Source organism: Clarias gariepinus, chromosome 10, assembly GCF_024256425.1.
Source record: "Clarias gariepinus isolate MV-2021 ecotype Netherlands chromosome 10, CGAR_prim_01v2, whole genome shotgun sequence".
NCBI lineage: Eukaryota > Metazoa > Chordata > Actinopteri > Siluriformes > Clariidae > Clarias > Clarias gariepinus.
In genome coordinates, this window is record NC_071109.1 from 17278351 (window position 1) to 17350439 (window position 72089).

The 72089-nt window shown below is 39.1% G+C and overlaps 3 protein-coding genes across 3 annotated transcripts; all 3 read right to left on the reverse strand.

Moving 5' to 3' along the window:
* Positions 1-11205: 11205 nt before the first annotated feature.
* Positions 11206-12930, reverse strand: LOC128532079 (protein Wnt-8a). The gene is made up of 6 exons (XM_053506301.1): positions 12863-12930; positions 12723-12756; positions 12428-12566; positions 12093-12218; positions 11858-12000; positions 11206-11763 (listed from the first exon to the last, which is right to left on the reverse strand). The coding sequence occupies exons 1-6, from the start codon at positions 12928-12930 to the stop codon at positions 11206-11208; spliced, it is 1068 nt and encodes a 355-aa protein (XP_053362276.1).
* Positions 12931-13354: 424 nt separating this feature from the next.
* On the reverse strand, positions 13355-17169 carry wnt8a (wingless-type MMTV integration site family, member 8a). Its single transcript, XM_053506256.1, has 7 exons — positions 17101-17169; positions 15373-15506; positions 15230-15263; positions 14991-15129; positions 14721-14846; positions 14456-14598; positions 13355-14240 (listed from the first exon to the last, which is right to left on the reverse strand). Exons 1-7 carry the CDS (start codon positions 17119-17121, stop codon positions 13677-13679), a joined length of 1161 nt encoding a protein of 386 aa, XP_053362231.1. The 5' UTR covers positions 17122-17169; the 3' UTR covers positions 13355-13676.
* Positions 17170-32493: 15324 nt separating this feature from the next.
* tmsb2 (thymosin beta 2) lies at positions 32494-34133 on the reverse strand. Its single transcript, XM_053506272.1, has 3 exons — positions 34037-34133; positions 33239-33343; positions 32494-32783 (listed from the first exon to the last, which is right to left on the reverse strand). The coding sequence occupies exons 2-3, from the start codon at positions 33336-33338 to the stop codon at positions 32746-32748; spliced, it is 138 nt and encodes a 45-aa protein (XP_053362247.1). The 5' UTR covers positions 33339-33343; positions 34037-34133; the 3' UTR covers positions 32494-32745.
* Between the last annotated feature and the right edge of the window lie 37956 nt (positions 34134-72089).

The window sequence follows — 72089 nt, forward strand, 5'->3', positions numbered from 1 at the left end:
AACTGAAGCCTTCCTTCAGGGACACAATGTCATGCAAGTTGTTGTAGGGCTGGATAACTTATGCAGTTGTTTTGACTGGATAACTCATGCATAGGGATTTTTCATTTTGTATAGATTAGTAGGTGATCAGGACTAATGTTAATTAACAGGTACAATCAGATCCATACATTTTAGAACAAAGAAAATTTTTCTTTCTCTCCCCCACTACATTGAAATGAAACATTCAATATATGAACAAAATCATGGCACTTTAATTACAGGGGTTTGACAAAAGTGTGGCATTAAACATTCTGGAATTATAGCCACACACACCACACACAGACACACACACACACACACACACACACACACACACACACACACACACACACACATAGGGGTTCATACATAATGATTTTACAAATGGCTAACAAGATGTGGCATGTTCTCTCATGTGTCCATGACTAATCAAGCAGAAAATTTATTTGATTTAATTTATGCGATGATTATTATTTTAATTTTGATGATTATTTAGTAGGCAACCAGTCTGTGGTACTGCTGAGGTGTGGTGGAAGCCCAGCTTGCTCTGATAGCGGTCTTCAGCTCTTCTGCATTGTTGGGTCTGGTTTCTCACATCCTTCGCTTCACAATACCCAATAGATTCTCTGGGCCTGTTGCGCACACGTGTGTGTGTGTGTGTGTGTGTGTGTGTGTGTGTGTGTGTGTCATTATGGTGCTTGACGCATTTTGCAAATGCACTTGACAATACTGTTCTTGCAAGAACTATTACAGAATAGTAATACCTATGATAATAAGGTTGTTATAATAACAACTAACTGTTGTTTTTGTTGTCGTTATGTAATTACCTAATTCCATATGTGTTATTTTATAGTTTTAAAATCCCCAGTATTGTTGTAGAATGTAGAAAATAAATCACTAAACAAAAAAAAAAGAAATTTGCAAGTGTTCTAAAACTTTTAAACGGTATATATATATATATATATATATATATATATATATATATATATATATATATATATATATATATACCGTTTAAAAGTTTTAGTTCATAAGTTAAAGTTAAGTTTCTTAAGTCTGACAAAATTAGACAAGAATGCACAATAGAAAGCAAAGAATCAGGCTATGTGTAAAGGAGATAACACGAGGAGGAGGAGGGATGGAGTCATTGTGTGGGATGACTTTTACTCACACGCTCACACACGCACAGATGTTGATTTTACTTTGACTGCAAACTAAGTTACTCACAATCCAAGGTTTTACTGGTACTGTAAGTGAAATGTAACAGTGTTGTCTCTGCAACTTTAAATTGTTCTCTTTTCCATTTCCACCGTATTGGACTTTTTTTTTTCCGATTGTCCATAGAATCACGGTCTGTTTGTATCTGCAGAAACTTAAATGTTCGTAAATCTGGAACTTCCTGTAATTAGTATTTTCATAATTTAAAATGATGTAAATAGTTACAAATTTCTTTGGTTTACATGAATTCATTGTTATGAAGACTGCTTGTTATTAGATTTTTATTTTTAATTTGTGTCAAAACTCAAAATTATCCAATGGCCTGACTGTCTCAATAAGCTATATATTTTTATATTTTCATACTGGTGCATCTTAATAAGGGGCACTGGTGGCTCAGTGGTAGGTGTTTCGCGTGCTATGCGGAAGGCCCTAGTCACTGGATGCAGTGCCGGTCCCAAGCCTGGATAAAATGGGAGGGTTGGGTCAGGAAGGGCACCCGGCTTAAAACCTGTGCTAAGTTGTAGTGCGGACTGGGTGTACCGCTGTAGCAACCCCTTGCCAGGAGCAGCCGAAAGACCAACAACTAGTGCATCTTAATAAATAAGAATATCATCAAAAAAGTTGATTTATTTTAGTAATTTAATGAAAAATATATTATATAGATTCAATACACAGAGACTGATTTATTTCATGTTTCATTTTTTTTATTATTATTATTTTGATTATGGCCTTATGTCTTACTCTTCACATTTCCCCATAGATTCTTTATTGGCTTTAGGCCGAGTGGGTTTGCTAGCCAGTCAAGCACAGGGATACCATGGTCCTTAAACCAGGTATAAGTACTTTTGGCAGTGTGGGCAGGTGCCAAGTCCTGCTGGAAAATGAAATCAGCATCTTCATAAAGCTGGTCAGCAAAGGGAAGCATGAAGTCCTCTTAAACTTCATGGTAGACGGCTGCGCTGACCTTGGACCTAATAAAACACAGTGGACAAACACCAGAAAATGACATGGCTCCCTAAATCATCACTGACTGTGCAAACGTTACACTGGACCTTAAGCAGCTTGAGTCCATTTTCCCCCAGACTCTAAGACCTTGACTTCCAAATGAAATGCAAAAATTACTTTCATGTCCTGTATACGTCTGTTACCTGCCAAAAACAATAAGCCGCCTTAATGGTAAAAAGTTGCAAACCAAACTAAATATTTCACATTGCTGTTTAGTTGACACAAGGCGTACCCAGTTCAAAATCTTAAATTTAAATATTGTAATTGTAATATTGTAATTAAAATGATCAAGTCAGCTCAAGTGGTATTTATATATAATTATATTTGTCTATAGGGTTGACCAACTTTTCATCTATTAAAAAAGGTAAGTTGTCTCCCCTTGTAAGCTATTGATGGTTCAAGTGGTTGTTTTTCTCTCAAAACTAATTGGTCTAAAAATACCCCAACAATTAAAACACACAAACATTACTTAAATAACTTTATTCTTCCAAAAGTCAAAGTTAAAAAAGCGATCTGCGCAAAACAGGAGAATACAGTTTCTAAAATACAGGTCAATAAAATACTGGATAACACCAGATGTTTATCAGTCTCTTACTTATTCTTTTATATTACAATATCATATCCATTTTTAAAAACTAGCAAATTTGAACATTTTTGTTCCTAATGTGTCAGACAGGGTCTATAGCAACAAGACCCTGTCTGACACAAGATTGTTTCTCAACATGTGAATGTAGGAGCATGTCTCTCCAAGTCCAATAGAAATCGTTTGGATGGCTTCAAAGGTGTATGTCCAGTCCTTTTGGAATTTACTGTGACCTGTCCAAACATCAGCTGCAGCATAGTCACCAAACTTGTTCATGCTCCTATAGCTCCAAAAGTCCATCTTTCACCCCTCTGACCCAATTCTCCACAGCGGACTTTTAGTTAAAGGTACAAGAGGAGTCATGTAAGGACAAAAATAAATAAATTTCAAAGAATATCTAGTTATAATAAAAATAAAAGATATGAATCTATATACTACTAGGTAGTGTGATTTCTGGAACTCTAATGATGGGTTAAAGCTTTGTATTGTTTTATATTCAAAAGTGTTTGCCATTTTCAATGGTTTTACTTTATCATTCTCTGGAGTAAATACATGTTTGGAGTGAAGTTTTAAATTAAACACGTATTTACTCAATTCTGTTTTCAAACAAACAAGTTAACATATATTACATTCATAGATGAGCACAAACTAGAATGGAAATTTTTCTATCCTGAAGTGCCACTGATTCTTAGCTGATAAACCCTTCTGGGTTTTTCTCTAACCATCATGAGCTGGGTACTCGTTCAGCCATGTATGCTGGGGTGGAGCAGAACACTGTTGCTGATCAAAAGTCAGGGCAAAGTGGGGGAAAAAAATAGATACGTTTATGAATGGTTAGCTCTCTAACTCCTGTACCACAGAGTAGTGGTACAGGGTGCCTCCGTAGAATGATAAGCAGAAACACACTAGCCTCATGTTTATATAGCTAACTGTATGAAATATCTGTAAACTATTTGAAACATATTTTATTTAAATAAATACATTTTAAAAAACACTTACCCAGAATAAAAAGTCCACAGAATGTCCATCTTCACCTCCCTAGTGCAGTTTGATAGTGTCAGACCAGCAGAGGGAGGGGTGGGGGTCTTATAAAATCACTTGATTGCATCTTAATGACGGCTATGGCAGCAATATGAGATACTTGTGACAATCTGATGTCTTGAGTGCCTTTGAGTCTCGCTCCCTGTTTGCACCATCAATTAATTTGTCGATCAGTTTTGGCATATTCCTTTACACTTGTTATAAACTGTTGAGATCTGCTAGATTCACAAGACTCATCAGCTGTATGCTGAGGGGGTCCATGCTGATGACCTAGTGAATGTTCGGCTTGTTTTGGAAGTCCAGCAAGTAACTTTGTTTCAAGAATTGCAATCCTTTGCAGAAGTATGTGGCAGATCATGCAGCAAGTAGATTCCACAAAAGGCATTTTTTTCTCTCGTCTGTTTGAATGTAGGCAGTTTTGTTTTCCCGTCTCTGGAATGTAGCTTCTGGCAGCGGGAGGAAAAAGTCCCCTTTTCGTCCAATCCTAAAAAGTTTTTAGTTTAATGTTTGTTTGAGAACTGTGCTGATCTGCTGAAGTGAAAAGCTTAGAGAAATCAGAGAAAAGTACAGATTTAGAGAGCAAAGCTCAGAGCAGTAAGCAGAAACGTCCAAACAGTAGCAAAGCCGGAAGGAAATAGCCTTCAATGTTACCTGTTGTCTTAAAAAATACCACTGTAAGTAGTTTGGCCAACAAAGCAATATTAATTAATTTAACATTTATCTAGTGATCTTGTATGTGTGGTGGCTCTTGAAGCACTGACTCCAGCTGCAGTCCACTCCTTGTAAATCTCCGCCAAATTCTTGTATGGGCTTCATTTCACAATCCTCTCAATGCTCTCAATCCAATTATCTCTGTTGCTTGTGCAACTTTTTGTACCACATTTTTTTCCATTACCATGCTTAGATAGAGCAGATGTTTCGAGTTAATTAGCTGTTTAGAGAGTGACACCATGAGTTTCCAATATTCACAATATTCAAATTTTCTGAGATACTGAATTTTGGGTTTTAATTAGCTCTGAGCCATAATTATCAAAATTAAAAGAAAAAAAAACATAATATATTATGTAGAGTTTTCCTTTTTGAATCGAATTACTGAAATAAATCATTTCCCATAATTTTCTAATTTATTAAGCTGCACCTGTATTATTTCTGAATATGATATATTTCTGAACATGATATATTTTGTCACTGAAAATCATGTCCTCTGGTTTGATGCCATATTCTGAGTGTAAAGCAGGCAATTTCACGGACAACCATATTTAGTTGAAGGACCCCATTTAAGCAAGTTACAAATAAGTTAACATATATCACATCATAGATAAGCATTAAGTAAAATGAAAATATTTCTATACTGAAGCGCAACTGCTTCTTAACTGAAGGTCCCCATTCAAGGTCTCATGACATGTACACATGATAAGTTTTAGTCTTAGAATTGATTAAATATTTAACCTAATTTTGGAACCACTAAGTTTTACTTTTTATCGTTCTTTGGGTGACAGCTAAAATATATGGTTTGATTAAAAACTGTACATTAAACTATATTATTACTTAAAATTGCACATATGTGTTTTAATAATAAGAACAACAGGTTAACTAAGAGCTAGGTCATTAACTGACACAAAGAGGTTAAATGTCTTTTGTTGCAAAAAAAAAAAAAAGTCCACTGGTGTGACACCTATACTGTCACACTGAAGGACAAAATGTATTTAAAAGTTAAATACATTTTGTTAAAAAAAAAAAAACAGTACTACAGTTGTTTTGTTTTTACAATTTTATTTGAATTTGATCTCTTTAAGTCATCACGCTCATTTAGGATTTATTTTTCCTTGGAGATGATGCTTCACCACCATTCTTTCAGGTTTTAAGCATGGACTTTTTAGTTAAATTTTAGTAGTTTCAATATTCTCAGTTGCTTTCTTGTAAAGGACAATAATTTGACCCATCTGAAACCAAGGAACACCTTTGCCATGATGTTTTTTGACATGGTTGTTTAATTAATGAGAAGCTATTTATTGCACCAGTTAGGGTTAAATAACTTGTTGCCAGCTGCAACAAAATAATAATAATTACAGCAATTATCTAGTGGAAGACTCTTCCTTCTTATTTGCTTAGTTAAATCCAGGTGGTGACTTTTTTTTTTGGCTGGGCAGTGTATTTTGCTGGCCTTGGCTTTAACTTTTGAAGTCTCACATATACTATTGGGTTGTGTTGTTAAACTATATTATTACTTAAAATTGCACATATGTGTTTTGATAACTTACAGGTTGTATGTGTTGTAAGACATAAGATAACATAAGATGATGTTAAGCAAAATAAATAAAAAGAAAAACCTCTAGTAAGCCTTAACACAACCAGCAATTTTCAATTATCATCTCTGTGAAGAAAAATGAGATTCAAGAATAAAAAAGAATGACATGAACACAAAAAATTGTATTGTAAAAAATCAGCTGGAGAAATCACACCCACAAGAAATAGTAAAAGTAAAAGCATTTCAACATGCTTTAATAATCCACACCTTAGTGGAGGGGGAAAATGCACCCATTATGTGTAGCAGGCTCTGGAGGCAGTGTTATGATCAGAAGCTGTTTTGGTTGGCCACGTCTCAGATCAACAACATTAAGTAATAATAAAATGAAGTCAGCTGATGATCTGAATGTACTGAATACCCTGCTTACTTCTGTTTGGACTTTTTTAAATTCCCTGATGCCATGGCCATATTCCAGGATAATCAAATGTGAACTGGCCACCACTGAAAGTCTTTAGGTTGTGCTGGAAAAAAACTTAAAAATTAAAGAAAATTTTGACATAAACTAATGTTATGACATTATTTGAAGATGTTGAAACAATGGCATGGTGAAGGAAGTTGTGAGAAAGTTGTGTCCCATCACATCAAATTCACACCAAGTCATATTGACACCAAGTTTATTAATGTGTCATGTATGGTTGCGGAGATGTCACTAGTGTGAATTAGTTTATAAGGAAGTCCTCAGAAAAATCTGTTGAAATTTTAGGATATTTAAATAACAATGTTGTGATGTAATAAAAAAAGAGGGAACACTCAGACAAAATGATTTCACCGCTACCCCTAAAAACACCTGTGTACTTTTATTGCAAAACTTCAAACTGGAGTAACCTGTTTAAGAATAAAAACATTCCTAATACTGTTGAAGGATCAGGTAGATAAGATACAAGGTATTTACAGTGGTGTAAAAAACTATTTGCCCCCTTCCTGATTTCTTATTCTTTTGCATGTTTGTCACACTTAAATGTTTCTGCTCATCAAAAACCGTAACTATTAGTCAAAGATAACATAATTTGAACACAAAAGGCAGTTTTTAAATGAAGGTTTATGTTATTAAGGGAAAAAAAAAACTCCAAACCTACATGGCCCTGTGTGAAAAAGTGATTGGCCCCCTTGTTAAAAAAATAACTTAACTGTGGTTTATCACACCTGAGTTCAATTTCTGTAGTCACCCCCAGGCCTGATTACTGCCACACCTGTTTCAATCAAGAAATCACTTAAATAGGAGCTACCTGACACAGAGAAGTAGACCAAAAGCACCTTAAAAGCTAGACATCATGCCAAGATCCAAAGAAATCCAGGAACAAATGAGAACAAAAGTAATTGAGATCAATCAGTCTGGTAAAGGTCATAAAGCCATTTCTAAAGCTTTGGGACTCCAGCGAAACACAGTGAGAGCCATTATCCACAAATGGCAAAAACATGGAACAGTGGTGAACCTTCCCAGGAGTGGCCGGCCGACCAAAATTACCCCAAGAGCGCAGAGACAACTCATCCGAGAGGCCACAAAAGACCCCAGGACAACATCTAAAGAACTGCAGGCCTCACTTGCCTCAATTATAGTCAGTGTTCACGACTCCACCATAAGAAAGAGACTGGGCAAAAACGGCCTCCATGGCAGATTTCCAAGGCGCAAACCACTTTTAAGCAAAAAGAACATTAAGGCTCGTCTCAATTTTGCTAAAAAACATCTCAATGATTGCCAAGACTTTTGGGAAAATACCTTGTGGACCGACGAGACAAAAGTTTAACTTTTCGGAAGGTGCGTGTCCCGTTACACCTGGCGTAAAAGTAACACAGCATTTCAGAAAAAGAACATCATACCAACAGTAAAATATGGTGGTGGTAGTGTGATGGTCTGGGGTTGTTTTGCTGCTTCAGGACCTGGAAGGCTTGCTGTGATAGATGAAACCATGAATTCTACTGTCTACCAAAAAATCCTGAAGGAGAATGTCCGGCCATCTGTTCATCAACTCAAGCTGAAGCGATCTTGGGTGCTGCAGCAGGACAATGACCCAAAACACACCAGCAAATCCACCTCTGAATGGCTGAAGAAAAACAAAATGAAGACTTTGGAGTGGCCTAGTCAAAGTCCTGACCTGAATCCTATTGAGATGTTGTGGCATGACCTTAAAAAGGCGGTTCATGCTAAAAAACCCTCAAATAAAGCTGAATTACAACAATTCTGCAAAGATGAGTGGCTAAGGGTGGCCCAACCAGTTATTAGGTTCAGGGGCCAATTACTTTTTCACACAGGGCCATGTAGGTTTGGATTTTTTTTCTCCCTAAATAATAAAAACCATCAATCAAAAACTGCATTTTGTGTTTACTTGTGTTATCTTTGACTAATAGTTAAATGTGTTTAATGATCAGAAACATTTTGTGTGACAAACATGCAAAAGAATAAGAAATCAGGAAGGGAGCAAATAGTTTTTCACACCACTGTATCAACAGATTTTTGTCAAATTTTTTTTTATTTCATAAATTTTACCTGTGCAGCCTAATACCTGACTTGATATGACGGGTCACATATTAGAGTATTTTATTTATTGATTTTTTGTAAGCCAATAACTGTTTGACTCCAGATCATCCCATTATGCATGGCCTACACCAAATGAAAACTGAGGAAATCTGCTGGTGGGAACAAAACTGTGGGCCACCTGCTAAGCCCATCCTGTCCTCTCACCAAGGTGAGAGTTGTGAGGAGGCTCATCACTCACCTCCAGGACAGCAGGACTCCCACTAAATAAAGCTGTAACTGTAGGGGGTTTTGCACAAGGCAGCTGCCTTACTCTTTAGCCACAAAGAGCCCCATAAAGAAGGGAGGGACTGTCTTGTCTCACAGAACTGAGGAAAGAGATGTGTCAGTGATGTGCATGCATTTATGTTACTGCAGTATAATGTCATGTACTCAAGTAAATAAAACAATTTAACATGCCCTGTCCATTTTATTCCTTACAACCTTCCATGTATTGATGTTATTATCTATTTATTTGTTTGTTTCATTTGTGTTTACAACTCTGTGATTTGGACTTCCTTTTAAATTAACTGCTAGCAAAGAGATGTATGTGTTGTACTCAACCACCATAATCTTACAGCTGCAAAATAGTATTTATTTAAACAAACAAAGTAAAGTCCTGAAAAGTTACATCTTTTCTTAAAACATTGTATCATTTTTCTCCTTTCGCTACTTACTAAATTTCTATGAATGTAGACTGGAACCTGACTAATTTGTAGTGAAGAACAAGGTGTCATCACTTCATATAAAGAAATGCTTGCCACAGCAGTGATTTCTGGAGAAGCAATGCAACACTACATATCTTTGTCATGCGCATGTAGTGGCTTTAAACATAAAGGAAACGGTCCTTTTGTGGAATGGAACAGACTAGGCTTACCATCCATGCTAGAGTTTTGAAGAGGAGGAAAAAACCAAAGGGTTTTACGGGGATCACAGTCTAATTCTATCCATATGAATAGCCACTGAAAGAAGGGGAGGGGATGTTCTGGGATACTGTGGATAACATGGATAACAACCTGGCACTGTATTTAGAAAGATGGCCATTTTGTTCCTCATTCATTACAGCACAGCAGGACAGCCTGGGAAAAACATGGTATCCCTAAAGGCAAACAGGCAGGCTGACAGGAAGAATTATTTGACAAGCTGGTGAATCTGTGTGAAAAGAATGAAGACTTTAAATGGGTGTTATTTTTTTGCTCTGATATCAGGCCCCCAACTGGGTTAAATGATGATAGGTAAAACAATCGGAATAAGAGCAGCGACACACAGAAACATTTTATAGATGGGCCCAAGAACATTTATACACAACATGAAAGTGTATAAATTTTCTGATGGTCTCTCTTCTGATGGTCACATGACAGCATTAATGATGGTGAGACTACATAATAATACATATTGTTTACTTACCTAACTAAAGTTTACAAAAGGCAAGAATATACTGTGAATAACTGTTAAAGTATGTATACACTTTTTGGGCCTGTGTGTGTGTGTGTGTGTGTGTGATTACTGTAAACTTAATCTTAAGTGAAAAACAGTTACCAATGTCATAAAACTCTAAAGAAGCCTATGTTTAATATATGAACAAAGGACAAATCGCATTTTAACTACTAAATGGTTATTTTAAAATTGGCCAGGACAATGCCAGTATAAGACTAGAAACACTAATCATTTATATTAGCAGTTGCTAATCTTCCAAATGAAGTAGTTCAAAGTAGATTGGTTTTTACAAGGAAACAGAAAACATCCTATCTAATCCCATTTTCACTGTCTCAGTCTCCTCAGGATTCAGACCCCCACTGATTCTTGTATAGCATCATTCATCTTCTCAGGCAGGTCAGCAGATTTATGGCATGTCCCACTGAGCAGAAGAGATTAGCTATTTATTAGGGGAAATAGTTAATGGATAAAACTCAGAGATAATGTATTTGGGAGTCACAGATTGTCCTTGTTTCCAAATTACAGATCAATAATATGTAATATTTAAGAGTCATATTTTTGTTTAGCACACTTTGGGTATACTACTAATTGATTTGCTGCACAAGACCGTGAAGTGAGCACCAACTTGAGGGTGTTCCTCTTTGTGTATCCCACAATGGAATGCATATTAGCATTGGTGTTGTCTGCATATCAAAGTAACCTAACGCTAAATCAACGAAAGGGGAACACCCAGGGCAAAGTGCAAAGTGTGACACGTTAATCCCCTCAACGTGTGTTCACGACAATGATCTTTGGTGTATTACTGAGCCATCAAGTGCACTCACGTGAACTGAAGCTGAACTCAAGTGCACTTCTTTATAACCAAAAACCTATTTGGTATGCACAATGAAATTTAATGTATAGACATCCACCTTAAGGAATAAAATATAAAAAAAGGCATAGACCTAATTTATTTCATTAATTTATTCGAATAATTAAATATACATCTATGATATGTACAAAAAGGTAAAAGGATCCATAACCTACAAATATATACAGAAAAGTGCAGGGAAGTCTGTTGCGACTCCCCAAACATTGCTGCAGTCATTTGGGTCCTCGAAGTCTACGTCTGTTGTGTCCCTGTCCATTATGTTTGCGTGCACAAACGTACTTTATTATAACCTGCGTACAGTTCTCGCACTTCACCGTACAACACCAATGGAACTTGCAGTTGCAGCTGCTCACTATCTCGGTACGGATCTCCTCCACGCGCAGGCCGCACTCATGACACAGCCTTCTGCAGCTGTGCCTTTCCCACTGGGAAAGATCCTTTCCACTCTGCAAACACTCCCTGCCTTCTGTGCCGTGAAGTCCAAGGCTGGAATTTTTCGCACAGTAATCAGGGGAATCCTCCAAATAGATCAGTTCAGAGCGCGCGATACTGCTGAATGAGTCCGCGATCGCACCCCCGCGGTTGTCAGCGCTGTTGCCGGCACGCATGCGTCGTTTGTCCAGCTCAAGTTTGTGCGCTTGGTCGTGCTTTACTTTCAGATAATTGCCCACCTCACGGAACTCGGCCAGCTGCATCCAACACGTCTGCATCGCGCAGCTCTCCGACATGCCGTGACATCTGCAGATCCTTTTCATAGTTGCTTTTACCGCCTGCAACACAGATTTTATTTATGGTCAGTAGATTGTGGGAATTTTAACCGTTGTAATTATAAAATATAAGGGTTATAAATTCAACAGGACGTACCAGACGGCCTGCGGCGTTGTTATGAAGATTGACAGCAGCACGGGCGTCCTGTCCAGTCTCGAATGCGTCCACATATTGTTTGGAGATCCTTTCGCCGAAGTCCACATTGTCGCTACATCCTCCCCAAAGCCAGCCACGACCCCCTGACATCAGAATTTTTTTTTGTAAATTATAAATGCACTATATGCACTATTTAAAATAAATATTTGTGTCATATATTTAAATATATTCTTACCAATGTTGCCATTTCTTGAGTTGTCACATCCGCAGTTGTCCAGATCCCCAAGGCTGCAATTTCTGGTTAAGGTATACATGACCCCAGCTGCGCTTATTGCGTGGACAAACGAGGTCTCTCTCGTAGCTACAAGAAGACACGGGAAGTCAAGTTAAAAACACAGCCTTAAATTCAAATTCAAATTTTATTTGTCACATACACGGTCATGCACAGTACGATATGCAGTGAAATGCTTAGACAAATGCCTTAAAATGACCTTAAAATAAAAGAAAGACCTTATGTTGAATAGAATTGATATATAAGTGCATAGCCATTTTCTAAATTTGACATCTTACCACTTCGGAGTCGTCTGTGAGTTGAGAAGTGAAACGTGCTCTCGGGGCAATTCCACCTGTCCCACGCAAACTGATGCTTGCACTCATGCATTCCGTTTTGAGCTCCGGCAAGAACACTACTCGTGTAGCTTAAATAAGCCTGTCAATTAAAGTAACAAAAATTACTTAGAAAAAAAAAACATTCAAGTAATATTGCTGCATGTTTTATGAAGAAAATAATTTTGTAATCTTGAGCATACTTTATCATACACTTCAGCACAACCATTTACATTAAGGGTTAACACATTTTACTTACTTTTGGTCCGGTCATGAGCAAATTGTTAACAAGCCTAAAACGAGAAGAAAGAAGCAAATAAAATGTTAGAACCAGCATTCGCGTTATTATTGCAATATAATAAGAATAATTTAAAAAATATATATTTTTTCCTTTCTTACCATGTGTGCCCCAGGAGGGTTTTGTGGTAAATAAGAAATACATAGACCCAAAGAGAGGAGGAAGCCATTTTTTGCGAGATCACGGAGCTAGCAGAGTAAATGATGATGATGATCTCTTCTTTGAATTGAAACAGATTTTAGATATTTATACAATCCACATTGGGGCTGAAGGGGGGGTCACCTTTTGTTACAGAATCCCTGACATTCTATTGGTCCACAGCTACCAACGAACTAGAGGCAACGCCTCTACTTAACTTCAAAGGATATCAATATCAGCGTGTTTATTTCGCTCTGTGGGCAGCGGTGCATGATAATAGATTGTAATGCATTGATCCAGGGACCCTGCTTAAGCTTTACACCGCATGCGCCAATACACTTTTCGCCAATAAACTTTTTTCGTAGTTCAGAATGAGTGAATAAGTGAATAAATGAACACTCCACACAAAACATATATCTGAAATATTTAATGTTTCTGAGTTTAAAACATCATATACAATCACAGATTGAAAAAAATAACCCACGAAAACATTAAACCCATTGTGCATTAAACATTGTCAAGCGATATGTGTCAGGAAATTAAGAGATTTGTGCTCAAAATAAGGAACAATTCTTAAAGGTTTAGCAACCAAGACGGTGATCTGATATAAAATATAAAAAAGTGCACATATAGAAAATAAGTACTTGATAATTGTCAGCTAAGAAAAGAACCAGTTTTGTCCACGTTGGGAATTCGATTTTCTTGAAATCAGCTTTAAATATAGTCCGTATATACAAATATATATTTTGTATTTTACAGATGTGCCGGGAGGGGGATTTAACTTCGTTCACGCTGCCTCTTTCGTGAACTGTTGTGTGACCGACTACTCTTATTCCTTTTTGCACAAATATGTTTTGTTACGAACTGTGTGCACTTTTCACACTTGACTGTACAGCACCAGTGGAATTTGCAGTTGCAGCTACTCACTATCTCTATTCTCTTTTCCTCTACTTTTAGGCCACACTCGTGGCACAGCCTTCTGCAGCTTCTCTTTTCAAACTGTGACAAATTATTGCCACTCCGCAAACACTCCCTGCCTTCAGTTCCGTGCAGTCCCAGGCTTAGATTTTTCACACAGTAATTTGGAGAGTCCTCCAGGTGAATGAGCTCAGTGCGCGCGACGCTGCTAAACGTGTCCGCAATTGCGCCGCGGTTCTCAGCGCTATTCCCAACGCGCATACGTCTTTGGTCCAGCTCAAGCTTCTGTGCCTGGTCGTATTTGATTTTCAGGTAGTTACCAACGTCTCTGAACTCAGACAGTTGCATCCAGCATGTCTGAACGCTGCAGCTTCCAGACACGCCGTGACACTTACATGATCTCTTCATCGTCGATCTGATAGCCTAAACGGGAAATATATAAAGTCAGTAATGTAGTAAGTTGTGTAGATTTACTAAAATTGCACGCATTATAATGGGTCTATTAAATACAAGCTTATATTATTCAACAGCGGCATGTTGGCATGAATAGATGTACTAGCTATGTAGCATACCTTATAGTAATCACGAAAACCATTTTTTAAGACTTCACAACAGAAAGAAGTGTTATTCATACTTACAAGTCTACCAGCCTCGTTGTTGTGACGGTTTACGGCAGCGCGTGAATCGTGCCCATTTTCCAGCGCATCTACAAACTGTTTAGAAATTTTCTCCCCAAATTCAGCATTATCACTGCATCCACCCCAAATCCAGCCTCGACCTCCTGCGAACACATACCACCAGAGCTTTATAAGAACTTTTTCGAATTTAATGCATGAGTTATTTGGTTATTCTGTTATTCTGTGTATTTTATCTGGAGTTTTATCTTGGTCTTGTCAAGCTTACCAATTTTTCCAATATTAGAGTCATCACAGCCACAGTTATCGAAGTCTCCCATGCTGCAGTTCTTGGTCAATGTATACATAACTCCAGCTGCACTTATGGCGTGTATGAAAGCCGTTTCTTTGGTTGCTAATTGTAAAAAATGAAAAGGATAAGGAAAAACAGGATTTATGAATATTTTGGCTGAGAAGTATACAGACTATGAATTAATTCTGGAAAGCGGTATTTTACAGTTTTGTAGTAGTAATAAAATGTAGATTATTATTTTCATACCCCTTCGCAACCCTTTTTGTGTTGACAGTTGTAATTCACTCTCCGGGCAGTTCCACCTGTCCCATGCAAACTGATATTTACACTCCTCAATGCCACGCTGTGCCCCTGCTTGCACGCTACTTGCATACATAAGATATGCCTATAGACAAAAATAAACAGGTAAATATAAGCCCAGTAGTTCACTTGAATTTTGTTGCAGGTAATCGTTAAAAATATGAATATGAAAGTTCATAATTTACCTTGGGTCCTGTCATGAGGAAGTTATTCACTGACCTAAAGACGGAAAATAAAACGACATTAAACATGTTTCTTTTACGTTCGTAAGGTATTAATTCATAACAGAGCAATAAAATTTTAATAGCCAAAATTTACATCACTGTACCATGCTGTTGTTGACAGTACATGACAGCATACAGACAGGACCAAAGATGTAAGGAGCTGGCAAGAGCCCATTGATGCCAGTTCGTTCACCGAGTCTTCCCGGATGCCCTCCTCCAGTAACACTAGGCTCAAATACTGATTGAGTAATCCAGAAAGAGTTAGAAGGATTTGACTACGAGCTTGAGTGGCCAGGGTTTTTATACCTTTCGCCGACTTCGAATGACAGGCTTTTTTTCAACTTTGACATTTCACTGTGAAATCTAGTGATTCGATGGCGATTTGTTCGACATAGGAAACAGTAGAGCATCCGCACTTCAAAGTGAGGCTCAACAGCCCCTCATTATATTCTGTTTTTCCCATGGGTAAAAATTTAAATCATGCACTACACTACTACTACTACTACTACTACTACTACTACTACTATTATTATTATTATTATTATTATTATTATTGATGAAGCACCCACAGCTTATTTAGATTATTAAGCTGTGTAGACTGTACAGTGTTCCACTCATGAATTAACACAATGCGTTCTGTTTATTGGAGGTGTTGTATAAGTTACGTGGACAATACACATTGTCCGACTTCGCATTTGCCATTAAATCTGCACTCTATTCCTTGGGTATTTCTCAAAATTCAAAAAAAGATATTTTTTGTCAGATTTTATATGGATGTTCTGATTATTTGGTTATTAAATTCCAAATGATATATTTTCTCTGTTAGCTCATGACTGTGAAGAACATTTAAATGGCTGTTCTACATCGTTTACGAAAAGACCAACAATAATTCAAAATGGCATGCTAAGTGCCATATAAATAACATCACGAAATTGTCATTTATGTGTTAATAGAATAGACTGGGAACGAATCTGCTGCGAATTTTAAAAAGAACACTTATGTTAAAATCTTTTTCTGTTGACAATTCCCAGCCGTCACTATTAAATATGGTAGACTTACAACATATTTTAATCGATCAGGTTTATAGATCAGAATTTTATTTTACAGATCGTTAGATGTTAATGGATTATCTATAAGATTTTATTCTCCACCACGACATTTACAACATCTAAAAATTTCAAAACTGTAAACGAGCCCCAAAGAGTGAAAGTGATACAGAAACAAAAGAATATTATCCTAGATTAATTGGCATAGGAGGGAAAAATGACAAAATAATTTTGCTTCTAACTGCTTTCGATGACTTTTGCGATTATTTCTATATGGAAATGTGATTTCATATCGGCTCTCATGAAAAGATTAATTGCAGAAACCACAAATCATGAGTCAATCAAAATTACTTTAAGAATAGCAATGATTTAACGGTCAGACAATAGATAAGCTCTCGAGCCACTTGGCTCAGGCCGTTTCAGACAATGGTGGGACGTGCAAGTGAGGATAATCCGCACTAATTGGTTATCGGCGACATCAAGCTCTCACAGAGGCTGAAACCTAAACTCCCACACCTACGTGTCAAAAAACCGTAAGGACCTGTTAAGCCATGATCTTTGATCCCCTTTGCGCTGTAACATGCTAACACTTACGCCGACAAGACATGGTTTTTGAATGGATTTATGTGGCAGCAAACTACGAAACGGTCCAATGCTCGAGGCATTTTAGACTTATCAATTAAGTGACAACTACAAGTTTGTTTTGTGGTAGAAAATTCCAGAAAAGTGGGATGGAGGCGCAATGGTTGTCTATATTTAACAAAATTAACTTATCGCTGGGCTTACCTTTCGGCAAAAGCCTTCCATTTTGACAACACACGGCGCGAAGCTCAGGTGCGGTTAATTAAGTCAAACTAGTGGAATTTTGCACTGAAGTAAAGGTTTGTGCCCCAACCAAAAACACACCTTACACAAGGGATTTTGTGTACATTATGGGTGATTTTTAACATTATGACATAACGTAGCTTTTAGCAGCTATGTCTTTTTTATTAAGCGCACGCATAGGCCTGTATTTATGGGGATTTTCTAGTCGAATGAAAAAAACGATACATAGCAGGGATGTTGGGTCTTGAGCCCAGACGACCGAGTGTGTGTTGGAAACACTGACGCCATTCTCGCTGCGCGTTCATTAAATCTCACATTCAGTGCAGGCATCAAAGCCGACCAAGGTGCGATTCCTTACAAGTCATTAGAAAACCTTAAGGTGTTGACTGAAATAAATAAACAGTCTTGTAAGTGGACTAAGGCAACGCAAAGTTTGCTTTTTCTCTTAGAGAAATACATTTTACTTGGCTGTGTTTGTAAACGGGATATGGGGCATATTAGAACTAACTTATGCTGTAGCTTTTTGATTAATTGGGTGATTAATTGCAATGGTCATGTTGAAAACTTAACAGCACTAGGTGTGAAGTTAGATAATGCCTGAAGTAAAAACACAAAATTACATATTCCTCAATCTCCCATTTGCAATATTAAACAGGTAAACCAATTAAATGTGTTAGAAGTATTTTGTATAGACCAGAGCAGTAGTGTTCTTTTTCTTTTTTGGCAGACACAGACTCATTTTCCCTTAAAGAAAAATCTAAATAATCCACTTAATATGCAAGTACAGAGTATACAGTGTTACTTTTATAAATGTGAATTCACTATTTAAATATTAGGCATTTTGTCTATTTGATGAAGGCAGTGTTTTTGTTTTTTGCTTTCATATTTGGCAGGCACTTATATTCACAATGACTTGTAGTTTAACTGTTTAACAGTTCTCCAATTAGGTGTGGGCTCCTTTTCTGTAATGGCATATATCTGAATGTTATGATTGTAACAAAAAATATATTAATGGGAAAAAAATAAATATATATATATATATATATATATATATATATATATATATACTCTACCTATATGGTAGACTGGCCAGACAGAAGCCACTCCTTAAGGCACATGGCAGCATGCCTGGAGTTTGGCAAAAGGCAATTGAAGGAATGATAAGACTCTCTGCCCACTCTACAATATAGGCCGGATTGGTGGATTGCTGCAGAGATGCTTGTCCATCTGGAAGGTTCTCCTCTCTCCACAGAGGACCCCTGGAGCTCTGACAGAATGACCAAGGCCCTTCTCCCCCGATCACTCAGTTTAGATGGCCAGCCAGCTCTAGTAAGAGTCCTGGTGGTTTCGAACATGATGGAGGCCTCTGTGCTAATTGGGACCTTTTTTTTTTTTCTCCAAAGCTGCAAAAAAATTTCTGTAACCTTGCCCCGGTTTGTGCCTTGAGACAATTCTGTCTCAGAGGTCCACAGACAATTCCTTTGACTTCATGCCTAGTTTGTGCTCTGACATGTACTGTCAACTGTGGGACCTTTCTGAACTGAATTTACCACAGACAGATGTGTGCCTTTCTGAACTGAATTTACCACAAGCGTACTGCAATTAAGCTGCAGAAACATCTTAAGGATGATCAGGGGAAACAAGATGCGCCTGAGCTCAATTTTGCAAAGGCTGTGAATACTTATATACATGTGCTTTCTCATTATTTTTTTTTATTATTTTTTTAAATTTGCAAAAATCTCAAGTAAACTTTTTTCATGTTGTCATTATGGGATGTTATGTGTAGAATTCTGAGAACAAAAAATGAATTTAATCCATTTTTCCACAAAATGTGGAAAAAGTGATGCGCTGTGAATACTTTCCGGATGCACTGTATGTTTGGACAAAACCTGAATGCTTTCAGTTTTTTAGTAACAGTCAAGATGCAGCTTTAAAACAAAAAATGAAGGACACAGCCGACAATGTCAGAAATAATGAAATAAACTTACAGCACCATAGATCATACGAAGATTTATACCATTCCCCATTGCACAGCGTACACTTTTTATCTTTAAAGGTAAGAGTAGGGCACAATTTTACTTCAATACTTTATTTATTGTACATTTTACTACCTCTTCCGCAAACAAAACGCTCATTGTCTCTCCAATTTTGCTTTCTTTTTTTCAATGTAATTTTTATCAAAATTTTCCATCGTTTAAAATTACAAAACCTTTAAAAACTACAATACCCACTTCAACAGGCAGCCTACTTTGTCCAGGGTCTCTGTTTACTATGCACCTCAGAATCACCCCTAGGAAAGTTAATTAAGCACTAAAATATTTTTACCTCAGAGTGGGACATAAGTTATTTAAAAAAAGCTTCCTACTATTTCTTTCAGCAATGAGTAGGACTGCTTTACAACACTGATAGCAACAATGTATTGTACAAGTTATAGTGGAGTTTTTTTTTTTTTTACTTTTAAACTGTGGGAAATTGAAAAGAAATCTAAACTGGAGAGAAGATTATAAAAAATACTTCTAACTTAAAATTTAAAGAACTACATTCTTCGGTGCCGCTCGCATCCCTGAAGAGTGTGAAAAACTGTTAGACCGTGTTAGTGAAGTGCTGCTTATAACAGAAAAACAGTTGTGTACACTGTCAAATAATTTGATAGAAATTTATTAAAATATAAAAATAGTATATTTTAATTGATGAGAATGTTCCATACCCCATCCATAACCACTTGAGTGTTGATGCTGTAACAATGTTTATGGCTCCCATAAGCCTCCTTGCTCTGACAATTACATTAAGGCATTTGGCAACTTTCATTTTTATCTCATTATACATCTGAGCAAATGAGGGTTAAGGGCCTTGCTCTTAAGAACCCAACAGGGACGACTTGATGGTTGTGGGATTTGAACCTGGAACCTCTTGAACTGAACCAATACCTTAACCACTGAGCTACCCCCTGAGCCCACTGATAATTAATTTCAATGTGTGTGCCTTGGATGATGCACAACTCCAGGGAAACAAGCAATGTGTATAAATGCAGCTTGTTTTTAATTTTTTTATTCTTGGAAATATGCATTTATGCAGATCTGTGGTGCTGTAAGAGCAAAGGTTTATTTATTGTTTCCAATATTGTTGGCTGTGACAAACCCAAATCATCACTCTTCCAAAGCTGCATCTTTGATGTTAATAAAAAATGGAAAGTAGCAGTCACGTGTGGAGACAGCATACATAATGTTTGTTAATGGACTAGTTGCATACTGCACACGATCCGTCAGAAAAAGCATTCCATTTTTATCCAAGTGTCCATGTCACTCAGTGTTACTAAAACACCTCTCCACTGTGCATGTCTCTGTCTGAATGGCAGTTTCTGGCAACTCCTAACCAGTTAGGACACTTCCAGCACTCACCTACATTTGGTGGAGATAAAGGTAATAGTAGAATAAAAGAAGGTATATCTGAATTAATACCAAAATGACACACTTAGTTTTGAAACACTTAGTAAATACAGGCCCTGGTCCCAGAGTAGCATAGGACTTGCATTGCTCCAGTGTAATGTGACAGAATGTGTCTTGGTTGATATAAACACCAAGGTAACAGAAACTATTTACTCTCTCCACCTGGGTCTTGCTGATATTGTAGCTGGTAGCTCCACTCCAGCTTAGTGCTTAAGTTTACTATTAATTCTTTTTTTCTTGACCTTTAGGAGGAGTTTGCTATTTTGGCAATGCTTCTCTATTCTTTTAATCTCCTCCAGGTAGACCTTTTTTTCAGAAGATCAGGTCCTCCAGAACCGTGTTAGAACTGTCAGCAAACTTGACAATAGTGTTTGATATGAAAGTTACCATGCAGTTTGTGATGTATAATGAGTCCAGAGGTGGGCTAAGGACACAACCCACAACATATTTCAATGCTGAGGGTGAGGGCAAATAAGATATGTCTGCCCATGCATACTGCTTGTGGTTTGCCGGTCAGGATGTTGGAAATCCACTGACACAGAGATTGGACCGAGGGACAAGTCTGTGGTAAGGTTATTGTAGTGTACAATGCTAAACTGTAGTCAACTGTTTTAGGAACTTTTTATTTTTATTTTTTTTAAAGATTATTATTATTATTATTATTATTATTATTATTATTATTATTTATTACCTTTATTCTTTATTACCTTTCTTAGTTAACAACTGTGAGCACCTGTAACCGAGCATAAGCAATTTCCCTCTGGGATTAATAAAGTTATGAATCTTGAATCTTGAATCTTGAACAAGCATAATATTATCATAATTTAATTTCCTTGAATCCAGTTGGCTCAGGGATGTGTTTAGGAGGTGTGCGAAGTGCAGGAGACATCTTCAGTAGAGTGATCAGGACAGTATATGAATTCATGACAAGTGAGGTCAGGGCAACTGGGGAATAACTGTTGGGACAGGCAGCCTGAGGTTTCATTAAGGGAATGATAATGGACTGTTTAGAGCATGTAGGGATTATTCACCTGACAGCAAGGAGTAACATTTCTGTGAACAACAGCACTAGTTTGTTAGTGCAGGCTCTAATGACCCAACATGAGATGCTATCTGGTCCTGCTGTCTCTGGTGTTCACACTCTCAAAAGCCTTCCTTATGTCATGCACTGCCACTCTCAGCATGCATGCTACCATTAGCACGGACAGCAGTAGCACTGCTAGCTGCAGCCTTGAAATTAACATAAAAGGTGTTTATCTAGACATCCAGAGTCATGACTGCATCCACGTTCCAGAATGATTGTGTTTTGTAGTCTAATCTTTTGTAGTCTGTTCCTGCCATAGCACTGCTTTATTTAGTTTACTCCATTGTGCAAATTGTACCTTGTACTCATCCATGTGTTCAGTGGTGCAAGATTGTGGCTCATTGTGGATAGTTTTGTTAACTCATGGCTTCTAATTGGGAAATGTTGTGATAAGAATGTTTTGTATTATATCATCAGCTTTTCAATAAATCCCACTAATAATAGACATTTATGTCATTAGAGCTACACCTTAATATGTTCAGGTGGTTGGCCCTACAAAGCATGACTCATGAAGGATGTATTCTTTTGATTGCTCTCTGGGGGGAATTGGTTAAAGGCATAATAGGGAGTCTGCCTTCACATTCTAGGTTATAGGACAGTACACAAGGGTAAAATTGAACCAGAGAAGAACAAGACCATTTGCTGTATATTCAACCTTTATGTATGGTGATAAAAGGGTGAAGTGCTCCCATTAGCCACTGCCAGCACCCCCTTCATTGAATCTGAGGAGTCTGTTGTTGATATTAACATATATTTTAGAAACTGAATATCAAATCAATTTTATTACTATTCAGCAAGAATAACAGCATGCTAGAACCCCAGATAAAAGGCAATGAAAATTCACTAACCCCAGGAAGCATTGTAAATGTTTGATGTTCAAAGGAATTTACCAATTTGTCACTGCAAATATTTGTCCTGAGCACCTCCCTTTGGCCCTATGACAAACCCAGGAACATTATTTTGTAAACATGAAACCAACTTTTTTTTTTTTACCATTGACAGAGATAGATAGACAGATAGATAGACAGATAGATAGATAGATAGATAGATAGATAGATAGATAGATATACAGTATAATATATAATGAGCAGTGAAGCTCTTAGCAGTTACTGACTTAATAACAAGGTTGTTTTTAGACTTTTGGCTGCTCCCGTAGAGGGGTCACCACAGTGGACAATCTAATCTGCACAGGTTTTATGCTGGATGCCCTTTCTAATATAACTCTCCCATTTTATCCAGGTTTGGGCAGGCATTTTTTCCAGCAGGGGTATTGGCTGGGAATTGAACTCTGGCCTTACACATGGTAGGTGAGAAACATACCACTGAGCCACAAATGCTCTCTATTGACTAAATAACAATATGATGGGTAAATTACAATATGTTATTATGGAAAACCTTTAGGTGTAGAAACTTGTTTCAAAGTTTAAGACATAAATATATGTGAGGTGTGCACATTGTATATACAACAGTGCCCAGATTGTGTATGGTTAATATAAATTTTATATACAGAGAATATACAATCCACATAAACATATCAATCTACAACTGCATAGAAATTAAGCAGGATGTAGACTATAATATACAGTATGGAATTGATATACTGCAGGATGATTGCAGACAGTAAAAATATCAGTGGCCGAAGAGTGTTGAATTCAGCAGGCGATGGTTCTGGGAAAGAAGCTGGCTGAGCTTATTAGTTTTGTGAAAGGTGATGGAGAGAGTCTTGTGGTGTTGACTTAAAGGCTGGTATTTGGGCTCCAGTAATGTGTTTGGCAGTTTTCACATCTATTGTCGAGTTTTCTTTTCAGACATTGTAATAGACTTGGGCAGGATGCTCTCAGTGGTGAAGCAATTATAACCTGTCACATTGAGCCACATGAAACTATGTCCATAAAAATTTGTGTGAATGCAGTAAGAAATTGTAGTTACCCCAAACGTCTAGTAACAACTTGACAAAAATGCAATAGAAACTGGTAATGACATACTGCACTGTTATGGAGCTGCCACAAATTTTCTGTCTGATGAGGACATGGTGGAAGCAAGATGCAGGAAGACTTCATAAGCATGTATTAACAGCGCCATTGCCCAGTAACAATGTAACTAACACCTCTCAGAAACTGACATACTAGAAGCAAGATTACAGGGAAAGATTGGCCAGAGTTGTTTTTATCTCAATGGATTTCTGATAACAACTTCTTCAGGCTTGTGCTATGACTGTGGTACGTCCATGCTATGTCTTAGAAGATCACTTTAAGAACATATGGTCTCACATTTATTACTTAACTGCATCTCAGTATACCAACCTGCTGGACGCAATGACAATGTAGTAACTGCATGATAAGCACCTGGTAAGAACATGGCATAATCAAAACTATTTTTAGAACGTTTTAGGGAAATTAGAACGTAAATGGTGTCAAACTAAATATTTAGTATTTCAAGTAGGATAGAAGGAGAGCATCCTGAACTGTAGAATAGCTCTTAGTGTAGCTAGATCAACGTATCTCTCCACTCTTATAGAAAATAACAAAAATAATCCTAGATTTTTATTTAATACCGTAACCAAATTAACCAGAAATAAGACCATTGCAAGAAATCTCCACAACAGCATTGTGTAATAGTGAAGACTTCATGAACTTTTTTAATAATAAAATTGTAAATATTAGGCATAAAATTGAGGCTCTGAAACCAAACAACGTAAGTTATGCAGATGTAAAACGAGCCATGTCAGATCGGAACCTAGAATACTTAGCTCCCCTTGAAGAGAACGAACTAAATTCACTTATCTCTTCTGCAAATTCATCAACCCATATATTAGATCCTGTACCGACACATTTTCTTAAACAGATAGAACCAGCAATAACAGAACCCCTGTTGAGAATAATTAATCCTTCACTCAGCATTTGGCATGTTCTAAAATCTTTTAAACTAGCAGTTATTAAACCAATTATTAAGAAACCTGACCTTGACCCCTGTCAGCTGTCCAATTACAGGCCAATATCAAACCTCCCCTTTATCTTTAAGATTCTGGAAAAAAAAGTAGCGGAGCAGCTATGCTCATATCTACATAGAAATGGCATACATAAACTGTATCAATCAGGGTTTAGGCCTCATCACAGCACAGAGACAGCACTCGTTAAAGTAGTAAATGACCTCCTATTGGCCTCTGATCAAGGTTTTGTAACCATGCTTGTATTACTCGACCTCAGTGCAGCTTTTGACACCATTGATCAAAGTATTCTTCTTCACAGATTAGAAAATGTAGTTGGAATTAAGGGTACAGCCCTCTCCTGGCTCAGATCCTATTTGACCGATCGGTATCAGTATGTAGACTTAAATGGTAATTATTCTGCATGTTCTGTAGTGGAGTTTGGTGTTCCACAGGGTTCAGTTTTAGGCCCACTGCTTTTTCCCTTTACATGCTTCCTCTGGGCAACATAATCTGTAAGCATGGTATTAGTTTCCACTGTTATGCTGACGATACACAGTTATATGTCTCAGCAAAACCTGATGAGATAAACCACCTTACTAAAGTTGAGCAATGTGTGCAGGACATAAGAAATTGGATGCTAATTAACTTCCTTCTGCTTAATTCAGATAAGACAGAAGTTCTAGTCATAGGACTGCATACAGCTAGAAGTAAGATTCTAGATCACTCTGTAACTTTAGATGGCCTTTCTGTTCCATCAAGTGCAACAGTGAAAGACCTCGGTGTGATTATAGATTCCAGCCTTTCATTCGAAGCTGATGTAGATAATATTACCAGGAAAGATTTTTTTTTACTTAAGAAATATTGCCAAGATAAGAAATATATTGTCGCTAAAAGATGCAGAAAAACTAGTTTATGCTTTTATCACCTCTAGGTTGGACTATTGTAATGCCCAACTGTCTGGTTGTTCAACTAGGTGCATAAACAAGCTTCAGCTAGTCCAGAATGCAGCAGCGAGAGTCCTCACTAGAACCAGAAGATACGAGCACATCACACCTATCTTATCTTTACTTCATTGGCTCCCTGTGAAATTTCGCATTGATTTTAAAATACTACTTTTGACATATAAAGCATTAAATGGTCTCGCAACGAAGTATCTGAGTAACCTGCTAGTGTCTTACGATCCGCTACGCCTACTTCGATCAAAGGATGCAGGCTGCTTATCAGTACCGCGTATTATGAAAACTACAGCTGGGGGCAGAGCTTTTTCTTATAAAGCCCCAAAATTATGGAATAGTCTTCCAAATAGTGTTCGGGACTCAGACACAGTCTCAGTGTTACGTCCAGGCTAAAAACCTATTTATTTAATCAAGCATTTTTATAAACAGATTTGCCTTAGGTAAAGAAGCAGATCTGGGGGACTCCTGGTCATGGAGTATTATGGTGAACTGGTATGTTTAGATGCTGTCCTCCCCATTCTCATTGATCACTCAGGTTAGTTGACGGTGAGGTGATTGGTTGCTTTACATCTCAGGGAGCCCTCATGTCTGTGTTTCCTTTTGGCTCTCCCTTTTAGTTATGCTGTCATAGTTAGTCCTGCCGGAGTCTCTGCCTGCACTCTACAGTAAATATACATTCACATTATACATTATATGACTGTGACCAGACCTAACTGTTATCTCTTCCCTTCTGCTCTCTCTCCTGCTTTTTCTCTTCCCTCTCTCCCCCTCTCTTTCCTGTCTGTCGAGCTACACATGTCATTCCTAAACTGCCAGTGATCCAGACTTCCTCTGCCCTCCGGACCTGTCTGATCCTGGTGCCCCCCTTCTGGTTGGAGATCTCAGCACATGGATGCCCCGTGTGTCTCTTTGGGATGCGTCTTGTGTCTGTGTCTCTCTACCTAGAAGACGGTTCTGGCCTCGACTGATGTTGGCAGCTGTTTCTCTGAGAACTTGACCGTTCGATAGTTCAGGACTGGAACTTCATACAAGTCTACCTGAGTTTTCAATAACTAACTGGACTCCATATTAACATAAATTAACATCAACTGTTATGCTGAACTGCCTGCTAACTAACACACAGTATGAATGCAGATCAATTCCTGCTCTTTGTTTCACCCAAATGAGGATGGGTTCCCTGTTGAGTCTGGTTCCTCTCAAGGTTTCTTCCTACTACCATCTCAGGGAGTTTTTCCTTGCCACTGTCGCCCTCGGCTTGCTCACCAGGGACTATCTGACCATTTTGATTTATACACATTTAAATTCCATACAAACTTAAATAATTCTTTTGATTGTGTAAAGCTGCTTTGGGACAATGGCAATTGTTAAAGCGCTATACAAATAAAATTGAATTGAATTGAATAATTTGATCAGATGCAGTAATAACTTAATCTCATTGAACCTGGTGAGCACATCACTATGTACATTATAGGGAAATTAGTGACAGCATGATAGACACATTGAGAACCTGACAAGGATGTGCCTAGGATGTAGTATGAACATAATAAATGCATGATTTGAATGTCTTGGAACCTTCTTGATTTCTCTGTCTGAGTGTTGGCCTTAGAGTCTAGGGAAAACATTTACCTTTCTTCAGTCTTCTTAGGAAGTAAAGACACTGTTGCACCTTACTTATCAGAACTAAAGTATTATGGGTCAAGGACAGATCCTCAGTTATGTGAAAAGCCAGGAAATTGAAGCTGAGATATGCTCTACTTCAATTCCATTGTTGTAGATAGGATGGCATCTATTGCCTTTCAATTTTAATTTCCAGAGGTCTACAATGGGCTATTTTGTCTTCGTGGCATTAAGGATAAAGTTGTCTGAAAAAGGTGATGCTATAATTTGTCTCTCATTCCTGTGACCCACCACTATATCATCTACATACCTGATAATAATGTTAGAGTTATGCTGTTAGTAAAAGCAGTGGACTCAACAGTGGACATAGCAGTGGACACAACTCTGTGGGACCTGAGTGTTTTTGAGTAGAGGGCATTAGATTGCCCAAGCTAACAGACTGACGTCTATTGATCAGAAGGTCCAGAATCTAACTGGATATGGAAGTGCTGATGCATGCATCAGTGAGCTTCAAAAAAGAAAGATGAGTTCTGGAGAGCTAAAGTCAATTAGCTATAATTAAGCCCAGCACTACAGAGAACTTGTAGGTGACAGTATATGCTAAAAGAGATGCTTTCCTGATATACAGTAGAGCACTAATTTGGAGGGTGTCAGGTTCAGGACAATGAGTCTTGTTGATGATGCTGCAATGACATACAGAGCCGCAACAAGATAAATCATTGCTGTAAAGGATGATGTTTAAGTGTGTGATCGGTGAATGGTGATAAAAGGGTGAAGTGCTACATTTAGGCAGTGCCAGCACTACTTTAAGTGAATCTGAAGAATCCATTGTTGCCAATGTTGGTGCACTTATTGGATAAAACAAAATTACTTTGATACAACGTGGTATACTGAAGCCTGAAGGGAACTCCTGCCAGCAAAGACTCTGATGCTTTAGCTGAAGGTCTTGCAGTGCATTGTTTTACTTTATGTTTGGGGCTGCCACAACAAAAGCATAATTGCTTGAATTGTCCATGCGAATGACCACGCTTATCCACTTTGATCTGGGCCAGCCGCATGGACTCTGAGACAGGCAATTCAGTAGCTGCTGAAAAACTTGTTCTTGAGAAAAATTTCAAATCATATCAACATATCAGTGAGCTCATCAAGAGATACCTAGCCATCCCAGCATGGCAGTTTAGTGAGTAGGCCAGAGCTAAGTTTTTAATTGAATGCAGCCTTGAGGATGAGCTTATTCTAGTCTTTTCCTGCTGCCACGGTGTAAAAAATGTGCAAATTGGGTCCTTTCATTTATTTGAGTATTTAATTGGGTTTCTTTTAGGGAAATGAGATCGACCCCAACTTCTTTGGCCTATACTATGTAGTATATAGCAGGAACAGGCTTGAGACTATGGTTGAGACTGTGACATAGGCTGAGCTAACGAGATTGGACCCAGTGATGGCTTTTTTCGTCAGTCAGAAGTATAACTTAGAAGTGGAATTTAACACTGATTTCAACAAAGAAAATAAAACACCTCAGTTTGGTTGCTGTCCTGTTGTAGAGCTGCAAGGAAAGGAATTATTGCTGTAACAGAGGATATTTCCCTAAGTGTGTGATCTGCATGTTGGTGCAATCATTGGATAAGAAACAAAATCACTTTGATTCAATTCAGAAGTGGACTTTAACCCTGATTCCAGCAAAGATAAAAAAAACACTTCAATTTGGTTGTATATCCTTTACAATGAATGTATTTAGTCAACAACCAGCTGGCATTAACTGTTGCCCTGATTTTAATGCTATGACAGGGTTTTAATGCAGCCCTTTTAGTAGTTCCCCTGGCTGTTGACACTTCATTATTTTTCTTAGGTGGCAAAATGCCTGCTTAGTTGAGTTAAGATCTAGTGATTGACTAGATGACTTCATTTATCAAGGGAAAAAAGTTGTCCAAACATACTTGGCCCAGTATTTTCCCCCTTGCTAAATCATAAATGAACTGTGATTTTAGAAATTAAGTTAAATTTTAATTAAATTTCACTTTCCACACAAAAGACTGGTTACTGTCCGTTGAGATCAAGACAGCACTTAAATATAACCTGTCTGACAAAAGGAAGCATGCTTAAAATCTTTAAAAAAAAATAAAATAGAAACATATAGTTTTTAAAGGATTACCAAGCCATTTCTAAGGTTTGGGGACTCCAGTGAACCATGGTGAGAGCCATTATAGACAAACGGAGAAAACTTGGATTAGTGGTGAACCTTCCAAAATGGTTGGCGACTCATCCAGAAGTTTATAAAAGAACCCAGTTAAGGTCAGTGTTTATGATTTAACAACAAAGGGAGAGTTCCAAGGCCCCTACACTTTTGGGCAAAAAATTTGTGGGCTGATGAGACAAAAACAGAATTTTTGTAAGGTGTGCATTCCTTAAATAACAAAGTATTTCATAAAAAGAACCTCATACCAACAGTCAAACATGATGGTGGTAGTGTGATGATCTGGGGCTAAAAGATCCTGAAAGGTTCATCACTTTGTGAACTCAAACTCGAGTGCACTTGGCTTGCACAGCAGGAGAATATCCTGAAACACACTACCAAATCCAGCTCTAAGTGGGTCAAAAAAATGTTAGTGTCATACTCAGTGTATGGACTTAATTCTGATTAAAATGCTGTAGCATAACTTTTTGGCTAGAATTAAAAAGTAGTTGGATTAAAACAATTTTGCAAAGAAGAGTGGGCCAAATTTCCTCCACAGTGATGTAACATTTGAATTTAGTTGTTGCCGCCAAGGGATGCACAACCAAGTTATTAGGTTTAAGGGGCAATTATTTTTCCACATAGGGCCAGGCAAGTTTGTGCAAATTTTTTACTTACTGAATTAAATCATTATTTAAAAAAATGTGTATTTACTTGGGTTTTCTTTGTGTAATAGTAAAATTTTTTTGATAATTTGAATAATTTAAGTATGCTAAAATAGGAATAGGATAAATAGGAATAGATAATTTGTCATGGGATTGTAGACATTAAGAGCCTGAAAAAACAGCCAAAGAAAGTCTAACTCTAACACACTACTTCAACACCAATGGCCTTATTCCTATACCATTTCTTCTTACAAGAATCCACTGAGGTAACACGTAATGTGCTAGTCTTCATTTTCCCATTGGTGCTGTTCAGTGGGCTTTAATTTATGCTTTTCATTTTCTTTAATGGGATGTCTGACATTAGTATGAAGCAACCAAATGTTCCACAGTCTCTGTTTTTTTTAAACAAAAACTATCGTTATGCTGTTTGTTACATGCATGGCTTGTAAGTAAACTAAGTAACTGATAACTCTGGAGCAGCAAAACCATTATGTCACCTCAACCCAATATGACTGGCTGAAACTAGTAATTACTTGTTTTTTGTTGTTGTTGTTTTACTTTCGCCTAGATTGTTATCAGTTTCATCTTAGATTGTTCTGTTCGGAGCTTAACAGCTGAATATTCTCATATTATGAAATGGTAAATATGCATCAAATATTCAACAACTGAGCAAATTATGTGATTGGTTCTGCATGCAGTGGATAATGCTAAACAGATGACTTCTTTTGCATATTTTACATATTTTCACATATTCAGCCTTAACTGCCTGTGATCATTACTCGTGTTAAACCATCAAACATTATTATTATTATTATTATTATTATTAATAATAATAATAATAATAATAATAATAATAATATGAAATAACAACAACAACAATAAGAAGAAGAAGAATAAAAAGGATAATATCGAATATAAATAATGAGTTATATGCTTTTATTCATTTTAACCAAATGAAGTTTCCATTCTTCTAGAGAGAGCTCGGTATCCATGTTCAGAATAAATCTTACAAAACATGTTTTCCTGTCCATAAGTCCTGTTATTTCATGGCCACTCAGATCTCCCTAATGGAAATTGTTCACTGCTCTTAATAATATTTGGTGATAATTGGCATTAGTGTCAGACTAATTTAATGACGTTCACAGTTTTGTATGGCCAGAGTGACATTAGAGCCTTCTCACCTAAAATGTGTAGATTAAAAAAGTAATAATAATAATAATAATAATATTACATTAGATTCATAATAAAAAAGTAGTTTTTCTTTTGATAATTGAGTATTTTTAAGGGCAAGTAGCCTACTTACTCAAGTGTAAATATAAATGGAGGAAGTCCTATTAATTACTAAAAGTAATATTTTGCTCGGGGCATCACTACTTTGACTAAAGGAAATGATTTAAGTCAAAACTCAAATCTGATGGAATGGTTGTCCAGATCCCTTTACAAATATTCACTGTACATGTTAGACTAGACTGGAAGAAGCTCAGTGCTTCCTCTGAGAGGACGCTTCAGCAAGTAAAGGGTATCCAAAAATCTCTATTCATGAACTTTATTTACAAAACAGATATTGTAAATATATTATAGATAAATATATAATTTTCTATTAAATTAGATTAGATTAGATTAGATTAGATTAACATAATTCTATGTTAAACAAAACTATATACAGTAGCGTTCCACATTTTAAAGTTTAAAACTGGATGAAATACAAGTGTTTCCTTTTGTATATTCAGGTTATAATAATAATAATAATAATAATAATAATTTATTCATTATTCATTATTAACAGTAATAATAATAATATTTAAAATGTGTAATGGCCATATGACTTGTACAAATCTTATTAGTTTAAATGAAAACATTTAAACTATATTTAAAAGACCAGTCAAGTGCCTGCAAAATTTCCTATAATATCCACTGAACGGCATATAGTGTACACTCATTCACTCATCCTTTATACCACTTTATACTGCATGCAGGGTTGTGGGGGGCCTGGAGCCTATCCCAGGAGACTTAGGGCACAGGGCAGTGTACACCCTGGACGGGGTGTCAATCCATCGGAGGTCACATACACTCGCACACTAATTCACACACTAAGGGCAATTTAGAAATGCCAATTTGCTATGACTATGGGAAAAAATCAGAGCACCGAAAGGAAACCACCAAGCATGGAGAGAAAATGCAAACCACAGGCACATAGACCTGGAGGTGGGAATTGAACCCAGAACCTGGTGGTGCAAAGCAACAGTATTAATCACTATTCCACCATGTCACCTGCATATAGTGTACCCCATTGTAAATTGTTTTGGGTTTTGGTGGTTTATAGCATAACAGTGGCTTACCTATATAATGTCTCAAACACCCAGAGCACCCAGTTTGTATGAACCCTCCCCAGTGTGACTATGTGTGTGAATAACCCTGAAGATTAATAAATCATTCAACCTAGTGTATTATAGTTCATTTAAAATAATTTGCCACCACATACATTACTGTGTTCATATTTGTCTTTATTTCATTAAGATTTCAATTTAGAAAATGCTATGAACTGATTTTTTAAACTACCCATGTTCAAACATTAAAAGTCACTCCATGTCTTGTCCTGAAGGGGACTTTAATCACCATGGTAACCATGCTTCACAAAGGGGAATAGTACCCATCATCCCAAAACATAAAGTGTTAATATTAAATAACGTGCCATCAAGGAAGCATCTGTTGTGCTTGGCCTTCCTCTTCTCCATCAGGTTAGGGGCTTGTATCTCCTTTTCTCTCCTGTTCAATAGCTGAGAAACAAAGTGAATTGAATCTGTATTAGAACATACAGTGGCATAGTCCCCATTTTGTTTAGGGATTGTTATAGAAAATATGACTATTATTTATGTAAATGTATTTCTAAAATATGCCAAAGCCTTTGCTGCATTGCCGATGGAGGATTTGGCAGAAGTAGAACTGAGACCTATCTACTGACACCTATCCGCTGACGTGAGAGTATGTGGGTGGGGGGTTGAATGCTGCATGCATAGTGCAGACTAATGTTATAGAAAAAAGAGGTATGAAATATAAAGCAATAGAAGAGGGAATATTACAATTAAATTATAAATAAAGAAGATGAAGTGTGAGAAGAGACAGGATGGAAAAAAAGCATTGCAGCTGAAGAGAGAAAGCTAAAACAGAGCACCATACCACACCCCAAACCGTCTCCAAACATACTGCATACTGTTCTCTGGAATTTACTCACTCTCTTTTGTGGGAAGAGGGTTCTTCTCTTTTGTTTCTGTCTTCTTTAGCTTGGTTTTGTCAAACCTTGCAATCTCTGTGAGATCTGGCTTGTCAGACATGCTAGCTGTCAATAAAGATAATAGTAAGATAGTAAAATATACCGGAAATTGCAAAGCTTTGACCTTAAAGCAATGCAAAAAATATGACCAAATGATGTGTCTTGCTCTTCTTTTTTGTTGATATTTTAAAATACAATCACGCTATAAATTATTTCAATAATTGGAATCATATAGTTTAAGGATCTGTTCTGTGATGTGCATCAGTTCACAATAACCACAACTGTATAAGCAATGCTGGATTCTTACATTGATGTTACTTCTTACATCTACAGACATGTGACATGGTACCACAGCAAAATTGTTGAATTTATCTTTCCATTTTTGTATTGCATCTTTTTCTCACTTATGTACGTGTCTGTTCCTTTTATATTACATATAACTCCTCCCTAGTCCCCCTATTCTGCTCTATTCATGCCACCAAGCACTCTGTAGTAGCACCCACACCCTCCTCTGCTGCAATAGTCATCAGTTCTAATGTGCTACATAGCAGAGTCTGTCCTCAGTGCAGTAAGCTTAAACACGCTCTGATTGTCCATCTCCATATTATCTGCATTCATCCCTCTTTCTCTGCATTTCTTTCAACCAATTACAAATTTCTGCACATTTCCTTCAACTGCCATCATAGTTCCCTGATTGTATGCTTTTTCCCCTTCTGGCACAGAAAGAAATCAGTATGAAACGAATAGATAAGGCCTTACCGTGTGCTAAAAGGAGCTGTTTCCACAAGCAGGCAAGGAGAGAGAATGAGAGCGAGAGAGAGAGAGAGAGAGAGAGAGTGTGTGTGAAGTGATTGCGTCTGTGCTTCTGCATCTCCACTAGGGCGTGGATTTATCGGAGAGAGAGAGAGAGAGAGAGAGCGAGTGAGACTGACCCTGACCAACCCACCTCTTTACTGTTTAATATATTTATGATGTCATAATTTTAGTGCATTAAATTTATCCAAATTGTCAAATTCTGTGATAATCAGATTTTCATGGGTGCTGAACGAATCCTTCTTTTGTACGAGAGTATGCTTGGTGGAAAAACCATATCAGGATGTGCTATTCTCATCTATTATCTTTATAATCACTCTAAAGTTATGTAGAGGTTCATCAAAACATTTAAATGTTTAATGACTCGAGTTTAACTTGAGTAAATGATCATAAAAAAAAAGATCTAAATATTAGTTAGGCATTCTCATTCTCATGATTGTATATATTGGCAGTGCAGTGATTTTGTTCACACATAAAATAATAATTAAATAATTAAACAAAAAATTATATCCCAGTAAATTATTATTTGCCATGCCTGGTAATGATGTTTTAACAATTTACATTGTGAAGGGAAAAAATGCCTTAGTAGTGCGTTGGTGCTCTACTGGTACAAATATTGACCCAGATTAGATTAAATATGACCCAGTGTTTTTAGTGTATAGTGGATCAGAATTAGTTTAAAGCCACTTTATCTTTAGTATGCAAGAGGCACTAGTCAATCATGGCCATTTGTGAGCTTATGGATGCACACACACAAAAAAAAAGACTTTTGATGAATGTGTTACATACAACACCCCCTTGTGGTGCTGCATGGACAGTGTTTAAAAATATGGCTTCATTTCTCAAGCACACACTGTGGCAGGTAGACATCTTGTGACAGATGTCTTGCTGGAGGTTGGGAACAGCACTCAGTTTGGTTAATAACAGCATACTGTCATATTGCTCTGTAGCATTCTGTGTACCTTTGTCCCACTTTTGTATGGTTCTTTCAACTATTACACAAATGAATACACATTTAGTGTTCATGTAAGCTAAACAATTATTGCATTGCATGTCACTTAACTTTACTCTACTCAACAAGAAGGCGTTTGCAAAATGCACCCAATGGATTTTGACATACAGTATGTCTTCTAGGGGATTTGTACTATCGCTACCTAACCAGGCCAATGTGATATCAAAATATTAAGGATGCAAAATTGTGAAGGAATTTTTGATAGCTCAAATGGGTCTGCTGTGATGATGCCTTAAACTTATGCAGAAAAGTGGCTAATAACTTTCGGTAATGTCAGTCATTGTCGCAAAGCAGCTTTACCGAATAAAAAAAAATGTGTATGAAATATGTGAGAAAATATGTATGAATCAAAATGATCAGATTGTCCCTCATAAACAAGCCAAGCGCAACAATAAAAGAAAAACTCCCTGAAAGGGAAATAGGAAGAAACCTTTAGAGGAACCAGACTCAATAAAGAGCCCATCTTCATTTGGGTGATAATGGATAGCAGGAATTGTTTTGCAGTCATACTGTGTATTAGGCAGCTGGAAGTTTAATATTGGAGGCTCAGGTACAAAACTGTAGGTAATTCCAGCCCTGAATTATTGAGCCACTCCAGTCACAAGTGCTGAAATAACAGATGTCTGCATCAGCCAAGGACCATTTTCATGGTAAAGTGAAACTGTCTCCAGTAACCACACACATCCTATGCAGACTAACCAGAATAACCACCATTTAAATCTAAAAAACTGATAATGATCAGTCAAGTAGGATCTGAGCTGGGAGAGGGTCATTCCCTAAATAAATAAAATAATCAAGAGTGTCAAAAAAGCTGCATTAAAGGTCAAGTAACACAAGAGATGCAGTCCAGTTGGAGGTCATCTACTACTTAAACAAGCGCTGTTTCTGTGCTGTGATAGGGACAAAATCCTGAATGATACATTTCATGTAAGCTATTTCTATATAAATATAAACGTAGCTGCTAAACGACTACAATTTCTAAAATCTTAGAGATTGGGGAGGTTTGATATCAGTATGTAGTTAGACAGCTAACAAAGGTCAAGGTCAGGTTCACAGAGTTAAAATATCCTGAGTGACAACTCTATGCAGCTAGCAGACGATCAGGTTAGACCGTTTGTCTGCTCTCTGGCCTGGGCTATGGGTAGTCACCAATTAATTAGGCCTGATCTGAGACTATGAGCTATACTACAAGAAATGAGAGCAGCACCTTCCCAAGTAGGATGGACTCCATCCCGCCATAACAGACCAGCTTTACCCTCAAAAGTACTCTAATTGTCTATAAAGCCCAAACTGATTTCCGAGTACCACCTGGACATGTTGCCAAATTGCATTGGGATGGGGCCAGAGCATACTACCGCATCAGACATCCCCTTCACTAATTTTAACATCTCTGTATAGTTATTCTTGCTAACCTCTGACTGACAAAGGCATATATCATTTGCTCCAGCATGTATAATTATCTTTGAGAACCTATGTTGGCCTAAACTGCTATGTCCAGTGCGCTGTCTTTTGTGATACACCTACTGTAACTGCTGCCGCTAGTGCTCTAATGGCTGGTGCCCTAATGGCCTAGCTAATTTCACGTAACTCAGTATACACTCACCTAAAGGATTATTAGGAACACCATACTAATATGGTGTTTGACCCCCTTTCGCCTTCAGAACTGCCTTAATTCTACATGGCAATGATTCAACAAGGTGCTGAAAGCATTCTTTAGAAATGTTGGCCCATATTGATAGGATAGCATCTTGTAGTTGATGGAGATTTGTGGGATGCACATCCAGGGCACGAAGCTCCAGTTCCACCAAATCCCAAAGATGCTCTATTGGGTTGACATCTGGTGACTGTGGGGGCCATTTTCTGACATGGTCAGAAACAATGCTCAGGTAGCCCGTGGCATTTAAACGATGCCCAATTGGCACTAAGGGGCCTAAAGTGTGTCAAGAAACATCCCCCACACCATTACACCACCACCACCAGCCTGCACAGTGGTAACAAGGTATGATGGATCCATGTTTTCATTCTGTTCACGCCAATTTCTGACTCTACCATTTAAATGTCTCAACAGAATTCGAGACTCATCAGACCAGGCAACATTTTTCCAGTCTTCAACTGTCCAATTTTGGTGAGCTCGTGCAAATTGTAGCCTCTTTTTCCTATTTGTAGTGGAGATGAGTGGTACCCGGTGGGGTCTTCTGCTGTTGTAGCCCATCTGCCTCAAGGTTGTGCATGTTGTGGCTTCGCATATGCTTTGCTGCATACCTTGGTTGTAACGAGTGGTTATTTCAGTCAAAGTTGCTCTTCTATCAGCTTGAATCAGTCTGCCCATTCTCCTCTGACCTCTAGCATCAACAAGGCATTTTCGCCCACAGGACTGCCGCATGCTGGATGTTTTTCTCTTTTCACACCATTCTTTGTAAACCTTAGAAATGTTTGTGCGTGAAAATCCCAGTAACTGAGCAGATTGTAAAATACTCAGACCGGCCCGTCTGGCACCAACAACCATGCCACGCTCAAAATTGCTTAAATCACCTTTCTTCCCCATTCTGACATTCAGTAGATTCAGGAGATTGTCTTGACCAGGACCACACCCCTAAATGCATTGAAGCAACTGCCATGTGATTGGTTAATTAGATAATTGCATCAATAAGAAATTGAACAGGTGTTTCTAATAATCCTTTAGGTGAGTGTAGTTGAAATCATTGTTACTTTTTTCTTTTTTCTGGAGTTACTATAAGATACAATAGCTACAAGCAACACCACTAAAACCTAAGCATAGGGTAAACAGTTACTCAGAAAAGTGACATGGCAGGAGTTGCAATGGCAATAAGTTACAGTGGCTTCTGCATCTTGCTTCACAATGATCAGTGTTTTTAATGGTATTTTACTGGACTGTTAAAAGTGGTTCAATTCGATTCAATTCAATTTTATTTGTATAGCGCTTTTAGCAATTTTCATTGCCGCAAAGCAGCTTTACACAGTCAAAAGAATTATTTAAGTTTGTATGAAATGTAAATTTGTATGAATCAGTTTGTCCCTGGTGAGCAAGCCGAGGGCGACAGTGGCAAGGAAAAACTCCCTGAGATGGTAATAGGAAGAAACCTTGAGAGGAACCAGACTCAACAGGGAACCCATCCTCATTTGGGTGAAACAGAAAGCAGTAAATGATCTGCATTTATACAGTGTGTAGGGTGGGAGGCAGTTCAGCTATAATAGCTGATGTTAATTGATGTTAATATGGAGTCCAGGTAGTTATTGAAGACCCAGGTAGACTTGTAAGAAGTTCCAGTCCTGAACTATCGAACTGTCAAGTCCCCAGAGAAACAGTTGCCAACACCAGTCAGGTAGAGAAAGTGGTAAACCTATGGTAAATGTTATGATGTTCCCCTGGGCACTGCACTAAAATCTGTCTTTGCAGCCACTGTGTTTGTTTTGACTGAGTTCCTTACTTCCAGAGGACTCCCAGTGGGCACTGCAGGTCAGGGGTCACAGGTCACAGGTTAGATCTGTTGGCTTCCTGCATTCTCTTCTGCAAGTATCCTCCTCACCTGAGTACAATAAATGGATGGAAGGTAGATGAAAACGGAGCCATATTCATATTTAGTTTTTTTTTTAAGCAGCTGGTGCTAAGAGAAATCATAAATTATGGTTAAGTAAGGTTTAATGCTTGCTGTACTTATTTTATATTTTCTTGCATTTACATTTTTTTTTGTAAATGATTTTATAGTTTTTACATGCAAAAATATGAATATAGTGTTGAAAACTGGTAATATTTTTTGGGTGACTTGAACTGATTAAGGAACGGATTCAATTTGTATGCCAAGGCACCACTGTACAAGTATTCCTGGATCTCTTATCTCATCGGGATCAGTTTAGATAAGTAATTAGTAGATTATTAGGCTTAGGATGCTAGTATACCACCGGAAATGACACTATTAGTATATATTACATTATCAAATATTAATCATAGCAGTCAGAGTTACAGGCTAACTCTGAATGTGTTTATCGCTACTGGGATAAACTGTCTCTTGCCTTGATTTTTCTCTTTAAATTTACTCAGAAAGTTAGATTGATTTTTATAACCAGAACTTATCTTGACATCTGAATGTAAGCATATTCCTGCTTTGTGTGTGATGGTTAATTAATTCACCCTATTATTATAATTATTAATTATTCCTCCCCACCCCCGGCCATTGAGAGCAAGTAAATTTCTACTTAGTAACTAGTAGTCATGAAATAAAACACCTTCAACTTAAGGTGCAAATATTCCCGCAAATGATGGGACACCACCATTAATGTGGAACAGACAGGGTGCACTGTTGTCACATTGGCCAAAATAGGTAGGGATATACAAAACTATTAGGTAGACATTAGCTAATCATATTACATTGGCCCCAACCCATCCGGTCTCCCCAGTAAGCACACAACTCAAAGAATGTATCAATCAATTTTTAACTGCAGTTTTTTCCTCTACTTTAATACCATGTTTTTATCAGCCCAATTGTCCAGTGGACCACCTGGAAAAGCAATGCTACCCCCAATGGCCAGTCCACCTATGGATCACTGTTTTCTTATTTTTTGCCTAGAAAACTGCTTTGGCATCTGTAAAATTATTTAAATCCTATTTGAGTATCAAGAATCTTTCCCAGCTCACCCTAATTTACAGAGTACCACACAAAGTTTTTTTTTTTTTAATTGTTTTGCTATTGAAACACAGATGTATTTGCCTAAAATTCAAGTCTCTTCTAGCCTCTTTGAATAACATTAAACCACAAATGTACTTGAATTTCGTCAATTTAATTCAACATATAAAACTGAGATACACTTTTGAACTGCTTGACTAGGTAAAGATCCCTGTCAAGTCATATTATTTTCCTAGACACTCAGATCACATTCAATCACTGCCCACAACCTTGGTGTAATCCTCATCTTTTCTTTCCTCTCAAATTGCTAACCTTATACTCTCTTGCTAAATTCTTCTCTATAACATCAGAAGAATTTGTAAATTTCTCTCCACACAGGTCACTCAGGTGCTTCTTCTGTTCCTACTTAATTTGAGAATGGATTACTGCAACTCACTCCTGGCAGGTCTGCCTCTGTGCACCATTTGTCCATTGCAGCTGATCCAAAATGGGCCTGCACAAATTGTTGTCAACCTTCCTAAGTTCTCCCATTCCACCGCACAACTCTGTTGTCTCCACTGGCTTCTTGTAGTGGGCCACATTAAGGTACCTACTTAATATTAGGCAAGTGGTCGTAATGTTATGGCTGAAGGAACTCTTTTGAATTAGAGTATAGCATAAATGTCTGGAATATTGATCTGGTCAGTTAAGTAGCTGAAGAGGTTTTTAATCAGTTTACTCAAGCTGCTTTGATGTTTATAAAATTAACAACAGGTGCACTAAAATGAGATGACCCCCAAAACATTATTGTTTTTTCAGGCGGAGTCCACTTACATTTTTCCCTCCTCATCTTTTTTGTCTTTCATTTGCTTTGCATTTGGCTAGGGTTAGTGTCACTACTTGTAGCATAAGGCGATACCTGAACACTACAGAGGTTGCACAGAGTGTGCAGGCAATCATAAAAGATGGAGGATAAAGGAATTTATACCATTGATTTCCCCCATGCTCACCTGACCCAAATCCACTAGAACACCTGTGGGACATTGTGTTTTGGTCCAGATTGCACCTCAGACTGTCCAGGAGTTCAGTGATGCCCTGGTCCAAATCTAAGAGAAGATACCCCAGGACACCATTTGTCATCTCTTAAGAGCTGCCTTAATGTTATCAGGCATGCATATAAGCACATGGTAGCCATACAAACTACTGTACCATTTTGAGTTGCTGCATTTAAATTCTGCATCTATCTACATTATTATTATTATTATTATTATTTATTTATTTATTTATTTATTTATTTATTTATTTTGTATTATGTACAAAGCGGAGCAGAAACGAGGTAAATCCAAGTGCAGATGAGTGTGCTATTTACAACGTTAGACGAGAGCGAGGTAGAAATGCGGAAGCGGAGGTTAATACTGGGAGATCAGTCAAACGAGAGCCGTAGTCAAAAGAGGAAGCGTTAGGTCAAAACCGGGAGATCAAAGAGCGAGGCAAACAAAACCGAGACGAGAAACTGAAAGCGAAAACGAGAAACAAAGCGATCTTGGCAACGTGAAATCAGAAGAGAAAACAAACTTAATGGGCTTGAGGTGAGACGCCGTAGCTGGGATACATGCAATGTGGGGTTTATTCTTCGCATAGTTGAGGGGAGCAAGAGTTTGACAGCACAGGGATTGACGACCTTGGTAATCGTGAATGGGCCAACATATCGGTAGGAGAGTTTACGGAAGATGGTCTTTAGTGGAATATCTCTGGTGGTGAGCATGACTCTCTGACCCACCCTGTAACTTGAGCTTGAGAACGTCTCCGATCTGCTTGTTTCTTGTAGGCCCTGCTGGATTGTAGTTACGTCCTTCTAGCTTCTAGGTCTTCTTGCATTGTCGGATGAAATGCTGCGCTGATGGAACGTTAACGTCTCCCTCCAAGGAAGCCTTTCTGTTGGTAGCCCAAGCAGCACTGGAACAGGGACAGGCCAGTGGATGATGAGATTTGGGAGTTGTGTGCATATTCCACTTAAGGCAGGAACCTGCTCCAGGAAGTGACGTCCCAGGAGGTCATGCATCTAAGGGCAACCTCGAGAGCCTGGTTCTTCCTTTCAGTTTGTCCATTCGCTTGAGGGTGAAAACCTGATAATAGGCTAGGGGTAGCTTCGATAAGCTTCCAGAATGGCTTCCAGAATTGAGAGGTGAACTGCGGACCACGATCAGAGACGATATCCTTGGGGAGGCCGTGAAGCTTAAAAACCTGGAGGATCATGAGTTCTGCAGTCTCCTTGGTGGATGGGAGTTTTCGAAGGGGAATGAAGTGGGCTGCCTTGGAGAACGGATCCACTACGTTCATGATACAGGTGTGGCCATCAGAGGGGGGTAATCCTGTCACAAAATCAAGCGCAATATCGGACCATGGGCGGTACGGGGTTGGTAACGGTCCGAGGAGGCCTGCTGGGGCTGTGTTGACGTGTTTATATCGCTGACAAACATCACAGGCTGCCACATAGCCAGGAACATCCTCCTTAATGGTTGGCCACCAGAAACGCTGCTGGACTTGGGACAGGGTTCAGGCAGAGCCAGGGTGGCAAGAGAGTTTGGCCCATTCCAGGACCTGGGAGCGCAGAGTGAGTGGGACGAATAGATGATTAGTGGGTCCATTACTGGGGCCTGGTTCGTTCACCCTAGTTTCTATATCTAGCATAGCCACTGCAAGCAAGCAGGTGGTAGGGAGGATGGTGTTACTGGTGGTGGAGTCTTGGGTGGGGGTGTCTGGAGGGAGCATCTGGTTTAGGATTTTTAGATCCTGGACAGTAGTAGAGGATAAAATTGAACCTGGCGAAAAATAGTGACCAACAGCCTGGCGGGAGTTCAACCTCTTGGCGTCTCGTAGGTACTCAAGATTTTTGTGGTCGGTCCAGACCAGGAATGGAACCTCCGTTCCCTCTAGCCAGTGTCTCCACTCCTCCAGGGCTAGCTTGATGGCCAGGAGCTCGCGATCTCCGATGCCATAGTTTCTTTCAGTGGGAGTTAATTGGTGGGAGAAGAAGGAGCATGGGTGCAGTTTGTTGTCATGGGCAGACCTCTGAGAGAGAATGGCTCCTACTTCCGTGCTGGAAGCGTCGACCTCCACAATGAACTGACGTGATGGTCCGGGATGGTGAGGATAGGAGCGGATGTAAATAGCTTTTTAAGTTCGGTGAAGGCCCCCTCGGATTCCTGGTACCAACAAAAGCGGACCTTGGGAGAGGTTAGGGCTGTAAGGGGGGCAGCGATAGAACTGTAGCCTCAAATGAAACGGCGATAGAAATTGGAGAATCCCAGGAACCTCTGTAGTTCCTGTCGTGAGGTGGGCGTGGTCCAGTTTGTGACGGCTAGAAGCTTGGCGGGTTCTATCTGGATTCCTGAAGGCCCGATGCCAAATCCAAGGAATGTGGTGGATGTGGTGTGGAATTCACACTTCTCTGGTTTTACAAACAATTTATTTTTTAGGAGCCTCTGTAGCACCTGTCAAACGTGATGTTGATTCTCCTCCAGGTCCCGAGAATAGATCAGGATGTCATCCAGGTAGACAAACACTGAACAATTAAAAAGGTCTTTGAGTTCATCGTTAATGAGTGCCTGGAAGACTGCCTGGAAGAACCACAAGGTATTCATAGAGCCCTGTAGGGGTGTTGAAGGCCGTTTTCCACTCGTCACCTTCTCGAATGCGGACAAGATGGTAAGCATTGCGTAGGTCGAGCTTGGTGAAAATCTTGGCTCCTTGGAGAAGCTCAAAAGCGGTAGCCATTAGCGGGAGGGGATACCGGTTCTTTACAGTGATCTTATTCAGGCCCCTATAATCTATGCAGGGACGAAGGAAACCATCTTTTTTGCCCACAAAGAAGAACCCGGCCCCCGCTGGAGAGAAGGAAGGACAAATGATCCCCGCTGCAAAGGATTCGGTGATGTAGAGGTCCATGGATTGGCGTTCCTTGGGTGACAATAAGTATAGACGGTCCTTGGGGGGAGAGGTGAACGCGAGAAAATCGAGGAACCAAACACACAAGATAATCCAGCGATTAAATCAGCGCGCAGAGCGTGCTTAAATCGCTGGAGTAATTAGCGGAGGATAGGAAACAGGTGCGCAGGAGGGGTGGAAATGGGGATGTAGAAAAAAACGCACAAGACAGGTAAGAAAAACAAAGCCGCGTGTTGACGGTGACAGCGTGGGAAAAAGTGCAGACAGGACGTGAATCATGCACTGTCATGATTCACGTCCTGTCTGCACTTTTTCCCACGCTGTGTGTGTGTGTGCATATATGTATATGTTTATTTAGAGTTATCAGTTACCTTAAAAATCAGCAATTAACAGCATATAATATTAGAGCCAATATGAAGGTTCAGAGTGCATAAGTAGATTTTACTTCATTATAATATTTACTTCATCCTTTTGTTGGTTTCTATAGTTAATTTTAGTTATCTGGATCCCGCATTAACAAGCGCTTATGCACAACTTGTGACGTCTTGTGCCAGATAGTCAGAGGGGGGAAAAAAGAGCTCAGAGACAAAACGGCGTTTAGTGCAGACTTTTATCAGCTTTTCGTAAGGTCACAAAAACACAATACAAAAGCACAAGCAGAATCAAAGAAAAGCATAAGAGTCTAAAACTCTTCTGGAGAAGAGCAGCACACACGCTCCTATTCCGTCTTCAACTTCTCACACAACTCTGCAGCGCACGCACCAGGGGCGGGGCAACACACCTTAAAAGGGCGACAGACATACATGCATACATGCAATGCTATATAACGTTGTTGCGACTGTTACAAATTCCCCCCTACAGAGAAGAGGCTGTCCCCAGCCGTATACCATACAAGGACAACATTTGCAATTCCAATTTTAAACATGAAAACATTGAATTACAAAAATCTGTTCCCTGCGTGCTGACAAAACAAACTACAAAATAAAAATATTCATTGTTTTGTACCTTACTAGGCTGTGCAACAAACATTACCTGCTAAGCCATGTACATGTGAACATACATGTGAACATTAGGAACAGTGTTATTAGAAATAGCAAAATAGAAAAATATGCAATAAATCATAGGTAAATATATACCCTTGTGACACCATAGACACTTACGTCATCATAACCCCTACCGTTTAAAGTTGAGTCTGTCAGTATGGTATTCATTAGTCCATTTCCGTCGTGCCCAGTCTGTGGTAACTCTGTTCTGTTCTGATTTGTGGAGATTTGTGTGCAAATCCAGGTCTGAGGTCATAGCGATGACTCTGTCTAGCATCATCACAGTTATGGTCATAAAGATCATGTGTAGAAATGTCAAAGTCAGCAACAGAGGCAAAACTAGTGCCGTCACCTGTGGCCACATCATAAACATTGTCACTCAAAGAATCGTAAGTAACATTTGATGCATTTGGCAAAACAAAAGTTTACATAATAAGATGGAGACACCCTGCTCTCAAGTTCTTCAGTAAGTACATCAGAGTCAGGCAAAAACCCATCTGTCCCCTGTACCCTACTCTCAGGTCTGGTATGAAAAGGTTGCATATTAACGACATGAAAAACACCTGCATCTTCCCCAGTATCCGGCTATCTAAGCCTGTAGTTCACATCAGGAAAGACGTGAGTGACACAGTAAGGGCCAGAATAAAGTGGTGCCAATTTATATGTGAAATCTGTAAGCGAGTCAGACATCGTGTGATTTCTTACTCTGATAAGGTCACCAATTAAATAATGAACGCAACGTCTTTTCTTGTCGTAGTATTCCTTTCTCTTCGCATGGTTAACTTCCAGGCTCGCCCTTACATGTTCATGAGCTTCCCGTTATGAAGACCGCAACTGTTCCAGGTAAGGAATGTCAATGTCAAGCTCTTCATCTCCATTCGTTTGAGTCACCAAGTCTAAAGAAGTATTCAACTCACGTCCGTACAACAACATGGCTGGTGATTGTCCTGTACTCTTGTGAGGAGCCGTACTTAAGGCAAAACAGATCTGAGGGATGTATCTGTCTCACGAGGTGTGTTTGTTGCCAACATACACCCTGATTGCTGTTTTCAATGTTCTGTTCACTCGTTCCGTTGCATTCGTCTGTGGGTGATATGCAGTAGACAGACGGTGTTCAGTTCCGATGAGGGTAAGTAATTTTTCAAGCTGTACTGGCTGCTACTTGTGCTGTAAGAATTTCCGTTGGAGGTGCGAGGTAAAGGGCCGACAAAGTCAACTCCCACAAACTCCCAAGGTTTTTGAGGACAGATTGTGACCATAAGACCAGCTGGCTTACACTGACACGGCTTAGTCAATTGGCAGACCTTACAAGAAGACACATACTTTTTCACTTCTGACGACATGTTAGGCCAGAAAAATCTGTGTTTCAAACGTGCCAAAGTTTTCGTCATTCCAAGGTGACCAGCGGTTGGATGATCATGGTAGAACATACAGTTTTAAATGTTTCAGAGAGTGGATACCACATGCAGATGTAGGATCATTAACATACAGTAGTCCATCATGAACTAAAAACTGAGAACCTTCCTCTGCTATTTCACTTGACTGGGGTGCCGTTCCCTTCATTCGCAGAAGATCACCAGTGACTGGGTCGTCAAGTTGCAGTTGTTTCACTTGTGATCTTTTAGAAAGGGGTAAGGTTGTTGATAAGCAGAGTTCGGGTCCACCGATTATATTATATTATATTATATATTTATTATGTTCTGGTAGTATGTCAATTGGAGATTCATCACTCTGCAGAGGATTCCTTGACAGTGCATCGGGCACTTTATTACGCTCCCCAGGCTTATGTATAACATCAAAGTCAAAGTCTTGGAGACGAAGAGACCATCGAACAAGTCTACCTGTAGGATTTGGATGTGACATCAGCCATTTTAATCCACTGTGGTCGGTAAAAATCGTGACGTGTAGGCCTTCAACATACGGTCGGAAATGTTCAAGTGCCCAAATGACTGCAAGACACTCTTTTTTAGGAGTGGAATAGGGTTTTTCCGGATTTGTGGAGCGTTCTGCTTACAAATGCCACCGCCACTTCCCTACCTTGCACATCTTTCTGCATCGATGCGGCCCCAAGACCAACGTCACATGCGTCGCCATGAAGGAAGAAAGGTGAGGTTAATTTTTGCTTCAGACGCTCAAATGACTCTTAACATGCAGTGTCCCAGGTAAAAGTGTTATCTTTTTTTGTAAGTGTAAACAATGCTCAGCAAGACGTGCATAATCCCGTAATTCTGTAATACCCCGAAAGGCCTAAAAATTGTCTCACTTGTCTGATGTTCCCAGGGGCTTCAAAGTTCAGAACAGCATTGACTTTTCCTTGATCAGAAAGAATACCATCTGGACAAATTCTGTATCCCAAAAAGTGAAATTCTTTGCGGCAAAACTGGCACTTGGCTAGCTTAATAGTCAAGCCTGCAGTTCTTAACCAAAGAAAAACATCTTTTAGATCCACGAGATGTTGTTCGAAGGTGGGTAAATCCACAATGATATCGTCAAGATGAACAGCACAGGATTTGTAGATAAGGCCAGCAAGAACACTGTTTATTAGTCTTTGAAACGTTGCGGGGGCTTTACACAACCCAAAAGGAAGAACACGGAATTGGAATAGACCGCAATGTGACACAAAAGCAGTTTTAGGTCTAGAGCTTTCAGCCATGGGAACTTGCCAATACCCCCGAGAGAGATCAATCGTTGTCAGGAATTTCCCTCTAGAGAGGAAGTCCAGGGACTCTTCAACTCTCGGTAATGGAAAGGAGTCTTTAACCTTTGGTTTAATCCACGGTAGTCAACACAAAATCGTGGTTCGCTACCTGGCCTTTGAACAATGACGACAGGGGCAGCCCACAGTTCAGCTGCGGGTTCGATGATTCCTTCCTTTAACATTTTCCCTATTTACAGGCCTCTGAGTGGCGCAGTGGTAAAGTGCTCACCCTATTATCCGGGGATCGCTGGTTCGAACCCCGGGTGATGCTGTTTTCCTCTCACAGCCGGAGGCACAGAGAGAGCTGATTGGCCGAGCTCTCTCAGGGGGAAGGGGTGAGAGGTACTCAAGTTCCTACGTTAATCACGGCTCTACAGCCAATCAGAGCCGTCTGTGAGCTCGCACACGCGGAAGAAGCAGCTAGCACTTTCCTCCGAGTGTGTGACTCCGCCCCTAACGGTGCGTGAGCAAGCAGTTCGAAAAGATGCGGTCAGCTGATGTCAAGTGGTTTGGAGAAAACACGGGATAGTCTTCGCCCTCCTGACTGAGTGGTAGTAGTATCCTTAATGTGGGAGCCCCCTAGTGACGGGGAGGAATTGGCCAGGACTAAATTAGGGAGAAAATTGGAACCCCCCCCTTTTGCAGGAGAAGTTCTGTAAGAAGGTAAGTGAACTGGTTTTTCATTACCAGTATTAATGTGATGTTCGACTAATGAAGTACGTCCTAAGCGTTCATCAAAAAGATCAGGAAAGTTTTCAAGCACTTTTGTCATTTGTTCTCCTTCTGTAGAGCTTAAACAAGCTTCAATCCATTTTTTGAGAAAGCACAGAAGATGAGACATCCATGGGAAAAAAGATTCCTTTTTGAATAATTTATGTCACTGCCCTCCATTTCATCAGCAATTAAGGGATTGTTCCTAACAACAACTGTTCTTGAAGGAATGTGAATAGTGACAGAAGCACGCTGCATGAAGTCCATACCAAGGACAAAAGCAGATGGCAGATGTGTAACAACAGCAAAGCGCTGATAGAAGCGCTCTCCCATGAATCCAAAATTTAACCAGGTAACGCCAACAGGATCACAAGTACTGCCGTTGGCCAGCAAAAATGGTGAAATTGGTGAGTTTGAACAATATTAGCTCGAACAGCCGAAAGAGATGCCCCAGTGTCTAAGGTGGCTTCTAACACTTGGCCATTGAAATTAATTTTCTATCTGAATGGAGTGTTCCAAAAGGAAGGGGACGCAGTATCTTCAACATGACTCAGAACATGTAAGCAGGATTCATCTTTGGCAGAAAAAAGAGGCGGAGTCATTTCTTGGAGAGAGGATTGCCTCTGCGAATCATCCTCCCTCCTCTGAAGTTTCCGGAGTGTCTGTCAGAGGATTGTCCATTGTGCGTGTAACTATGTTCCGGCATGTTTAAACTTCCAGAAAGAGTAGATGTCAACTGAGCATCTACTGGTTTAACATGACGCGAACCTTTTCAGAAAATGAATTACATTTCAGACAAGTACGTGAAGTGAAGCCCCGAAGTAAGCATTTGAAGCAGTGAATTTCCTTGTTCATCTTTGTTTTGTCTCTCACAATAACAGGAAGACATGCATCTGAGCCCAAAACAACATGAAGCTCATGAGCTCTAAGAAGGAGATCTATTCCAGAGGAAACAGACGTACCATAGAGAGAAATTCTGTACTTTTCGAGTGAGTGCTTACAATTAAATCTACTTGCTCGCCTTCAGGTGGCGGAGTTTTCAATTTTTTGAACTCACTTAACATATGAGCCACAAAAGTAAGGAAAGGCTCCCCAGGAGTTTGGAAACGGTCCAAGATACCATTCATGATTTTTTTTCCTGGTTATCGTGTCCATGAAGTGATATGTGAACCGAGAACGGAAAACCACTTATTTGGCTCTTTCCCCAAAAATCGAGGTATGTTAGGAAGGATTTGTGCGTCATTTAAGTCAAGTGAAGTTCTGTACCCATTGACAGACTGTAACCACTCTTTAGGATGCACACGTCCATCACCCGTAAACAGAGGTGGCTCCAGCCTTGACTAATAGAGAACAGATGCCAGAATTGTACTGGTATTGGTCATGTCCGAAGAATTCAATTGTGGAGCAAAAGTTACATTCATCGCGCAAGCGTCAACAGTATTTATACCTTGGTATGGCACACGGTCCGAAGGGATGTGTGGAGAGAAGCTGGCCATTGAAGGTAGCTGTGTTCTTTTCTCCGCTGTTGTATCAATGCCATGAGGTTCAAGGTGTCTCAATACTTTCTGCTGCAGCTCAAGAGAATCACTTGTTTCTGTGACCTCTGCTTCTGTCTACAGGTAGGTTCAGATAAAGGGTAAATCGAATCAGACTTAAAGTCAGGGTGAGTAGCCATTGTTGTACGTCCACGGTCACTCAAACAACAATTTAAATGTGAAACAATAGAAAATGCTAAATGTATAGCAAAAGAAATCAATTTCAGGGAAATATGCACAATGTTCAGTTCACTAATGACAATTTCTAATTAAACAGGTCACACAAGTATGCTGTTCAAATGTCACAGTTGAACAAATGTACAACTTGTGTATAGAATATGCGTTACAAATGAATTAGAAACTGTACTGTAAATAGTTAAATTTGAGAAGAAAAGCAAAAAGAAACAAACCGGTGGGAGTTTCTCTGCACAGTTCTGTTCAAGTATGCAAAGCACTAAAGATAGGCCAAAAAATGCTCATAAGCAACGGATGAAAAGAAATTTGAAAAGAAATTTGGCTTTGCAAAAATATCCACGGGCGATATAAAATGAGCTGTTATTGTTAGTCCGTGAGTGAAAAATATGAAAATCAGGTAATAGACTCTTCACAAGGTATTAAAGTCTACTCCAAAATAAAATAAAGTCAAATCCAAAATGCGCAACCAGAAGCACAAAAAAACGATTCCAATACAACAGCGAACATGTCCAGACGCATGAAAGAGCCTGCACACCTTAAAACACACCTTAAAAGGGCAACAGACATAAATGCATACATGCAATGGTATATAACGTTGTAGTGACCGTTACAAACTGAATTAATCTCTTTAAATTTTATATTTGAAATTATATGACATTTTATCTTGTTGTTTTAATATTTTAAATTATCCAAGTATTTTACTATTATTAGTTTTAATAATTATTATTGGATAAATAATGATAACTTTACAATGCTTTACAATGTTAAAATTAGAAAGAAGAAAATTAGTAAAAATAATAAAAAGAAAAAGAAAACGTGAATTAAAATCAAATAAAATAGAGAAGAGAAATAACAATTATAATACTTATTAACTTGTTTTTATAAATTTCATATTCATTTTCAGGTTTATTTTCCTTTGCTTAAGCAGTTCCTTATCTAAATACATTTTTATTTTATGAAGCATTTTGTATTCCTCAGTTTTAACCAACGCTTATTTATTTCTCTTTATTAACTTTCACCTTAAGAGGGCAGTATTTATCATACCAATGGATTTTCTTTAAAGAAATTAATGCTTTGTAGGCTTAATCTCCATCAACATCACTTTATGTGACTCCTCCTTAATTTAGTATGTTGCTTAATTTGTTACAAGTCAAGTTATCTTGTTTTAAAATAATTTTTTAATCTTAATGCATCTCTTCATAACGAATAAGCAAGCAGATAGTCATCAATATAATTAATGGAAAAAAACTCCTGTTATTTCTCCATCAGTAAAACTTTGTAAACATTTTGTCAATCAGTGTACTAGAAGTTATTCTACTTGGGTGGGTGATGAATGAATATAAGCCCATGTAAAATATTATATTAATAATATTTTTGTATTAACCAAGTCTGTATTAAACAACTAACAGACTATTAATTATTGCATCATAACTTAAACATTTTATCCTTAAATATAAAAATACTGGATCCAAGGCTTCTACAACATTTCTACATAAGTTATAATTCTGTTTATTGTTATCTCTGCTGTAAATTTTACAGTCAAACATTTCATAATAGTACTTAATAACATTTCACTTTGGTTAGATGATTTTACAGTGCAACCCCTTAAAACTTGCTAATGTAAAATAACTTGTATTATTTAATCTTAACCTTAGCTTTGTGTAAACCATTAATGTGTTTTCATTTATCCAAGTCTTAGAAAGAGCTATTAGGTATTAGTGTTATTCATATATACAAAAAAGTGTCACATAATATAATAATAATTTGTTCTATCGGCTGTAGTTTTTAATTACAGAGAGGATTCTCTTTTAGGTTTTTGGTAATGTTATGAATGTCATAATATGTTTTTTCATTAGGAGCTCTGACAAATAAATTTTTGTCAGAGCTCTTGTTTTGATCTTATATTTTATTGATATTGTATTTATTTGAAATGAATGAACTGCTGTTTACCTACAAATGTTAACAAAGTACTTGCTATACCTTACAATTTGCTATAAATCACCCTCATACTATACTATATACTATCAGTCAAAAGTCTGGACACATCTTCATACTATAAACTTCTTTACAACTGAATCAATGTTGTAAAGAAAGATGAAAGTCATACAGGAAATTATAATAGCAAGTTATTCCTTCTACAGGTGGGTCTACAAGCCAATAAATCATGAGGGTACTTAGTATTGCCCACATATTTTTTTGGCCACTTTTTTGTCTCATATATGGACAAGCTACATGTTGCTGTGCGAGTTTGTATTTGCCTAATACTAAGACACACTAAGATTAGTTGAGGTTTTTTATTTTTTTACACAACAACTTTGTAACTTTTGTTAGTACATGTAAGAGACCACCACCAGAGGTCGCTGTTTTTTATTTGTAGTTTTTGTTGGCTGACTCAGTTTCCCAGAAGGTCAGGTGATGCGAGTGAATGCGCACCTGAGCCGAGGTAGCCATTAATCCAATTATAAATAGCTGGGAAACTGGAAAACTGGGTTGAGCATTATTAGTTAATACTACTGTCATTTTTGTGGGCATTTTGTTTTGTTTTGTTTTGTTTTGTTGTGTTCTTTGTTTAGTTTATATTTTGATTTAAGTTGTGTTGAGTTGGGCTCGCAGTTTGGCAATGTTTTTGTAGATGTTCTGTCTGTGTTTGTGGAGCTGATTCAGTCATGTCATGTGTGGTGTTGTGAGTATTGTGGTTGTTGTCCCCCTGTTTTCTTGTGTGTTTAGCTAGAGCAGGGGTCCGTTCTTCGTACGGCGCTTGACACATCCGAGATGAATTGACACATCTAAGATGAGATCATCGTGCTAATTACGATCTGGCTAAGTCGGTTCTTCGAGCTCACCTGTTGTTGATGATTAGTATAGCTGGATTGAGTTGTCTAGGATTATTGCGCGCTCGTGCGTTGGTTTAAAAGGCGATATTCATCGACAGTAGAAACACTGATCACAACCCCTTTGATTGGTTGACGAAATGGAAAAAGAGCGGCTCAACTTTTTTTTGTAACACGTGTTATGCGCTGAAATCCCCCGCCCCCCCCCCCCACATAATAGCTATCAAATATTATATTAGAACATAAATTCATAGGTTGATGGTTTACAAATTACAAATTACATGAGACAATAGAATAAAAAAAGCAATATGAAAATAAATGTTGTATATGAAAAATAGAAATATTATGTATACTTTTATATTGTTTATTTTAAAATAAAATTAGTTTGGTCCAATTTATTATTATAAAATATTTATTTTTTATATATATAAATATTTATTTGCATATTTTTATGACAAATCCCTGAAAAATAAATGTGTTACAAAATAAACATTATACAAGAATGTGTATTAATGGTCTTGATGGCTGTCTCATGTCTAGGGTTTATTATAATAGTAATATCATATTTGATAATACTAAACCTATGAATTTATGTTCATATATAATATTTGATAGCAATTATGTGTGTGTGTTTAGTCCATGGCAGGGAGCATATACTTTTCTTTTTCCACGTGAGTCAGTCGTGCTCTTTAACCACTCAGATGTGACCTCGCCATTTCAACCAATCATAACCCAGCAGGAGCGCAGGCTAAATCCTGTTTACATGAAATAAACCTGCTCCCGAACAGGTTCAAGCTTACGGATATGTTGCTATGACAACAAATGCTAGAAGCGCATCGAAGAACGAAACAATCCAAGATCAGGACAAATCCACAACAATTAAATCCAGCTAACTGAGTTAGCGACGTACGAAGAACGGACCCCAGGTAAGTAGATAGGTGTGTGTTTGGCTAGGAGTGTGTTTAGCTAAAATCTACATTGAGCTAACTATCATGCTTCTAGCCATAGCCCCTTTGTGTCTCTAGCCTTTCTGTGTTTCCTGCCTCCCTAGTTTTCCCCTTGAGCCTAGCCTTTGAGTGTCCCCTAGCCTAGCCACTGGGTATCCCTTGTCTCTGTGTTTCTGTGCCCCAATTCCCTAGTGTTGTGTTGAGCTATTAGGTAAGTGTAGCTTAGTGCATGTCGGGCTAAAGACATGCTTAGCTAGATGAATGTGTAGCTGACTGCCATGGGTAAGTACTCATAACCATGTTTAGATAAAAGCCATGTCTAGCTGATTGCCATGTCTTTAACCCTAGTCTCGTCTCTCCTTGTTTCTCGTCTCTCGTTGTCTCTCCTTCTCTCTTTGTCTCTCCCGTGTCGTCATGTTACGTCCTGTTTCAGCTCCACGCGTAGTTTGTGTGTCCTGTCACGTGTTTCGTCCTTTTGCCTGTGTTTCACCACAGGGTGTTTGCTGAGAGTCATTCAGCCTGTGTTTCGCCACAGGGCGTTTGCTAGGCATCCTTCAGCCTGTGTTTTGCTACAGAGCTTAAATGTAGTGTAACAGGTATTAGAGCCTGTTGGTGTCCCTTCGTCTGTGTCCTGCCAGAGAGCCCATGTTTAACCCCAAGTATTAAATATTGTTTGAGTTTGTTTGTTCCTTTGTTTGTTTTGTGTCTTTATTATTTTTGTAACAACCGTTTATTAAAGGATTTTTTTGGTTACACAACCCCTCTGCCTTTATGCCTGCTCTCTCCGCCCACGGCGATCAACACCCGCCATTACGCCCCGCTCGTGACAGTACAGACCTTTTGAACATTACAATGTATGGAAAACTATATATAAGAAAATTTCAGATTGTATCTGGTGTTAAAAGTCCCTGTTCCTAAATTTGTAATGCACCCTGCTGTCATCTCTGGGAGAGAGGTTCTTGGTCATTTCCTCTCATTTTTTATTATGAAAATAACAGTAGCAATTTAGGATGTCCCTTGGTTATATATTTTGATAAAACTTGTATGTAATTTCAAACAAGGCTAAACATGATATACTGTATGTAATTGCATTACTCACTCATCCATTAATTTTCAATCACACATTTGACATTAATGCATTGAATATGTAGCATTAAACCCACAAATACACATAAATGTCCTGGCAGATAAATTTAAATAAAAAGAATTAAATTTGAATAAAAATGCTCTTTTCTTTTATATTTGCTCTTAAACTATAAGGTATTTTAAGTCTTTCACTGTTTGTGTTATGGTTAAAAGGCACTACATGTTTAAAGGTACAGTTAACTGCATTTATGCAACATTGTGTACACATCATCCGCCTAAAATTTTCCTAACTCTAATATAAAATTTTGTAGTTGTATGCTTTATTGTTTTCTTTGTATTGAAATGCATTTTCATGTTTGTTGTTTTGTGACTTTTTGTTAGTTTTGTTCTCTATGTGGAATGCATTTGAATTTAGCCCCTTTACTCGGATAACCCTTACTAAAATCCAGTGGAACCAACTGCCTTTAGAAGTCACCTAATTAGTAAATAGAGTCCACCAGCATGTAATTTAATCTTAGTATAAACACAACGGTTCTGTGAAGCCCTCAGGTTTGTTAAAAAATATTACTGAGGATAATGCATGAAGCCCAAAAAACATACCAGACAGGACTGGGACTAAGTCATGGATAAGTTTAAAGCAGGGTTAGGTTATAAAAAATATATACCTAGCTTTGAACATCTCATGAAGCACAGTTCAATTCATCATCTGAAAATGGAAAGAGCATGGCACAACTGCAAAACTACCAAGATATGGGCATCCACCGAAATTGACAAGCTGGGCAAGGAAAGCATTAATCAGAGAAGCAGCCAAGAGAACCATGGTAACTCTGGAGAAGCCAAATAGATCCACAGCTCAGGTGGTAGAATCGTTCCACAGGACACCTATTAGCCATGCGCTTCACAAATCTGGCCTTTCTGGAAGTGGCAAGAAGAAAGCCATTGTTGAAAGAAAGCCATAAGAACTCCTGTTTGCAGTTTGTGACAAACTATGTGGGAAACACAGCAAGCATGTGGAAAAAGGTGCTCTGGTCAGATGAGACCATTTTGGCCTTAATGCAACTAAAATCTGCACATCACCCTGAACACACAATCCCAACTGTGAAACCTGGTGGTGGCAGCATCATGTTGTGGGGATGTTCTTTAAGAGGGATAGGGAAGCTAGTCCTGGGAAGACAGATGTAGCAAAACATTAGACATTAAGGCACTAAATATGTCGCATTAAATCCATAAGTACACATAAATGTCCTGGCAAATAAATTAAAATAATGAGAATAAAATAGGAATAAAAATGCTCTTTTCTTTTATATTTTCTCTTAAACTATAATTAATTTATTTTAAGTCTTTCATTTTTGCAGACTGTTAGAGTCTGCAAAACACAAATGCATGTCACACTTTTCAGATACTTATTTGTAAAGAATTTTTTAAAACCATTTCACATTTCCTTCTACAATTATATTCCACTTTGTGTTAGTCTATCACATATCGTAAAATCACAATAAAATCCATTTACATTTGTGGTTGTAACGTGACAAATTGTGAAAAAGTTCAAGAGGTATGAATACTTTTACAAGTCACTGTATGTGCAAATGGATAAAATCAGTCTTAGCGGTGGAAAAACAGAAATGAAATGGTAGTTGTGGACCACTGTAACCTTTGCCACTAAGAACTGCCATAATCAGCTAAGGGTTTAAAAGTCTGTTGAGCCTTAAAAGACTTGATCAAGATGTGTGACCATTTCTGTTAGGGTTTAGATTTTTTCAGCTTGTACATTTTACAGTCCTGGGAGCTGGACCAATGTGCACTCCTGGGAAGTTTCAGGGTCAGTTTTGATGTCAAACCATAAGACTATACACTTTGTGGCTCTGAGTCACCACATTGTCCCAATTAATCAGGGTGGCCTGCATAAATACTATTTTCCTCTGATGGAGCAAGCCTTCTAAGTGGACCCCTTCATTAACAATTGAGAAACTGTGATTTTTCTGCCACCCACAGACTAAGCAATATACTACATTTGATTGTATTAATCCATGGCCTTCTTCGTTTGTTATTAAAGAATAAATTTGTATAGTTAAAGCTTAAAACATGTTCAAGAAGCTATTTTGCAGATCAGTAAAATGGAATTCTTTTTTCTCCAGATTTCATACTCTTTTTATTGTTGAATTCCATGGGTTTGTTTGACTTTCTGTTAAATCATTTTACCTATTTTAATTTTATTTCTTATTGTTATTATTCATAAATTGCACAAATGTCTTTAACAGTAAACAGTATGAAATTTGGAAATATTTTATTTGTACCTGATTAGGAAATAGATAACTGAGATTAGGAATCTGGAGGACTGGTGCCAGAGGAGCCACCTCCTTCTAAACGTCAGTAAGACAAAAGGAGTTGATTTCAGCACTAAGCAGGAAAGGAACTACCAGACCCCCGTCATAAACGAGAGCCCAGTGGAGAGAGTAGACAGCTTCAAATACCTCAGTGTTAATTTTACACAGGACCTGTCATGGTCCTGTCACATCAACACCATAGTGAAAAAGGCCCGTCAGCGTCGTTACCACCTCAGACGCTTGAGAGACTTTAGACTGCCCTCCAAGGTGGTCAAATACTTTTACTCCAGCAGTGACACATTTACATTTAGGCATTTGGCAGACGAGACAGATTGACCTGACAACATAAATTAACGACACACACAACTTACAATTTTATCTCATTATACATCTGAGCAATTAAGGGGTTAAGGGCTTTGCTCAAGGGCCCAACAGTGGCAACTTGGTGGTTGTGGGGTTTGAACCTGGGATCTTCCGAACCGTAGTCCAATACCTTAACCACTGAGCTACCCCTGGCCCGACACATAGCGCATGTGGCTTACAAGACATCACCCACTACAGGATGACATCACCTGCCTGTGACGGTAACGGCTCCCTTCCAGATACTCCATCTTGCCCTCACACACTTGGACAGTAAGGACACATACGTTCAAATGCTGTACATAGATTTCAGCTCAGCATTCAACACTATCATCCCCCAACAACTGATCGGGAATCTGAGCCTGTTGGGCCGGAAAACCTCCCTCTGTTACTGGATCCTGGACTTTCTGTCCGGAAGGCCTCAGTCAGTACTGATCGGGAACTGCACCTCCAGAACCACCACACTGAGTACTGGGGCCCCACAAGGCTGTGTGCTCAGTCCCTTGCTGTTCACACGGCTGACCCACAACTGTGTAGCGACACACAGTTCGATTCACATTATCAAGTTTGCTGATGACAAGTTTGCTGATGAGTTTGGAGATGGTTGTTGACTTTAGGAGGACACAAAGCAACCATTATCCGCTAAGCATCAATGGCTCCTCTGTGGAGATCATCGAAAGCACGAAATTCCTGAGTGTCCACCTGGAGAAGAACCACACCTGGTCCCTCAACACCAGCTCCCTGCACAAGAAAGCCCAACAGCGTCTCTTCTTTCTGAGAAGACTGAGGAAGGCCCAGCTTCCACCACCGATCCTGACCACCTACTATAGATGAACTATTGAGAGCATCCTGAGCGGCTGCATCTCTGAATCTCTGTTTGGTTTGGGAATTGTGCCATATCGGTCCGCAAGACCCTACAGCAGATAGTGAGGACAGAAGAGAAGATCATCGGGGTCTCTCTCCCCTCTATTGAAGACATCTACACCACACGCTGCATCCGCAAAGCCACCAGCATTGTGGCTAATCGGAAACACACCTCTCACACACACTTCACAATCCTGCCTTCTGGAAAAAGGTGCCGAAGCATTCGGGCACACACATCCAGACTGTGCAACAGCTTTTTTCCACAAGCCATCCGTCTCCTCAACAAAAAGGGACTAGACTGATAATGCACATGCGCACACACACACACACACACACAAACACATTATCACTCAGCTTAACTCAACTAACTCAAAACATTGAAACTGGACTGACTCATCAACGCAAGCGCAAACACACTGATCTACACTACTAAACTATTGTACACACCAACCTGTAAATGCTCTTTTGCACAATAGTTATTACTGGATTACTTTTTGCACTAACCTCTTAATTCTTGCTGCTATGTTAAGAAAGGTTTACTGTTTCTCCACTACCTCAACTCATCACCTTAACACCACAGAGTGTTATGATATGTTATTTCGTCACTTTGTTGCTCTTGTTTGCACATTTGCACATGCACTTTATGTTGTCTGTAAAAAAAATAACGTAGATAGTCTTCCTCTCTGAGTTAGCGAGTTAGTTTTTGTTAATTTATGTCGTTAATTTATGTTGTCAGGTCAATCTGTCTTGTCTCCGCTAGCCAGCTAACTAAGTCTCTTAGTTAGCTAGTTTAGTTTTTCTATTAATTTATGTTGTAAATTTATGTTGCATGTAGCACCTTGGTCCTGGAGGAACGTTGTTTCATTTCACTGTGTACTAACTGTATATAGTTGAAGTGACAATAAAGCCTACTCGAACTTGAACAGCATCATGCAGGACAGACATGCTTTACAGAGGGTGGTGCGTTCAGCTAAGCGCATCATCCGCACCGAGCTCCCTGACCTGCACTCGATCTACAGCAAGCGGTGCTGGACCAAGGCCAGGAAGATCGTGAAGGACCTCAGCCACCCCAGCAATGGACTGTTGCGGTCAGAAAGGCGATTCCGCTCCCTGAAGGCCAACACAGAAAGACTAAGGAGGAGCTTCTTCCCGCAGGCGATACAGTCTCTCAACCAGAGCAAATCTCAGGACTAAACAATCTCTGCATCTTTGCACATTGCACAATTCACATTTATGGACATTATACAGGATTAAACCTCTCTGCAGTTTTGCACAATACTTAGTTTTGATTAAATCATATGTTCAAATATGACATTCACGCACAGTTGCACATACCCCGGACATTCATGGTACATTGCACATTCATGCACATTTGCACTTTTGCACAGATTATAGACATTTATGGACCATGAACATCTACACACACATGCATATTTGCACACTTCCTGGTCATTTCCAGTTATTTCCATTTAAATTTATCTTTATATTTTTCCCTCATTGTATAGATACGTTTTTATATTACTTATATATTTTTTGAAGTTTTTTTAATATATTTTTTTATTCATTTCTTGTTAACTGTTCTTTACATATTTAAGGTCACTGGCGGTCGTTTAAGTATTTAACTGCATATCATACTGTGTATGACTGTGTATGTGACAAATAAAATTTGAATTTGAATTTGATTTTGCACTGGTCTGTGAAATGAAATGTGCTACAATGGTCCTTTGAAAGAGACATACAGTAAAACTAAATGACTGTCAAAATCCTGGAGCTTTGTTTTGACATGACACAACTTTTAAATCCTGGAGCTTTGTTTTGACGTTACAGATTTGTGTCACAAAGTAGCTTTTGCAATAGCTTGTCATAGCTAAAAACAGTATGCAGTAGGTGCTACCATAGCTCACTGTAGCCTGCCATATACAGCCATGGGTTCTACCATAATTACACCACAGCTCATTTGTAGCTGTCTAGATCTCTTCTGTATAGATCTTCATGGGGTTTTCGAGGCCCTTGACGAGCCACAACTGTCCAGACAGAAGACCATAAATGACCAGTAATCGGCATACAATACCTTATGTAGCATTTTAATGCCACACTTATAATAGGAATTGTAATAAGGGCTAACAGACCCATGTTGCTGTTGCTGTAATGCTTTGGGTGGAGGACTAACAGCTCTGAATAACACTCATCATTCCTTTTAGCAGACTTTGAAGATTTTTTTTTTCTTTGCTAGAGTCAATAGAAAGGTACAAACTCTTCTCATGACCTTCATTTAGACTCCAGCCTCCTACCATTAACCTTTCTGCCATAAATGCTAACTGAGGAAGTGCTGGGTCAGAGTACCTCTGATAAGGTCAGGCAGACATTCAATTGTATAAAAAGGCCATGTCCAGACCTGTATCTCCCAAAAGTCTTCGAACTGACCTCATCATCTTATGTCTCATTCAGATCGGTCTTTAATGATAAGTTGGTCCGTGTATAACAACACTATATAAATTTTAAATAATAATGGAATTAATTTAAAGGACCACCTGATGGCAGTAGAAGCATGCTTTTATGGGAATCTTCTTATTTAGTTTTTTATTTCTGTTCATTAATTCCCATTTTCTACTTTTTTAAATGAAATATACTTTTTTTTAATTAAATTTTGGTTTAAATTAAATTTTATTAGTTTACAAATATACAGTGTATTTGACACTTATTGAGTCATATTTGACCACATAAAAAATTATTACATCCTTTTGCATCCATTTGACTTGTTTCCTTTGCTGGGCTCATGGTGGCAACAGGCTGAGAAAAACAATTTATCTTGTCTATACACAGCCACAGGTTTCCTGGGGAAATCATCAGACTTCACACATTGTATCTGACTGTAGGCATCCAAACCATTGGAGGAGCAGTGGCTGTACTCCAATACTTGACTGTACTTCCTTGCTTACCATGGGAAAAATAACAATAAAAATAAATAATAATAACAATAATAATCATAAAAAACAAGAATAATTTGACACACAATAAATAATTCAAATATCCAAATTTACATTAATACACTTCTCCATCTTCCATACCCTGTAGGTCTCTTCAGACCTGGAAGAAGTCAAGTCATGGTATTGAAATTTTGGGTCAAAATAGTAAAATTGTCAACTATTTTAACCATCACCTTACCCAATTGCAAACTTTTACTTTTACAATCCAACTGTTTTAAATAGATGTTAGCACTAAAAAAGAAGTGAAGATTCACTGCCCATTATTTGGAGAAGCACAGAAGAAAAGTATGAAGTTCTTTTAGTAATTTAGTTGACATTGACAGAACTTTTGTGGACATAAAAGAAAATTAATTTCAATGATATTTAAAATTGTATTCTCTTTAGTGGCTTAGTGGTTAGCACTGTCACCTTGTACCTCCAGGGTCTGGAATCAATTCCCAGCCAGGTTCAATTCACACCACATGTAAGTTTGCATGTTCTTCCTGTGCTTGGTGGGTTTCCTTTGTTTCCTCCTCCAGAAGAGTTTGTACCTTTCTCTTGACTCTAGCAATCCAGTTACCTCCCACAGGGTAATCCAGTTACCTCCCACAGTCCAAAGACATGCAGATTAGGATAATTGACAGTCACAAATTGCCCATAGTCTATGGATGTGAGTGCCCTGCGATGGATCGGTAACCTGTCCAGGGTGTACCCGGCCTTGTGCCCTAAATCTCCTGGGATAGGCTCCAGGCCCCCGCAACCCTCTACACAGGATAAAGCAGTATAGACAATGTTGTTGTGCTGGAGTCAGATCCTTTCTATGCTGGACGTGTTTACGGCCCTGCAGTGCAGAAAATAGAGTGGCAGGGGCTGAGATGCGTGGTAATGGTTCAATCCACCTTCTTTATAGATATACATGATACCAGTGGCCAGAGGACGGGACATTGGAAGTGATGCATGCGGAAGCACGGCAAGTGGATGGGAGTCTATGGTAGGCTAAAAACAAACCCTAGCTGGCCGGCTCTCCCGTCTAACATCATATCCAACGTCTGCTCCCTGGAAAATAAACTGGACTACATTTGACTCCAGCAGACTACACAGTGTGCGTTTAGAGACTGCTGTGTCTTTGTTTTCATGGAGACATGGTTCAGCGTCTGAGTACCAGATGCCGCCATTTAGCTAGACTGGCTAGCCTTGTTTTGCGCCAACCGAAATGCAGCTCTGTGCGGTAGGACTCGCGGCGGTGGCTTGTGTGTTTACATAAACACGAAATGGTGCAAGAACTCTGTGCTAGTTCCTAGTTATTGCTCATTGCTGGTAGATTTTGTGACTGTTAAAATAGACCTCTTAAATTACCGCGGAAATTCACCAGCGTTTTCATTATCAGAGTGTACATTCCACCTAGCGCTAATGCTAAGGAAGGAACTGTATGCAAAGATCAGCGAACTGCAGAACACACACCAGGATGTATTGTTTATTGTCAATGGAGATTTCAAATATGCAAATCTCAACTCAGTGCTCCTTAAATTTCATCAGTATGTGGACTTTGCAACAAGAGGGGAAAACACGCTGGATCTTGTTTACACAAACATCCCCAGTGTATATCAGGTAGAGCCCAACCACTTTGGCTACTCAGAAATATCTCTGTTATACTAATTCCAGCATACAGACCACACATCAGGCGTTCAAAACTGCAGGGGCCATTTCAGTTTTTCAGGACTGTTTTAAGAACACTGACTGGAACATGCTTAGGGAGGCTACAACTTATGGCAACTTCACAGACTTGGGGGAGTACACGTCATCAGTGACCAGCTACATCAAGAGAATTCATAGTGATCGCTCCCTTCCAGATGTGTTGAACAGCTTCTACCTTTGGTTCTACAAGCAGAACGATGTGACGGCAAGGAAGACCATCAGACCATTAGACCACATTAGTCCACATACTGATGGAATTTAGGGAGCACTGACTTGAGATTTGCATAGTTGAAATCTCCAGTGACAATAAACAGTCCATCCAGGTGTGTGATCTGCCGTTTGCTAATCTTTGCATACAGTTCCCATAGAGCTTCCTTAGCATTAGCGCTAGGTGGAATGTACACTCTGATACTGAAAATGGTGGTGAATTCCCGTGGTAAATAAAAAGGTCTATTTCTAACAGTCACAAAAGCAAAAGTCTCTACCAGCGATGAGCTACCAGTGGAGCTGAGCCTGTTGGCCTAAACACCTCCTGCTGTAACTCGATTCTGGACTTTCTGACCGGAAGGCCTCAGTCAGTACGGATCGGGAACTGCCTCTTCAGCACCACCACACTGAGTACTGGGCCCCCCCAGGGCTGTATGCTCAGTCCCCTGCTGTTCACTCTGCTGACTGATGACTGTGTAGTGACACACAGTTCAAATCCCATCATCAAGTTTCCTGATGACATGACTGTGGTGGGTCTCCTATGTCAATAAGACAAAGGAGATGGTTGTTGACTTTAGGAGGACATGAAGCAAGCATTCTCCGCTAATCATCAACAGCTTCTCGTCGACAGCACCAAATTCCTGGCTGTCCACCTGGAGAAGAACCTCACCTGGTCCCTCAACACCATCCTTTTACACACATTTACATTTTATACAAACCTAAATAATTATTTCGATTGTGTAAAGCTGCTTTGCAATGTCAATTGTTAAAAGCGCTACACAAATAAAATTTAATTGAATTGAACACCAGCTCTCTGCATAGAAAAGCCTAACAGTGTCTTTTCTTCCTGAGAAGGCTGAGGAAGGCCCAGTTTCCACAACCGATCCTCACCACCTTCTACATCCTCCTGCCATCTGGAAAAAGGTAACGAAGCATTCGGGCACACACATCCAGTCTCCTCAACAAAAAGAGCAAACACACTGATCAATACTATCAAACTATTGTACACACCAACCTGTAAATGCTCTTTTGCACCATATTCATTATTTGCTAATTTGCACGGACTATTTTTATCTTTGCTGCTAATTTTTACTGTTTGCTGTCTCTCCTCCCACTACCTCAACTTATAACCTCATTACAAAGTATTGTACTTTTGTATAAAAAAGTAGATCGTTCTCTGTTAACTTAAAACGTCAATCTGTCAATCAAACTGTATATGATTGAAGTAAAAACTAAAGCTTACTTGACTTGACTTGACTCTTGGGGCCCTGTAAAAGAGTTGCGAGTGCACACTTGAGTGTGCCAACCATATTGCGCATGTTTGAAGGTTGTCGCATTGCAAAGCAAGAGACTTACCTCTGCCGAATTCACACAGAGACACTCAGCACCTGCTGGCCCAGATGGGAGTGGAGCCTCATTCTGATCCCTTATCTTGCATCCTTCTCGTACTAGCACACTATGGCCATTCCAGCAGTCAAGCAGCGCTCCAATTCCATCAGTGGGCATGCAACTCACAGGCCTTCCCGAGAACCCAGCAGGATCACCTGATGTAGATTACTATTTTTTTGCACCAACCTGAGCACTTAACCGCTGTGCTTCTGCTGGGCCGTGGTTATGCGACAACCTGCAAACATGCACAATATGGTTGGCACACACAAGTGTGCACTTGCAACTTTTTTACAGGGCCCCAAAAGTCATGTCAAGTAGGCTTTAGTTGTCACTTTAACCATATACAGTTTAGTACACATTGTGAAAGCTGGGGGAGGGGGCTCCAGCAGCACCTGTTGCTGAATGCTCATTTCCAATAGGTGCCCCAGATACTCTTCTGGAGTGCATTAGTTCCAGTCCACCTGCGCATATTCTTCACTAGAGTAGCAGTTCCACAAGGTAGAGTGAAACACAGACATCAAGTCCCAATGAAAAGCCGTAACTTTTATTTACACAGTGCAACTAAACAGCATCTAAAACTGTAGTTGATACCACACACACATTGCGCCTAGAACAGGTGGAAGAGTCCGGCTGGCAAAGTCAATCGAGAGGTGAGTTCTCATAGTCATGATGGCCAATTGAAGAATGGAGAAATAGAGAAAGTGTTTTGTCACAAAGCAGTATGTATAAATGAAGAGAGAACTTCATGGAAGGTTGCACAAGTGTTAGTCATCAAGAAGGAGCCATATGCCTGTCCATGTCCTCGGCTGATGACATTATTGAGCATAGACCTGAAATTGGAAAGTATTGAAACATTATCAGGAGAAAGGTTCAACAATCAGCAATGCTCATTACCATGAGATGCTTGTTTAAAGAGCTGAAGTCTAAACCTCTAGGACTGCTATCCAAGGGGTTGTGATCTGGAGGTGTTAATGCATCCAGCTGACTGTTTACCAATGTGTAACATTACCAGTTGGTCAAGTTTATTTAGAGGCAATTTCACCATTCTTATATTATTCAGTTCTTTAACTGTACAATTGTGTGAAGTCTTCGTTAACATATTTTTTGCAGGTCTTACACCCATATCTGTGTTTAGCAGCCATGCATGTGTAATCCAAGAAGAACATGGTTTGGTGTTGTGGTGAATAATGGGTTTTTGGGAGCCCTAGTTTGGGATTTTCCAGGCTCCCCTGATAAATCCAAGCCTGCAAATAATCTGTCAATTGATCGATTTTTTTAGGGCTGCCTGAATGTACAAATCTGATGTTTTTTTAAATCAGATCTGAGTCACTTTTATACAGGGGCCTAGATGTGGTCGTACATACCTGATATATGGCCATGTGACCTGAAGGATAACAGGCAGCTTCCTTAAACAGTTAAAGCAGTGTTTGGCATTTGCCTTCTTCTGTACCTCAACAACCAACTAACACATATTAATATGTGCATGCTTGAGGACAGAGGACAGATGAATCCACATTAGAGTCAGATAAAAGTCAGTTGTAATTATGAATGTCTACCATCATGACATGCAAATCCAATCTGACCAAAAAATTGGAACTGAGCAATGTGGTTTGTAATGTGTACATAGCAATAAAACTGGATATGCTCTTCATCTAATATTTAAATTAAATATAGGAAAGATATCTCAGATCGTTTCATAATCTCCTTTAAATTGTGTCTTAGTAATTATTCATGTACAGTACCTTACCATGCAATCACATTAAATTTACACTCCCGTCAACTACTGAGTTTTATTAGTAATATCACAGTGTTTTAATAGTTTTGTAAGTCACTCTGTAAAGCGTCTGGCAAATGACTAAATGTAAATGTACTGTAAATACTGTATACACTCACCTAAAGGATTATTAGGAACACCATACTAATACAGTGTTTGACCCCCATAATTCAGAACTGCCTTAATTCCACGTGGTATTGATTCAACAAGGTGCTGAAAGCATTCTTTAGAAATGTTGGCCCATATTAATAGGATAGCATCTTGCAGTTGATGGAGATTTGTGGGATGCACATCCAGGGCACGAAGCTCCCGTTCCACCACATCCCAAAGATCCCCAAGAAAACATTCCCCACACCATTACACCACCACCACCAGCCTGCACAGTGGTAACAAGGTAAGATTGATCCATGTTCTCATTCTGTTCACGCCAAATTCTGACTCTACCATTTAAATGTCTCAACAGAATTCGAGACTCATCAGACCAGGCAACATTTTTCCAGTCTTCAACTGTCCAATTTTGGTGAGCTCGTGCAAATTGTAGCCTCTTTTTCCTATTTGTAGTGGAGATGAGTGGTACCTGGTGGGGTCTTCTGCTGTTGTAGCCCATCCGCCTCAAGGTTGTGCATGTTGTGGCTTCACAAATGCTTTCCACAGGATCTAGTGACTGCTTAAAGTCAAAGTTTTATTATGTTATATTTTTTACCCTTGTGTAATGATCACACATGCACTTTAAAACAAATAGATGAAAAACTACCACGTAAGTTCCATTTAAATAATATGGTAACATTTCCAATGGCAGAAAGAAGAACATCCTGAACTATATCTTAGTGCTGCTACATCGTCTATCCATTCATATAAAAGATAAATAAAATATTTTATGTTTATTTTTAATACTGTAGCTAAATTAACTAGAATTTAGACCACAATGGAAACATGCACACCAATAACATGTAGTAGTAAGGACTTTATAATTATTTTTTTAATAACGCAATTGAAAATATCAGTTATAATCTGTTGAAATTGGTCTATGTTTTTGATCCATGTTTCTGAAAGGCCTGAAACAAGCGCCTAAGAATGTGTATCAATCAAAAAAAATGGCAACTAAAAGTGAGAGAACGTCTCGGGTTACTTTGCTGTAACCCTGTTACAGGGAACGAGATGCTGCGCGAATGGGAATATGGGAAACGTTTCGTTGTGACCGGTTGTAAAGCACGTGTGTGTCAAACACGCCAAGATTTGTTGTTCTCTTTTAAAAGCTACACTCAATGCTGCGCGAAAGTGCTATGGGAACGAGAATACCCACTCCGCCGCACTGCAAGTGACTGGACCCCCAGGGTTGTGTAGTGTGCACACAGTCCCCCCAAAAAGTCTTACACATAATTCTGGGATGCTGACTCAAGGATCTTACTGCTCCGGAGCTGTAACGGCGGAGGACAGAGGCTTCGACAACAACTGCGGAAGATAGTTGGGCGAGGATGCAGAATAGTTCTAGCTAGCCAATTGGCACAGCCTAAGCACCATAGAAAAACTGATGAGGCCCGCGAATAATCCGGCAACTAAGGGGTGCTTTCCACAAACACCATCAGTCAGGACGTAGGCCGAAATAGCAGCTGCATACATTCCTAGTATACTAGGGCACAAGACCGAGGTTAGTTTTCCCTGCAGAAACTTCCAGCATTGAAACAGTTTGGCAATGGACTAGGTCTACATGTTTTACGTCCTGAAATGTAAATGACCCTGAGGGACAGAATTTTCCTGTCCTTAAAGCAGAACCTAGCAGACTAAATTAACCGCACAAATCTAGTCTGCCCGGGTTATATTTACAAGACTACCGTGATGTTGTCCATCCGTGCGAGGATGTGCTAGCCTCCTGATTGCTGGAGGGAGTATTTTATGGCCAGAAATAAAGTCATCAATTCGAGTCGGTTAATATGCCACATGAGAAGATGACCTCTCCAGATCCCTTGGGCTGTACGGCCATCTAAGGCCGCGCTCCGGCCCGTAAGGGAAAAACGTCTGCCGTTAGCAAGACGAGAGGTTATGAAGCTCTCGGCGCGTAACCCTTATTGCCTCTGGGTATTGGCCCTTGGATGAAATCTACCGACACTTAGCCACCATTGAAGCAGTGAAAGTTCCTGGCCTAGCTTAAACCTTAAAAGGCCGCACCCCAGCCTGTGAGGAAAAACGTCTGTCGTTAGCAATCTGCGATGACAATACGAACCTAGAGTGGGACCCAGAGTCAAAGACCGGGGTCTAAACCACATAGAAAGCGTACGAAGCTCTCGGCGCGTAACCCTTATTGCCCCTGGGGATTGGCCCTTGAATGAAATCCCCCAGCGTAACCAGGGAGACATGCTTGGCAGTAGCTTACTAGTAGAACTCCAGCCAGCTTCTCCAAAGGGGCGGTAGCTTTGTCGCTTAGCTAAGCAGAGGAGTGGTGGTAATGGTGGTGGCTGTTAGGTGTTCGGTTCCCTCCTGTTGTGTTTCAGGACACCGAACACCTAACAGCCACCACCATTACCAACCGAACACCTAACACTTGTTGGAAAATGCTGTCTCCCGAAACACCAGTTGCAGCGGAAATTGAACACCGGTCTCCTGAAGGTGCTGGTCTTCAACAGTGCTTTGTACCTAAAGAAACATACCTGGCAGTAGGTTCCCCGCTGCCGTCCTCTTTAAAAGGTGGCCAAAAATTGACACTTCGGCTAGGTGGGTGTGTTAGAACACGGGAGGAAGGGACCGAACACCTAACATTTTGCTGGAGACCGCTGCTCCCCAAAACACCAGTGGTGGCAGAGTGTCCTCCTGCCAGTGCTCAGCTCTCAGTAGGTCAGTATGGTATGCCTGCAAAGCCATTGTGTGCAAGACAGCACCAGGCTGACCCTCTGCCTAAAAAATCTTCTCCCACCAACGAAGATGTTAGTCTACATGCTTGGTGGGGAGTAGACCAAGCATCTAGACTAACACGCTTGGCAGACTAACACGCTTGGTCTACTAGAGAGAGATATCTCTCTCCTGGGAGCTTATCCTCCCGATTTTTCCCGGGAGGATGAGCTCCCAGGAGGTCCCATAGTCTCTCTGATCTGGGACATCATCATAAAGGACCGCGCTTTCATCAATGAAATTGGCCCAAATCGATGTCAATAGCACAAAAACATGGGATAAATACGGCTTATTCCATGAAAGAGTTAACTCATGGAGGTCGCCAGGAAGGGTAGGGGCCATCATTGAGGCCCCTCCTCCGGCCACCCGACAGGAACCTGTCGTCTGACCTTGAGCGTTTGGGGGATTTATTTTATTTATTAATTTTTTTCTGTAGACCGAGCGATACCATCTCTAACAACAACTAACACACTGGCTCATCACTAGAGAAGCGCTCTGAAGTGATAGTTTCCATCTCCGCAGAAGCGAGAGAGAAAGTTCTTCCCCTCTTCACAAGAAGCGCCGAAGCACGCTTGAGAAGTGGAAGGTAAGGCTCATGATCCGGCGAGAGAAAAGGAAAATTCTGTCTCGTGCGCTTCCGCCAGATATGCACGTGAAGAATGCGTTGTGGCTCGCGGTTTCATTTTAAAATGGCAAACCTGAGCGCGAGGGACTTTAATAGGGAGAAATCGCAATACTTACCTGCTACCTCCAGCCCGAAGGAGAAAGCAAGGAGATCCCCCTTAGCGAGATGAGTAATAAGATACTTCCTATTTTCGCTTTTACATTTACATTTAGGCATTTGGCAGACGCTCTTATCCAGAGCGACTTACATTTTTATCTCATTATACATCTGAGCAGTTGAGGGTTAAGGGCCTTGCTCAAGGGCCCAACAGTGGCAACTTGGTGGTTGTGGGGTTTGAACCTGGGATCTTTTGAACCGTAGTCCAATAACCACGCAAATTAGTCTAAGGACTCTCACAGAAGGGGAGCCAGGGAAAAACACAAATTTAACCCGCGTCCTATAAACACACACTCGAATCAGAAAGTAAACCCAAGAAAGTGAGTATTCACGAAATGGCAGACGGACAATCTGAACCGACATGGGCGAACTCAAAGACTGAGTGATGTAAAGTGCCATCCTTATTCGTTTTTTTGCTTTCTGGTTTGCGACCGTACTACTTCCGGGTCCTAGTGCCAGACGCGCCGCGAGTGTGTATGACAGCTTTCTTTTTTAAAAAATGCTTGCACACACGCACACTCAAAAAGTGGATCCTGAAGACAAAAAGATCTGAGGATGTTTCCGGTTCATGCCTATTTATAACCTTCAGGTGCACATAATCACCTGACCGAGGTTAAATATGCCAAAAATTTTGCCAAACGTTTCCCATAGCGCTTTCGCGCAGCATCGAGTGTAGCTTTTAAAAGGAAACTAGAAGTGTAATTAGATTATTACATGTAATACATCACATGTCATTACATCACTGGTTATTTTTTGGACAGAACTTCTATACCTGTACCATCAGGGAAGAGAAAATCCGTTGACATGATAACCCAGTAATTTAAAACAGTCAGTTTAACAGCTGACTTAATTTCCACATAATGTTGCTGAGCCTAGACCTGACCAACTGAAGCAACCACAGATCATATCATTGCCTCCAGAGGCTGGTACAGTAGAGTGCCCACTGTATGTTGCGTGCATCGCTTCATGTGCAATGCCTATTGCTCTGGAATAGGGCCATATGATCTCATTAGATCATATTATCTTTTTCCATTGCTCCAAAGTCCCATCTTTATGCTCCCTAGAAAATTAAAGCTTTTTTCTGGTTAGTCTAACTAACAAGTTCTTATGGCTAGACAGCTGTTTAGTCACAATTTAATGAGTTCTCATCGAATTATGTTAGTGGAAATGCTCTTGCTTTCACTATTAAACATAGCTTTGATCTCTCCTGAAGATTTTTTTTTACAATGAACTTCACCAAGCTTTTAAGTGATCTCCATTCAGATTTTTTTTTCTAATCACATTTCCTTAGTGACGTTTACAGTTAGTAATGTATTGAATAGCTCGCAATCCATAGTCGTTCTTCTTGCTTAATGGAGGACAATAATTTGACCTTTCTGACCCATCTTTTTTCTAGCCAGGCAGTGTATATTTACTGTATAATGTTGAATACACATTGTACATTATACACTCCACTTAAAAAAAGACTGAACTTATTTCCTCCCAAAACCATCAACCTGTGTACTAGGGCCCATACCTACACAGTTTTCAAATCGATAACCCCGGGAATAATTGAACACCATTTTAATTAAAATTTACATTAAGATATTTGGAAGAAGCTCTTATCCAAAGCAACTTACATAAGTTCTTTGAAGTTTCCATCATTATATACTTACACTGAGGTAAGTGGGTGGTGGGCCATTTATAAATTGAAGGCAAGCATCAGTCTTTTGAATTTGATGTGGGCAGCTACAGGAAGCCAGCGGAGGAGAAGGAGAAGTGGGTTGGTGTGGGAGAACTTAGGAAAGATGAAAACAAGTCGTGCAGCTGCATTTAAAAACACCCAGTTCTTCTTTAAGCAATGGCTATGTATAAATTTTTCTATAAAACTAGAAATCATCAAACCCCTAATTTAGAAATAAAGAAACGTAATAAACTTATCTTGGACCCCTGTCCAAGGTATCTTTACACTTACAAATAAATGCATCAGTTACAGAGCACTGGTTGTAGGGGACTTTTTGATATTTAAAATGTTGTAGTAATTAAAGAAATTAGTACTGTTTAGCAAAAAACCCATACTAAATTATTTGTCTTTCGATTTAACAAGAAGCATACAGTCTGGTGCCACACTGACTAGCTGTGTTAAATG

Coding starts and splice junctions, on each gene's coding strand:
- LOC128532079 (XM_053506301.1), bottom strand. CDS start 12,930: ATGGCTTCCTCCTCTCTTTGGGTCTATGTATTTCTTATTTACCACAAA. Junction 12,219..12,427: donor TCACAGACGACTCCGAAGTG/GTAAGATGTCAA, acceptor GTCTTCTTGTAG/CTACGAGAGAGACCTCGTTT. Junction 12,001..12,092: donor CTCAAGAAATGGCAACATTG/GTAAGAATATAT, acceptor TTCTGATGTCAG/GGGGTCGTGGCTGGCTTTGG.
- wnt8a (XM_053506256.1), bottom strand. CDS start 17,121: ATGGAAGGCTTTTGCCGAAAG. Junction 15,507..17,100: donor TGGAAGGCTTTTGCCGAAAG/GTAAGCCCAGCG, acceptor TTACTCAATCAG/TATTTGAGCCTAGTGTTACT. Junction 14,847..14,990: donor ACAAAAAGGGTTGCGAAGGG/GTATGAAAATAA, acceptor TTTTACAATTAG/CAACCAAAGAAACGGCTTTC.
- tmsb2 (XM_053506272.1), bottom strand. CDS start 33,338: ATGTCTGACAAGCCAGATCTCACAGAGATTGCAAGGTTTGACAAAACC. Junction 32,784..33,238: donor CCCTCTTCCCACAAAAGAGA/GTGAGTAAATTC, acceptor TTTGTTTCTCAG/CTATTGAACAGGAGAGAAAA.